Source organism: Rhizophagus irregularis, chromosome 22 (assembly GCF_026210795.1).
Source record: "Rhizophagus irregularis chromosome 22, complete sequence".
NCBI lineage: Eukaryota > Fungi > Glomeromycota > Glomeromycetes > Glomerales > Glomeraceae > Rhizophagus > Rhizophagus irregularis.
Window position 1 is genome coordinate 2704464 of NC_089450.1, and position 66146 is coordinate 2770609.

General features: G+C 26.8%; 8 protein-coding genes across 8 annotated transcripts in view; 6 read left to right on the plus strand and 2 right to left on the minus strand.

The window, feature by feature from the left end:
* Positions 1 to 18484: 18484 nt before the first annotated feature.
* On the minus strand, positions 18485 to 21746 carry OCT59_014784 (uncharacterized protein; the record flags this gene model as incomplete). The annotated part of the gene is made up of 23 exons (XM_066150241.1): positions 18485 to 18499; positions 18577 to 18605; positions 18789 to 18817; positions 18890 to 18923; positions 19005 to 19031; positions 19215 to 19243; positions 19315 to 19337; positions 19421 to 19442; positions 19525 to 19558; positions 19639 to 19665; positions 19747 to 19776; positions 19973 to 19993; positions 20079 to 20136; positions 20319 to 20349; positions 20877 to 20915; positions 20986 to 21024; positions 21093 to 21131; positions 21199 to 21237; positions 21303 to 21341; positions 21410 to 21448; positions 21515 to 21551; positions 21622 to 21660; positions 21722 to 21746. 23 exons carry the CDS (start codon positions 21744 to 21746, stop codon positions 18485 to 18487), a joined length of 744 nt encoding a protein of 247 aa, XP_066002427.1.
* Positions 21747 to 30296: 8550 nt separating this feature from the next.
* On the plus strand, positions 30297 to 31757 carry OCT59_014785 (uncharacterized protein; the record flags this gene model as incomplete). Its single annotated transcript, XM_066150242.1, has 11 exons — positions 30297 to 30299; positions 30397 to 30428; positions 30528 to 30565; positions 30769 to 30800; positions 30925 to 30932; positions 31042 to 31071; positions 31173 to 31209; positions 31314 to 31359; positions 31470 to 31507; positions 31613 to 31639; positions 31725 to 31757. The coding sequence occupies 11 exons, from the start codon at positions 30297 to 30299 to the stop codon at positions 31755 to 31757; spliced, it is 324 nt and encodes a 107-aa protein (XP_066002428.1).
* A 2490-nt stretch (positions 31758 to 34247) lies between these two features.
* OCT59_014786 (uncharacterized protein) lies at positions 34248 to 38574 on the plus strand (the record flags this gene model as incomplete). The annotated part of the gene is made up of 10 exons (XM_066150243.1): positions 34248 to 34568; positions 34733 to 35767; positions 35835 to 36077; positions 36145 to 36564; positions 36625 to 36706; positions 36803 to 37368; positions 37431 to 37557; positions 37625 to 37873; positions 37939 to 38085; positions 38228 to 38574. The coding sequence occupies 10 exons, from the start codon at positions 34248 to 34250 to the stop codon at positions 38572 to 38574; spliced, it is 3537 nt and encodes a 1178-aa protein (XP_066002429.1).
* Positions 38575 to 39069: 495 nt separating this feature from the next.
* On the plus strand, positions 39070 to 39891 carry OCT59_014787 (uncharacterized protein; the record flags this gene model as incomplete). Its single annotated transcript, XM_066150244.1, has 1 exon — positions 39070 to 39891. One exon carries the CDS (start codon positions 39070 to 39072, stop codon positions 39889 to 39891), a length of 822 nt encoding a protein of 273 aa, XP_066002430.1.
* Positions 39892 to 40002: 111 nt separating this feature from the next.
* Positions 40003 to 40736, plus strand: OCT59_014788 (uncharacterized protein; the record flags this gene model as incomplete). The annotated part of the gene is made up of 2 exons (XM_066150245.1): positions 40003 to 40444; positions 40528 to 40736. The coding sequence occupies 2 exons, from the start codon at positions 40003 to 40005 to the stop codon at positions 40734 to 40736; spliced, it is 651 nt and encodes a 216-aa protein (XP_066002431.1).
* Positions 40737 to 43150: 2414 nt separating this feature from the next.
* Positions 43151 to 43516, plus strand: OCT59_014789 (uncharacterized protein; the record flags this gene model as incomplete). The annotated part of the gene is made up of 1 exon (XM_066150247.1): positions 43151 to 43516. The coding sequence occupies one exon, from the start codon at positions 43151 to 43153 to the stop codon at positions 43514 to 43516; it is 366 nt and encodes a 121-aa protein (XP_066002432.1).
* A 7762-nt stretch (positions 43517 to 51278) lies between these two features.
* OCT59_014790 (uncharacterized protein) lies at positions 51279 to 52440 on the minus strand (the record flags this gene model as incomplete). The annotated part of the gene is made up of 3 exons (XM_066150248.1): positions 51279 to 51454; positions 51842 to 51997; positions 52077 to 52440. The coding sequence occupies 3 exons, from the start codon at positions 52438 to 52440 to the stop codon at positions 51279 to 51281; spliced, it is 696 nt and encodes a 231-aa protein (XP_066002433.1).
* Positions 52441 to 65115: 12675 nt separating this feature from the next.
* OCT59_014791 (uncharacterized protein) overlaps positions 65116 to 66146 on the plus strand; it is a gene marked incomplete at both ends in the record, with an annotated part of 2667 nt that continues 1636 nt past the window's right edge. The window contains 4 exons of the mRNA XM_066150249.1: positions 65116 to 65122; positions 65310 to 65419; positions 65498 to 65597; positions 66051 to 66146. The exon at positions 66051 to 66146 is cut by the window's right edge and continues 407 nt beyond it. Of these exons, the coding sequence (XP_066002434.1) occupies positions 65116 to 65122; positions 65310 to 65419; positions 65498 to 65597; positions 66051 to 66146 (313 nt within the window). The remainder of the gene's footprint in view (positions 65123 to 65309; positions 65420 to 65497; positions 65598 to 66050) is intronic.

Consider the following 66146-nt stretch of genomic DNA (forward strand, 5'->3'; position numbering starts at 1 on the left):
ACTATGGGATACTGCGGTAAACGGAATTTCTTCTTTTTTGAAAAAATCACGTACGACTGCCCACTTCGGTTTATCAAGGTATCTGCCAACTAGAATTACCGTATCACATAATATGTACCTTTCACCATCCTCCTTTACCTTCTTGTCTCCCATTAATAAATTAATGATCATAGTTGTCTTACCCGAGTCAGAACTTCCTGCTACAGCAAGACGGAAAGGCCATGATGGGGCAAACTCATTACTCTGTCTCGAGTCGGTCGTGTACTCGTCCAAATTGTATACATGAAGATCCATTTGAATTTTATTCTAACTTAGTTTAAATACGATGTTGACACCAATTGCAATTTATACTCCTTCAGAGTCTACTGGACCGCCTCCTAGGGATTTGCATGATATGAATAATATACCATTAGTTGCAGTAATTAAGGATCTAACAGATTTTTTAACTGTCAGTGATCGCATGGTTGTTAATCGAGATGTATAAAATGCAAACCATTGTCTTAAACATGCTCTTAATTTATTAATTCATTGCTGTAGAGAAACATACAAAGAACGCGATATATTAAAAGTGGAACGTGATCGATCTCGAAAAGAACGCGATGAATTACAAGACAAACTCGAGGTTCAAACAGGTTTGTTAGGTCTTACACAAGATGAGCTAAATATCGTACAAGATACTATTACTGGTTTAGAAGCTAATTTGGCTGAATTGGAATGTGAGTTTGGTGGTATGCGGACGACTAATCGTCATCTTCAGCAGCAATATAATCTTATGAGAGGAGAACGTAATAGAGCTATAGGCGAGCGTGATGCGGCACGAAATCGGCTTGTATATGCCAATAATTGGGTTCTTTTTGGAATTCAGACATTGGGACGTCTTAGGAATCGACTTTTCCAACAAATAGCCGCTCTGCGTATCCAAGTACAATGGTTTCGAATTAGACAATTGAACCCTCCTCCACCTCCTCTCAACCATCCACAAAATACGATATGGCTGCCGTTGATATAGCTGCCCCATATTTCATGGTCAGGAAGATGAAGATCTTAATCTTTTTATTGATAACTTTTTAGGGTATATTAATACCGTTAGTATTGATCCATTGGACGATGCCAGTGCGCCTCCTGGTCGGGTGAGAGCGATGAGGGTTCTTCGTAGCTGTATAAGAGATGAAGCGGCGAGGTGGTTTGATGCAGAACTTACTGGAAAAAATTGGGAACTCTTGAGTATTCGGTTAGTAGCTGCTGCAAATGGTGGAGCCAGTGCTACTCGCCGAGCATTCAGAGCTTTGGCTGTTCCTGAAGCTGTTAATGGATTACATGTTGGTACTTACTTACCCGAATCTGATGCTGATGCGTATTCAAGGATTGCAGCTAATGCGGCGTGAACCGTTGGAGATGCATTTTTCCCGTCACACGCTAATATTGTTAGAACGAATTTTAAAGTTGAAGAGCAGTGGAGGCGTGCGGGCGAACGTCCTACTCATCAACCCGTTAATGGGTTGGGAAATCATGGAGATCTATTTAATGCTGCTGTCCAGAATTAACCGATAGTCTTACAGGGGATTCTTCTGGATCAAGCATTTATGCATATGCGCACAAATTTTCCAACCGTCGTGGAAGAAAGACTTCAAATACGATTTAGTAACCTTTACCAGGAACAAGGCGAACCTGTTCGATCTTACTATAAGCGAGTTGAGAGGGCTGGGGATATTGTAGGATATAATCGAATTATGGTTACTGACCAGTTCTATAGAGGACTTTTGCCAGAAAATGTTATTGAAGCTTCCAGAATCGGGGAGGCACCTCTTAATACATTAATCGATAGAGTGAGTGATCTTGAGCGATGAAAGGGCAAAATGTTCTATAGATTACAAAGGCGCCAGGGTATTGAAAAGGCTAAAAAAGAGGAATTGGCTGGCTATACTCATCCCGTGACTCCACACGAAGGTGCTGTAATACAAAGATCAACAGACGTTATTACTCAAGAACGATTACAAGAATTGCTTAAGACGCAGGCCGAGGAACTTACCAAGAATTTCCAGGCGCAATTTAAACAATTACAAGCATCTAAGCCAGTTCGTAAACCACCGGTCTATAGACAACAGATTAAATCTGTTCGGCCGAAGCCGCGGCCACACGTTGTCCAACAAGAAGATGATGATTATCCTGATCCTGATTGGGATGATGGTTATGTAGATCATGATGTTGGTGATGACCCTGATGCTCCTGAGTGGACTAGGGAGGATGATCAACATGTTATTGATCTTATTATGGGATATGAGACGTCTAAAAGATTTCCAAAGCGACTTCAGAAGGCTAAAGATAGACGTGATGATCTGGAGTTAGCCTGAGCAATGAGAAACCTTGATCTTAACGATGATGCTATGGAATTGATACTAATACCGCGAGTTTTGATGACTTGAAAATTGTTCCCGATGAGAAAGGCGGTTTTTGGATTTGTGCAGTTCGAAGTACAAAAAAAAAGTAAACTCGGATAAGGGTGTAAGTATCTCGAAACTTCTTAAATCTGTTCCAAAAAAATCAGTTAAAATAACTCCTATTAAGATTCCTGCGAAGGTTACTAGTAGTAAGCCTACACTTATAAAAGCCGTCACCAAAAATGATTCATTAAGTTTATTAAGGTCTGCAGATTTTAGAAAATTACTCCGCGAGATTCTTCGGGAAGAATTAAAGTCTGCTCGTAAAAGTATGGAGATTCTAGAAGACCTAGTTGAGGAAAAATAAGAAGAGGATATCAGAGAAGACGACCTGATGGATATTGATATAGCTCGTTTGGAGAATACTAAAGATCTTTTAGCATTGGATGGGGAGGTCAATGGGATAGCAATTCAGTGTTTAGCAGACACTTGTGCTAATGCGTCTTTTATTCAGAGGGAAGCCGCTGAGGAATTAGGGTTGGATATCGACAAGAGTATTACACATAACATATCTGGCGCTCTGGGATCTGGTAGGACATTCGGCATGGTAAAAGGTGTGTCAATCAAACTAACCCCTGATTGTGTAATCACTGAGAATCTCGCGGTTTTAAGCGATTACAAGCATAGGGAGATTGGATTGAGCCGGACGTGTCTGAAACGTTACAATTATGATGTCCATGAATCACGCAAACATATCGCCCTTACTTGTAATGAGAAGAATGTTTTTATCCCGATAGTTTCTGACGTGAATCGAGGAGACAAAAAATAGGGAATATTTATTTTTTATTCCCAAAACTTGCGGATTAAATTGGGGACATCTTCCTCCAACCGGTTAGCAGGTTCCCAAGTGGCTTCAGTATCTGAATAACGCTCCTACTTGACTAGGTACTAGTCTTGACCCTTTCTGATGCGATGCCGGAGTATCCGCTCAGATACAAATCTTTCAGGTTGCCTCTTATCACGGAGTTAGGTGGGGGACGTTCATTTTCTGGGACAACCTGCAACTCTTTTCGGGTGTACGCACATCTGGATACACCTAGTCACCCGTGTGGCCCATCAAGAAGATACGTAGGAGGCTGTTCGGGTGAGAGGATCATTTTTTTGATGACACGGATATTGGGATTCCATCTTATGTCTCCTGTACGAAATTTTCCATGAAGTTTATTACCGAGTACTGAGATAGGTTCATCTAACTTTACTCGGACACGCGTTCCTTCAGAGAGAAGGTCCATCTTTTTTGACACTTTTGGTGACCCAGTCGGAATGTCTGGAGGATTTCTTTGCCAGATTTCATCTATTTTACTAACCACATCATGGAAATCTTCTGACCATTCCACGGATGTCACCCCGGTCTTCAACTCCTGTGCCACCATTCGTTTAAGAAGAGGTTCTTGAATAGCTTGGATAGCTCGTTCGGCATATGACTGCTGTTTATGTCTTTCTGGTTTTCCGAACCTCATCATTACCCTAGGCTGTTCAGGAAAAAATCGCGTACCTGGTCGTTAGTAAATTCTGATCCAGAGTCCGTCTCCAGTCGATGTGTTGATGGCTTAATACGATTTTTTCTGTAGATTTTAACAAATCCATTGAGAACCCTATTTGCAGTCTTATCCTTTAGGGGTTCTGCATCGACTCGTTTACCTGCGACTTCCACCACTACAAGAAAATAGTGGAATCTTTTGGGGTCGACTGGCATCTCTGCGAGATCTGCCTGATGTGTCGCATTTGGTTTCCATACAACTACTCATGGACACTCTGATGACTTTTCCTTTAGGGGCTTTTTGTATAGGTTGTAGTGCTCCTCACCTTTTAGAATTCGTACTGGTACTCCGGATAGACTGTAGTACTTGTAGTAATTCTCTAAATGTGACATATTACGACAAATTAAAGGAAAGATTTCGGACTTCAAATCTTAAGATGACACGATTTTATTGCTTAAAGTGTAAGAAGGAAACCAAAACTACTAGTGAAATACAAGATATGACCACAAATGGCCGCTGTCGTTTACATGGTGACTGTGTAGTTTGTGGGATGCATAAGAATACTTTTACTGGGATAGACTGGGTTATCAAAAAGAAAACCAAGGAGAAGAAAAAAGAAACCGCGGCTAAAAGACATCAGATGGCATATAATCGGCAATGCAAAAAACTCGGGCAAAAAATTTTAGAGGATGATGGCGCGTGTAAACAGTATATTGATAAATGCCTTAAGGAGGCAAAAAAGAGGAAGACGGATTAGTACTGCCTTCTAAAAGTATTCCTCATCATCTGAGTCATCGAGAGATACCTCTCCATCATTTGATTCATCATCTGAGTTATCAAGAGTATGACCTTCTTTAAGCAATTGGATGTTGTACGTTATTTGAGTCCATTTCTCCCAGTCGGACTTTTGCGTTATAAAGCCGCATCTGAGGAGGGCTCTTTTTACTGCCACCATTCCTGAAAACCTAGTGTATTTTTCTGATCGGCTTCATTGAAATTGTCAATGGCTTCCTTGTAGTAGTCTACTGCCTGTTTGTATACCTCCTCGGCTTCTTTATGCCACTTTCACAACTCGGCTTTACAACCGTTGTACCAGAGTCTGTTAATCTTGAGATGTTTTCCGAATTCTTTGATCGGAAGGTTTCTGACCATCTCTCTTACTATGTCCGGGTCATTGAGGGGTGATGCCCGCATTTGGATTCATTTACGGATTCTATAGATATCTACAAGATCAAGTCCCGCCAATAAAATCAGAACCGTTACATCCCATTTGGGCTTATTTTTTTTTGTCCGTATTTTTTTTCAATTAATTTATTCATTTCGAGTAGTTTTGTAAATGCTTCGTTTAGATCACTTTTTTGTAGTTCCCGATTTGTTAAAATTTTACAGGAACGTACGAAATAAGCAAGAATTTTTCGATCGATCTCTCCCAAGAGATTCCATGCGAGGTCTTTGGCAAGAGAAGTGGCTGCGTGTAAGTTCATCATTGTATGCTACTTATAGTTACCTAATCTTCAATTGCCAAATATATTTTTTCCAAAGAACCGCATTCCTCCGGTCCTACCTAGTTATCTTCTAGGGGCAGGACGGGGTTAGTCATCGAAATCATACTTGCGTGTTAGAGTAATATGTTTACCTGAGTATGTTAGAAGTGCAGATTACCCGCTTACTTGCTCACTGCGTTCGCTTTACATAAAAGTAATCAACCCGCTAACTGAGGACTTAAACCTACCTGCTGACCTACCTGTAGAGCTCCGAATGGGTAAAGGTCAATTCGGGTGACCCGCCGGGTTGACCCGAAATATTCAGGTCGGGTCATCAAATTCTGACCCGGCATCGGGTCGGATTACAGGTTTGACCCGACCTGATTAACCCGTTAACCCGTTGATAAAATAATTTTTTATTATGCATATAATTAATATCTAATATATTTAAATTAATTAAAATATTTATTTAAAAAACTTGGATAAGTTATAACTTTATTATTAAATAATTTCATATAATATACATTGAAATTTTGCTCTGTAACGTTCACAACAAATCTATGCTATCATATCGATCACCTCCCCTAGGTATCACTACAAACAAAAATAAAAGAAACGTTAAAAACGTTTCTTTAAAAAATATTTACACCTGTCTGTAGAGTCATTTTCACTAAGATCTAAACTATAGAAAAAAAAAATGTTTCATTAGAAACATTTCTTATACATTTATTTGTTAGAACATTTTTTTAATACACAGAAAAAACACACCTTTTCGAAGTCTCAGTTCGTCCAGTTCCAAGCCAGCATCCTCGTAATAAAAAAAGAAACCAATTTTTTCATTTTCTTTATTGAAATAATTATTTCTTTATTTTTTTTTTATTTCATTTTTTAATTAATTAATCAAAAGTATGGTTCGTCCAATTCTAAGAAGCTGGCGCCCCTATATAGAAAAAAAAGAAACGTTTCGTTAGAAACGTTTTTAGACATTTTAAAAAAAAATTAAAAGAACCTACCTTTTTGAAAGGTTTGTTCATTCAACTCCAAGCAGGTGACCGCTGTCACCCCCGTCTGCCACCCGGCGGTAAACAAAGTTCCCTGCTTCTGTTATATGTATTCCACGAAACATTAATATTCTTGCTTGGTTTAGTTTTATTACTACTTAACTTTCAAATTGCGATAGCTCTCGCCACGATATTTCATCCATTATCTTCTTTCAAAATACGATAGTTCTCTTTACAAAAGTTTATATTTTATTCATTTCATAATTCTCGTTATGACATTAAATTCACCATGAATTTGTCCAATTAAAATTAATTAAGCGAACATTACAGTAAAGTTTAGGGCGAACCTATTACCTTTAAAATAACATTACGCTTTACTAACAATTAATTAAACAAAATTACTTTTTCATCATAAGAAAATAGTAACAAAAACAATCGAAACAATTAATTTTCATATAAAAGGTATTTTATTTATTATTCATAAAATTCACAACTAACTAATTTACTTAAAGTTTTTTTTACATCGTATCTGACGACTGTCGAATTCACCTCCCATTCCGCTCCTATTTAAACCAACTTTCTTATTCTTTCTTTTCTTACTTCTTATTTCTTTCTAATATTTTATGTTATGTTTTTCTTTTTATGCGCTATCTTATATGCTATTTATATATTATCTTTTCTAATATATTATACTATTTTAATACGCTATCTTTTCTTCAAAATAATCTTTCAAATATTATGTCGTAAAGATATAATCCATCTTTTGTGGCTGTGCTATCTTTTCTTTAAAATAAAATAATCTTTTAAATATTATATCGTAAAGATCCATCTTTTGTGGCTGTGCTATCTTTTCTTTAAAATAAAATAATCTTTCAAATATTATATCGTAAAGATCCATCTTTTGTGGCTGTGCTATCTTTTCTTTAAAATAAAATAATCTTTCAAATATTATATCGTAAAGATCCATCTTTTGTGGCTGTACTATCTTTTCTACTGCGTCTCGTCAGCTATTCTTCTACTGCGGCTGCAGTTCATCAATATTTTACATGTTCCTATTTTTTTGTTCCTTTAATTCGCTATCCTTCCTTTTTATATGATTTATCATTTGTGGCTTATGATTACTCCTCCTAATTGTTCCTATTGTTGAACTTGATAAACTGGTTGCTAAGCCACATCGATCAACTTCCTACTGGATCTATTGGTTCTCCGTTAATCATTTAATAAACATTACATCATGTAGATCATTCCTTCTCCTAAGAGTTTATCCTTTCCGGTTAATTTTATCCAATCATGTGACTTTCTATCGTTTGATCTTTTATTCCATATTATTCCTCCATATTATGCGATTACTCCAGTATCTATGGCTACACCGCGCATTGCAATAGAAAAAAGAAAAGAAGTGTTTTGTTAAAACATTTTTTGAAAGCAAAAAAAAAAGACACCTGAAAGTTTAACTAAATTCGTAATAAAAGATCATTTTTAACATCATAAGTATGGTACTAACTATACTTGGTATAGATAGGATGCACGGACTTGGAGATCGATAAATTTTATCGATCATTTTTTTTATTTCGTTTTATTTTTTTTTTAGAAAAATGGTTTAATTATTTTTAATTTTTTTTTTATATTTATTTTTTATCACTTGTTTAAACCGAAACTTTCTATAATTATTTATTTTGTTTTTTTTCAATAAATTTTATTTTGTTAAGCCGGCGAAAAAGAAACGGCAAAAAAAATTTTATTTTTTTCTTTTTTTTTTAAAGAAAGGGTTTAAGTACTACAGGACTATGTAAAAACACATTATATGAAACCAAAATCTCCCAAATTAGGTGAGAGTTGGGCGTGGGAAGCAGGATTTAGGGAACGTTAGTGAAATTTTACTAACATTCCTTTTGATTTTTTTTTATCGTGTAGGTACCAACTGGATACCTTATTAGATATTGGACTTCAGAACTTGAGATCAGTTTCAATGAAAGGTAGGAATTAAGGAGTGTGATTTAGGGAATGTTAGTAAACTATATTAGCAATTCTTTTATCTTTTTTTTTCATTTGTAGGTACAGTACCTGAATAACTGGACGCAGATTTTGGCTTAAATTTCGGAATAGATGGTAGGTATTGGGAATTGGGAGTTAGGGGACGTTAATAAGACCATTGTTAACATTTCTTTCATTTTTTTAACTGTAGGCTCCTGCCTGAATACCTTGGACTGGATAAAAGGTCTAGGATTAAAGGGTGACATTACTTGGTACGTTGCAATGGGAGACTTGGTTGGGATTAACTTAAATAAACGTTTTAATGTTTTATTTTTTTTTCTTTATAGAAAATAGTGACGCGTCCAATATGTCTTCAGGATTATCAGATGAGGTTAATCGAAAATTTTTAACATTAATGTTTTATTTTATAGGTAATAAATCACTCGATCTGAATTTGTTATTTTATTATATAGATTATTTTTATTTTAAATGTTGATAATTTATTTAATATCGAATTTTTTTTCTTAAAAAAAAATGCATAAATAAATAATAAATTTGGTTAGGTCAATGTTTGTTTGTGTATCTAAAAATCAGTCTATTATTACAATATTACATTTAAAATTTTAAATGAACTAAATTGCCGTGTCTTAGTAATACGATTAGTATATAATTTTTTTTTTTTAGCGTTAATAAATTCCTTTTTTTTTAATTAATAATTTACCACGATTTAACCATGAGAAATCATGTATATATTATTTAATAAAGTATGTATATGTTCGTGTAATGTCAAGTTTGTGTAATATCCCCTGATTTCTAACTTAAAAAGCGTAGTCTCATTTTTATTTATGTAAATATGATGTAATTTATCCGATTTACTTCAAACCTAATAAAGATCATTTTTTTTTTAAAAAAAAAAATCAATTTTATGTTAAAAAAATGGTAAAACGAAAGCGTAATAAAACCAAAAATACTAGTATTTCAAAGCGTTCTCGTCATGATGAATTATTGGGGGAAGAATTTGTTGAAGAAGAATTAGTGGAGCAGGAAATGGAAGAAGAGGAAAGAATAGAAGACAAAGATAGAGACGAAGATGAAAACGAAGACCAAGACGAAGACAAAGACAAAGATGAAGACGAAGGTGAAGACAAAGATGAAGTTGATGATGAGTATGAAGAAGAGGAGGCAGAAGAAGAAAATGGTAGTTTTGAAGAAATTCACGATAAATCAGGAGACGAAACAGATGAAGATAACAAATATGATAATGAGAATGATAAGGATAAAAAGAGTAATAAAAAAAGAAGCTTTGTATGGTTTCATTTTGAAAAATTTATAGATGTTCATGGGGTAAAATGGGCAAAGTGTAACTATTGCAAGTAAGATTTGAATTATATTTTATATTGAATTTTCAATGAATAAAATTAATTTACTTATATAAATAAATTAATAGTAAAGTAAAATATAAAATGGATGGCAAAACTGGTGGATCAACGGGAAATTTAAGTAAACATCTTAAAAATCATCTGGACAAAATTGATCCATCCATTCAAAAGCAAGCGGAGTTTATGAAAAAATTTTTAACTAAAGATGATAACGAAAAGATTGTAAATATAAATTATATTTTAATCATAAAAAACTAATTCTTATCTGATCTCTAATCTTTCTTTGTTCTTTTATAGCCATTTAGTAATGAAAATTTCCGAGAGAAGTTAGCAATTTGGGTCACTGTGGATGATCAACCGTTCACTGTATCCGAATGTCCTGAATTCAAAGAATTAATAAAATTATGTAACGAAAAAGCTGTACTTCCGTCAGCAGATACTGTTCGAAATGATGTTTTAAAATTATATAAAAATTATCAAACAGACGTAAAATATAAATTACAAGTGAGTTTATCTTATATTTTTATATATAAAATATATAATTTATTAACATTTATGTTTATTCTTTTTAAAAGAATATTCCAGGTAAACTAAGTTTCACCTTGGACTGTTGGACCTCGACAAATACAATAGCTTTTTTAGGTATAACGTGCCATTTCATTGATAATGATTGGAGTCTTAGGGAAATGCTCATTGATTTTGTACATTTATCTGGTTCTCACTCGGGTGAAAACTTAGCAAAACAATTTTTGAAACGTGTTGATAATGATTTTCAAATTTTACCGAAGGTAATAATTAAGTAAATTTCTTATTTATCTAAACAAAATTTTGTACATGAATATAATCTAACTATAATTATATTGCAGATTTTGGCAGTTACTGCCGATAATGCTTCAAATAACACCACATTTCTTAAAGCGCTTGAAGACACGTGTAATAAAAAGGAAATCAATTTCGATCATAAGAAAAATAGTATACGTTGCCTTGCGCACATTATTAATTTAACAGTACAAGAAATATTAAGATATATAAAGGCTGATGATGCGCAAGAAGAAGATGAAATTTTGGAATTAATTCTTCAAGAAGAACGAGAAAATCACTTTAATGTAGAAATAATTCCCAGATTAAGAAGACTAATTGTAAAACTCAGGTCTTCCCCACAGTGGAAGGAAAAATTTGCCCGTCATTGTGAATTTTACTCAAAGAGTACTACTAATCTTATATTAGATGTTAGAACTCGATGGAATTCAACTTTTTTTATGCTAGATCGTGTATTGAATCTTCGAGATGTAAGTAATTGTAATTTTAACATATATATAAGCTGAAATAAGAAAATATTTAATTTATTTTATAAATTTTTCATTAGCCTATTGATGATATTTCTTTACTTGAAAGTGAATTAAATAAATTTTTAATTTCAAATGAAGAATGGAATATTGTTAAAGAATTACATCGTGTACTTGAAGTAAGCTTTTTTTTAAAAAAAATTTAATTTATGTAATTTATATTAATAAAAATAATAATATAATAATATATTTGCTATAGAAATTTTATAAAGCTACTGAATATATGTCTACTTCAAAATATGTAACTTTATCATCTTCAGTTCCCATATATAATAAACTTCTTGATCATATTGAAGGTTTACTTGATAATGATGATGCAAAATATTGTAAAATCTCTGTTATACGAGAAGCCATTAGAAAAGGACATGAAAAATTAAGAACATATTACACAAAAACTGATGATTCAGATGCTTATACTATTGCAACAAGTAATTTCTATTATTTATTATTATAATTTTTTTTTATAATTTTTTCTTATTTTAATTTATTATTTAGTACTTGACCCAAGACTCAAATTGAATTTTTATATAAAAGAAAAATGGGAACCAGAATTCGTTGATCAAGCAAAAAACATTTTTACAAATACGTATAACAATAATTATTTTAAAACGAATAATGATGTCATAAATGATGATCATGATCACGATAAAGATGATTTTTTTTATGAAATTTTTGGTGTTGATAATAATACTTCCGATAATCTTGAAATTGAAGAATATCTTAAAAAACCGGTTGAGCATATGAAAACTGACCCCTTAGTATGGTGGAAGGTAAATACCAAATTGCATTCTTGCGTATATATAAATTTAATTATTTAACTGATTTATTTATCATAAATATAGATGAACGAAAAAATTTACCCATGCCTTTCAAATATGGCTAGGGATTATCTCGCCATACCAGGTAAATATAATATAATTATATACTGTAATTATTATATTATAATTTCTTAAATTTCTTATTTTTTTTCTTATAGGAACAAGTGTTCCTATTGAAAGGGTATTTTCTGGAGGTTGTGACCTAATTTCAAAGAGACGATCAAGTCTGAACTGTGAAAGCATTCAAGCTTGCATGTGTTTAAAGAATTGGATTCAACATAATTAAAAAAGAATTTAGGAGATGTTTTAATTTTCACAATAGTTATTGATTTTTTTTTCCTATTAATTATTAAATTTTTATAAATAATGTAAATAATTTTAGTTAGTTTTATTTTTTACAATATGTAAATATAATTATTATATAATATAATAAACGAAATTGTTTTAAATAAGTAAATAAACTATATAAATATTTCGGGTTACCTGAAGTTATCTGATTACCTGAATCCACCTGAATACTTTCGGGTCAGTCAGGTCAGATCGGGTCAAAATAAATTACCCGACCCGACCCGACCTGAAAAAAAATATCAGGTCAGGTTAACTGGATAACCCGACCCGACCTGACCCATTCGGAGCTCTACCTACCTGTTATCAGTTCGAAAAGCCGATTGGAGGCTAAGAAATGTGGAACAGATTTTTTGGAACGGATGGAACCGATGGAACGCATTTTGGGGGGTAAAAATAAAACTTTTTCTGGGGGAATGTCCTCTCATATATTTCTGAAATATCTGTTCCATCTGTTCCATCTGTTCCCCCCTCTTATTCTATCTTTTTTTGCTTTCTTTTCTATTGTTTTCTGGTTTTTGGTTATATATTTATGGAACAGATAGTGGAACAGATAGGAACAGATATGGAGAGTCATATCCCCATGAAGAGGGATGTAGGTACTGCGAGGCCGTGAGGCCGAGGTGGGGTGAGCGTAGCGAGACACACTACCAGCCCGACGACCCTAATGAAGTTCATCAAGCTAACATTTTGTATATGTCATATGACAAGGTTGGACATGTGGTTTATCTTTTTTGTCTCAATATAGTTTATATAGCATCGAGGTATAAAGGAAGTGTCTCTATAGGTTCAACCAGTGTTAAAAATCGACAGGGAATCCTAACTTCTCATACTATTGCTCGGGCTTTTGAAAAGGTATATGATGATACAACATGTCTGCTCACTTGGCCAAAATTATTGATTACAGATAGGGGTTCAGAGTTTAAAGGTGAGTGTAAAAAGCTGATGACTAGAGGTGTGCTCCGGTGAAATCCGTTCAATCCATCATTCGATCCGATCAAAAAATGGATCATTCGGATTAAGAATGAACGGATTGCGGATAATCTGGATGGATCCGTTGGATAACATCAGATTGATCGAATGTTACATAGATGACTGGATTGACTGGATTGATCAGATAATCTGGTCAAATTCATAACTTTTTTTTTTTTTTTTAATATAAATGTTTTTTTTTTAACATAAATGTTTTTTTTTTAAAAAAAAACACTTTTTTTTCTTTAGGACGGACTTGGACTTGGACTTCGGAATGACTTGGACGGCTTGAATTTCGAAAAGTAAGTGTAAATTTCTTTTTCTTTTGTCTTAGGAACGTCACTAAACGTTCCTTTACTTCATTTCTTTAGGGGACGCCTGCCTGGAACTCAATTTCGGCTTGGGCTATAAAGGTAAGTTGGGGGAGGGTAATTTTGATTTTTTGTTTGTCTTTGGGAACGTCATTGACGTTCCTTTTGCTTTTTTTGCTTTTTTTCTTTAGGAGACGTCCTCCTGGATTTGGATTTCATAAAGGTAAGTTGGGGGAGGGTATTTTCGGGGTTTTTTTGTCTTTGGAAACGTCATTAACGTTCCTTTTGCTTTTTTTCTTTAGATGACGCCCTTTCTAGACCTGGATTTCGGTTTGGGCTATTAAAGTAAGTTGGGGAAATTAATTTTTGTTTTTTTTTTGTCTTTAGGAACGTCATTAACGTTCCTTTTGCTTCTTTTCTTTAGGTGACGCCCTCCCAGATTTGGATTTCATAAAGGTAAGTTGGTGAGGTTATTTTTGAGTTTTTATTGTCTTTGGGAATGTAATTAACGTTCCTTTTGCTTCTTTTCTTTGGGTGACGTCCTTCCTGAACTTTGATTTCAGCTTGGGCTATTAAAGTAAGTTGGAGAAATTAATTTTTGTTTTTTTTTGTCTTTAGAAACGTCATTAACATTCCAGGACCCCGAGCAATACTGAAATAGGTAACAAGAAATAACGCGTAGAATAGGCTAAAATAATCATGAAAATCTTTCCTTTTTTAGATAAATTTTGATAACGTTGGTAAGAAATATATTACTTTATTTAGTAACTGACTGACATTATCATAATTCCGGCCCTGAAAAAATGCGTAGAGCTAATAGTAAAATTTTGCCAATTTCCTATGACCTATTTATATATTGTTCAGGGTCCTAACATTCCTTTTGCTTCTTTTCTTTAGGTGATGCCATTCCTAACCTGGATTTCAACTTGGGCTATTAAAGTAAGTTGGAAGGTTATTTTTGGGTTTTTTTTTGTCTTTGGGAACGTAATTAACGTTCCTTTTGCTTCTTTTCTTTAGGTGACGCCCTTCCTGGATTTGGATTTCGGCTTGGGCTATTAAAGTAAGTTGAGAGAGGGTGTTTTGCTTATTTTTTTTTTAGGAACATTATTAACGTTCCTTTTGCTTCTTTTCTTTAGGTGATGCCCTTCCTAACCTGGATTTCAGCTTGGGCTATTAACATCGGGAAATTTTTTGGGGAGCAGATCTGCGCAGATTTTCAGAAATTATATCTGCGCAGATCTTATACCCTGGCACAAAATATTAGAGGAAATATCCAATAAAAAACTGCGCAGATTTTATAAATAACAAAGTTCTGCGCAGATTTTGTTATTAAATTCTGCACATATTTTACAAAATAAAAATCTGCAAAATTCATCAAATAATAATAAATTATACAAATTTTGATTGTTATTTTAGCATTATCTAACATCAATTTATTAATTAAACGCACTACAAGTTTATCACTTTACTATACTATTTTATTAATGTACTAATAGCTAAAGTTTTACTGTAATTTACATGTTGTTAATGGTTTGGATATTATTCCAGTTGGTTCGATTCCAACAAACAACTAGTGCTCTACACGAGCCAAGCTGGCTCATAAGCTGACTCAAGCTTTTCAAGCTGAGCCAAGCCAAGCCATGATTAAATTGACTTGGTGGCTCACGAGCCAGCTTGGAAGAGCTCGAGCCAGTTATTAGGCTCAGCTCAAAAAGCTCGAGCCTGTAACAGACTTGGCTCAAAAAGCTCGAGCTGGCTCATGAGCCAAACGAACTATTATACAAAAAATGTTGCGAAACGTTTTTATATAATAATGCATGCATAGACGAAACGTTTTCGCAACTTTTTTTCACTGTTTATTAAAAAACGTTGCGAAAACGTTTATTTAAGTTTTTACATGTAAAATTGAAAAAAAAAACGCCGGAACTAATGATTCCGGCGTTTTTACATGTAAAATTGAAAAAAAAATGCCAGAACTAATGATTCCGGCGTTTTTACATGTAAAATTGAAAAAAAAATGCCAGAACTAATGATTCCGGCGTTTTTACATGTAAAATTGAAAAAAAAAACGCTGGAACTAATGATTCCGGCGTTTTTACATGTAAAATTGAAAAAAAAATGCCAGAACTAATGATTCCGGCATTTTTACATGTAAAATTGAAAAAAAAATGCCGGAACTAATGATTCCGGCGTTTTTACATGTAAAATTGATAAAAAAACGCCGGAACTAATTATTCCGGCATTTTTACATGTAAAATTGAAAAAAAAAATGCCGGAACTAATGATTCCGGCATTTTTACATGTAAAATTGAAAAAAAACGCCGAAACTAATAGTTTCGGCGTTTTTACATGTAAAATCAAAAAGAAACCGCCGGAACTAATAATTCCGGCGTTTTTACATGTAAAATCGAAAAAAATGCCGGAACTAATGATTCCGGCATTTTTACATGTAAAATCGAAAAAAAACGCTGAAACTATCAGTTTCAGTATTTTTACATGTAAAATCAAAAAGAAAAATGCCGGAACTAATGATTCCGGCGTTTTTACATATAAAACGCCGAAACTGATAGTTTCGGCATTTTTTTTTCGATTTTACATGTAAAAGTGCCGGAATAATTGGTTTCGGCGTATTTCCTTTTGGTTTTACATGTAAAAACGCCGAAACTATCCGTTTCGGCATTTTTACATGTAAAATTAAAAGAAATACGCCGAAACTATCAGTTTCAGCATTTTTACATGTAAAACTAAAAAGAAATACGCCAGAACCAATTATTCCAGCGCTTTTACATGTAAAATTGAAAAAAAATGCCGAAACTATCAGTTTCAGCGTTTTTACATGTAAAACCAAAAGGAAATATGCCGGAACCAATTATTCCGGCGCTTTTACATGTAAAATCAAAAAAAAAATGCCGAAACTATCAGTTTCAGCGTTTTTACATGTAAAATCAAAAGAAAAATGCCGAAACTATCAGTTTCGGCGTTTTTACATGTAAAACCAAAAGGAAATACGCCGAAACCAATTATTCCGGCGCTTTTACATGTAAAATCGAAAAAAAAATGCCGAAACTATCAGTTTTGGCATTTTTACATGTAAAATCAAAAGGAAAAACGCCGAAACAAATAGTTTCGGCGTTTTATATAAATATAAAAGTAAAAACGTTTCGCAACGTTTTTTTAATAATTTAAAGTAAAAACGTTGCGAAAACGTTTTTATGATAAAGCTCGAGCCAGCTCGAGCCCAGCTTGGCTCAAGCCAGGATTTTCATGGAGCTCAGCTTGGCTCGAACTGAGCTGAGCCAAGATATTTTGTGGCTCGGCTCATTTCAGGCTTGGCTTGGCACAGATCTTCAAGCCGAGCCAAGCCAGACTGTAGCTCGGCTCGAGCCGGCTCATGTAGAGCACTACAAATAACTATTTAAATTTGCGTTTAGGAAGCGTTCAGAAACTTGTAGACCTACCAAAAGTAGAAAAGTAAAAACATTCAGTTAATTAGTAATGTTTCATTAAAAAAAATAACATTTAAACTTCGAAGAATACCTTCGAAGTTCCATCCAGGTGCAATTCAAGAAGTCGCGGACCTACAAATTTCATTTCTTTAAAAATCTTTATTTTTTTTTCAAAGTTCCATCCAGATGTCATCCAAAAAGTTGCTGACCTACAGTATAAAAAGAGAAATGAGATATTAGTTGATATTTCATTAAAGAAAACAAAAGAAATTAAAGAACTTCGAAGGATACCTTTAAAATTCAATTCAGAAAGCACCAGGAAGCCATAGACCTACAAAAAGAGAATACGTTAGTAAAGTTCATTAAAAAACAAAAAAATTACTGAAGTTTTAAAAAGAATATGATTCTTTTCAAAACTCACCTATTCAAAGGCCGCAACTGATACCTGAAGTTTTGAAAAGTTAATGTAACTTTTCAAAACTTACCACAGGTTTCATTTCCAAAGGTCCCAACTTGACACCTACAAAATAAAAAAAAGAAAATTAAAAAATTAAAGTTTCGAAAAGTAATGAAACTTTTCAAAACTCACCTATCTAAAGATTCCAACTGACGCTAATCGTAAAGCTCTGAACGGTTCGGGCTAAACCGGGGAACCGATCCAAAACCGGCTCAAAATTCAGTTCGGTTCGGTTCGGGTATTAGAACTGAAAAACCGGCGGTTCGGTTCAGTTTAATCCGATTTTTTATAAAAATGCGAAAAATCGAATAGCCGGCCATCTAGTGATCGTACAAAGTCAAGCCATATATCATTGGATTCCTCTCGATGAGACGCGTCGAATGGTGGTAAGATCATGTCTCTAGCATCGATAGACCACACGTTAACCCACGCTAAATGATTTATAAAGAATTGGAATTAGCAAGCTATCTATCGGTGCTAGAGACGTGATCTTACTACCATTCGACTCGTCTCATCGAGACGAATCCAATGAGTCCTAATTCATATTTGTACGACCATTGGACGACGAATAAATTCATGTATCGGAATTTTTAATTTTTAACGCTCAAAAATTTTAAAAAAAATGCGAAACTTGATATTATTCACCATCTAGTGGTCGTACACGAACGAATTTATATTCATTGGATTCGTCTCACTGAGACGCGTCGAATGGCGCTAAGATCATGTTTCTAGCACTGATAGATAGCTTGCTAATTCAAATTATTGATAATTCATTTAGCGTGGGTTAACGTGTGTTCTACCGATGCTAGAGACATAATCTTACCACCATTCGACGCGTCTCGTCGAGGCGAATCTAATGATATATGGCTCGACTTTATATGATCACTAGATGGCCGGCTATTCGATTTTTCGCATTTTTATAAAAATCAGATTAAACCGAACCGAACCGCCAGTTTTTCGGTTTGGTTCTTACGGATTTCGGCTCTAATCCGAATCGTCTATAATCCGGACCAAACTGACCTGTTCGGAGCTTTAGCTAATCGATACCTACAAAATAAAGATAAGAAAAAAAATTAAAAAAAATTGAAGTTTCGAAAAGTTAATGTTAACTTTTTGAAACTTACCACAGGTTTCCAAAGGTCGCAACCGATACCTACAAAATAAAGAAAAGAAAATTAAAAAAAAATTAAAGTTTCGAAAAGTAATGAAACTTTTCGAAACTCACCTATCTAAAGATTCCAACTGATGCTAATCGATACCTACAAAATAAAGATAAGAAAAAAAATTAAAAAAAATTGAAGTTTCGAAAAGTTAATGTTAACTTTTTGAAACTTACCACAGGTTTCCAAAGGTTGCAACCGATACCTACAAAATAAAGAAAAGAAAATTAAAAAAAAATTAAAGTTTCGAAAAGTAATGAAACTTTTCAAAACTCACCTATCCAAATGTCCCAACCAATGCCAATCGATACCTATAAAATATAAAGAAAAAAATTTAACAAAAAAATACTTGAAGTTTCGAAAAGAAGGAACAAAAACTTTTCAAAACTCACCTAGTATCCAAAGGTCGCAACCGATACCTACAAAATAAAGAAAAGAAAATTAAAAAAAAATTAAAGTTTTGAAAAGTAATGAAACTTTTCGAAATTCACCTATCTAAAGATTCCAACTGATGCTAATCGATACCTACAAAATAAAGATAAGAAAAAAAATTAAAAAAAATTGAAGTTTCGAAAAGTTAATGTTAACTTTTCAAAACTTACCACAGGTTTCTAAAGGTCGCAACCGATACCTACAAAATAAAGTAAAGAAAATTAAAAAAAATTAAAGTTTCGAAAAGTAATGAAACTTTTTGAAACTCACCTATCCAAAGGTCCCAACTGATGCTAATCGATACCTACAAAATAAAGAAAAGAAAATTAAAAAAAATTTGGTTTTGAAAAGTTAATGTTAACTTTTCAAAACTTACCACAGGTTTCCAAAGGTCGCAACTGATACCTATAAAATAAAGAAAAGAAAATTAAAAAAAAATTAGTTCCGAAAAGTTTTGTAATGAAACTTTTCAAAATTCACCTATCCAAATGTCCTAACTGATGCCAATCGATACCTACAAAATATAAAGAAAAAAATTTAACAAAAAAATACTTGAAGTTTTGAAAAGAAGGAACAAAACTTTTCAAAACTCACCTAGTATCCAAAGGTCGCAACCGATACCTACAAAATAAAGAAAAGAAAATTAAAAAAAAGAAGTAAAAAAAATTAAAGATTTAAAAGAATGAAACTCTTGAAACTTACTGGATCCAAAGTGAAGGATCTTACCGAAACCTAAAAAATAAAAAAAAGTATTAATTTTTTGAAAAAAACAAAGTTTTAAAAGTTTCTAAAAAATGAAACTTTTGAAACTTACCGATCCAAAGTGAAGGGTCTCACCAATCTAAAAAAATAAATAAAAAAAAATATTAAAAAAATTTTTTTTTAAAAAAAAATGAAGTTTCGAAAAAATGAAACTTTTGAAACTTACGTGAAAGGGTTTCACCAATACCTAAAAAAAAGAAACAAAAAAAAATAATTTTTTTTTAAAAAATAAAAGTTTCGAAAGTTTGAAGAATGAAACTTTCGAAACTTACCAATCCAAAGTAAAGGGCGCTGATACCCGTCGTCTTCAAAGTCCAGGAACCGAAGAACCTAAAGAATATGAACAAAATTAGAAGAATAAAACAAGACAAACTGAAAATGAAAAAATAAAATTAAAAAAACCCCACCCGTTATCTCCAAAGTCCAGGAACTGAAGAAACTAAAGAAAAAGAATGAAATTAACAGAAGGAAACAAGATAAATGAAAAAGAGAAATAAAATAAAAAAACTCACCTTTCGTCTCCAAAGTCCAAAACAGAAGAACCTAAAAAAGAAGAAAAATGAAATTAGCGAAAAGAAATAAGAATGAAACAATAATAAAACAAAAAGAAATATAATTAAAAAAAGTCCCCTACCAGTTATCTCCGAAGTCTGGAACTGAAGGACCTAAAGAAAAAGAGAACTCATTAACTCCAGAGTCCGGAATTAAAAGCTCAGATGATCTGGATAATCTCATAATCCATTAGTAACACAGATAATAATCTGGATGGTCTGTTACAGCATAACTGATATTTTTTCATCCGTAAACAACAGATATCTGACCATAGATATGAATTGAGGATGAACGACTATCAGAACCTAAAAAAATAAAAAATGAACGTTAGTGACGTTCATTAAAAAAAAATATAAATATAAAAATAAATTTGAAGGTTTTTACCTTCAAAAATAAAGTCCAGAGCCGCACTTCAGCGTCCAGGACCTAAAAATATGAAAAACGAACATTAGTGATGTTCGTTAAATAAAAAATTATTTTTTTTTTAAAATAAATTAAATATTCGGAAGTTAATATACCTCTGAATTCCAAAATCTTTGATAGGTTCTATCCAGAACCTATATAATATAAAAAAAATATATTTTTTTTAAAAAAAAATTAATTACTAAGATTCAGAGGTAAGCATACCTCCGAATTCCAATATCTTTGATAGGTTCTATCTGAAACCTATATAATATAAAAAAATTTATTTTTTTTAAAAAAAAAAATTAATTAAGATTCAGAGGTAAGCATACCTCTGAATTCCAAAATCTTTGATAGGTTCCATCCGGAACCTATATAATATAAAAAAAAATATTTTTTTTTTTAAAAAAATTAACTAAGATTCGGAGGTAAACATACCTCCGAATTCCAATATCTTTGATAGGTTCTATCTGAAACCTATATAATATAAAAAAATATATTTTTTTTAAAAAAAATTAATTAAGATTCAGAGGTAAGCATACCTCCGAATTCCAATATCTTTGATAGGTTCTATCCAGAACCTATATAATAAAAAAAATATATTTTTTTTAAAAAAAAATTAATTTCTAAGATTCAGAGGTAAGCATACCTCTGAATTCCAATATCTTTGATAGGTTCCATCACGAACCTATATATTATAAAAAAAAATATTTTTTTTTTTTAAAAAATTACTAAGATTCAAAGGTAAGCATACCTCTGAATTCCAAAATCTTTAATAGTTCTATCTGGAACTTATATAATATAAAAAACTTTATTTTTTTTTTAAAAAAATTAATTACTAAGATTCAGAGGTAAGCATACCTCTGAATTCCAAAATTATCGATAGGTTCCATCCGGAACCTATATAATATTAAAAAATTTTTTTTTAAAAAAATAAATTAAGTTTTGGAGGTAAGCATACCTCCAAAATCATCAATAGGTTCCATTTGGAACCTATAATATATAAAAAAAATTTTTTTTTCTCTAAAAAAAATTAAAGTTTCAGAGGTGATATACCTTCAAATTAAAAGTGACAATAGGAACTTTTTTTGACTTACAAACTGAACTTTAACTGACATTCATTAAAAAAAATTTTTTTTTTTCAAAGAAAAAAAAGGAATACGACTCCTTTTTAGTTCTGATTTCCCTGCATGTTGCAGATTATGTGCCGAATGTTGGACGAATTTGCCTTAAAGACTCTGAACCTTGCAAAAAATTTCTCTGATAAGCTTCGAAGCTTAAAAAATAATAGAAATATTTTTTCTTTGGAATCTTTAACAGATTATTTCCTAAAAGGTATTGTAGAAAAAATTATTTCACAAAGTTTTTTTCCTTAGTAATAAGTGTTGTAGAAAAAATTATTTTTTTTAAAGTCTTGTAAAGTTTTTTATTTTAAAGAGTATTGTTGAAAAAATCATTTAGGTATTAAATCAAGTTAGAGTTAATCAAAGTTTAAATATTAAATCAATGATGAAATTGCAGATCGAACTGATATTTTAATGAAAAAAAAGCAAAAATCTGCAAAATTGCAAACTTCCGCATAAATTTCACATAAAAAAAAGCAGAAATCTGCAAAATTGCAGATTACCACAGAAATTCATACATAAAAAATTGGAAACTTGCAAAATTGCAGATTATTGCATAACTTTGTAAAAAATAAAAAGCACAAATCTGCAAAATCGCAGACTTCCACATAAATTCACAAAAAAAATGCGGAGATCTGCTAATTTTACAGATCTCTGCAGTTCTGCATCTTAAAAAATTTCCCAATGAAAGTAAGTTGGGGAGGTTATTTTTGGTTTTTTTTTGTCTTTGGGAACGTAATTAACGTTCTTTTTGCTTCTTTTCTTTAGGTGACGCCCTTCCTGGACCTGGATTTCAGCTTGGGCTATTAAAGTAAGTTGGTGAAGGGTTTTTTATCTTTTTTTTTTGTCTTTAGGAACGTAACTAACGTTCCTTTTGCTTCTTTCTTTAGGAGGACGCCTCTTGGATCTGGATTTTGGCATGGGTTATAAAGGTAAGTTGGGGGAAAGGTATTTTTGTTTTTTTGTTTTTAGGAACGTAATTAACGTTCCTTTTGCTTCTTTTTTTTAGGGAGACACCTTCTTGGACCTCTAAATCTTAAACTTTTTATAAATATTGTGTCAACTAATTTGTTAAAAATTATTTGTAATAACGTAAAAATAAATACTATGTTTATTATTATAAAATTCTAATTGTTAATTAATATTAATAAAAAGTATTAAGTAGAAAAAATTGAATTCGGATTCACCAGATTCACCGGATTGACCGGATTATTCAGATATCTGGTCAACCATCCGGTCAAATTGGTGAGCAAGTATTGACCGGATATCCGATGATCCATCCGGTCAATCTGATGAATCATCCGGATCAATCCGAATCCGGTCAAATTTCGGATGGATGACTGGATATCCGGATTAACCAGATTCAGAGCATACCTCTACTGATGACTTCCTATAATGTAAAAATTCAAAAGGCCAAATCTAAGCGTACTGTTGGCATTGTGGAGCGATATAACCATACCTTGGTTGAGAAACTATTTCCCTCTCAAGATGCATCTGACTTATTAACTTTAGGTAAAATGAGATCTCAAGTCTGGGTAAAAAACTTACCTATTGCTGTAGAAAGTATAAATAACTCAGTAACTCAACAACTTGGTATATCTCCTGCTGTAGCTATAAAAAAATTACGAGTGTCTTCCAGATCTTCTTAGGACCTGTTGGGTATAAAGAGGAGAAACTACCACCAGATATAAGTGTAAGGTATTTACTTGAGCCAAGTAATCTGAAAGGTGGAAGACGTCGAGCAGGAGATATGAATTGGTCACCTATATCCTAAGGTTGCTTGCCGAAATCCAAGGGTTTAGGCAAGATGGCATTTTGCCGAAAAGCGAAATTCTGCTGAAACTATATTAAAGTTATATTAAAAAACTGGCGAAACTTTGGAGAAAGGCGAAATAAACTGCCAAAACTTATTATAAATGCTGAAACTGCCGAAACTCTGCCGAAACTATAATAAATCTATAGTAAAATTTTGACGAAACTAATTGTAGGATTTTGAAGAGGTTTAGACAAGCAACCTTACTATATCCATATGTCTTTAACACAGAAAAATCAACCAGTTTTGTACTGGCTTATTGATGATGATGGCAAAGAATCAGAGAGATCCTTTGTGAGGAAAGAACTTTTGGTTATACCAGATGATACAGAACTTCCACCACAATAGGTGCTTATGAATTAAGATAGTCTTCTACCTCATCATCTGCTTGGGAGTCTGTGAGAAAGTAGTCTTTTGCCAATTCGTAGTATAACCTGTATAGCTTATTAATAGCAGACAAAAGTTTTGGCTTTCTGCTATACCAGGTCTTGTAATTTTCCAAGATTTGCTGATACTTTGTCTCATTAGGTAGAATAAATTGTGCTGTTTCAAGAACAAAATTTTCTGGTTCTTCTACTTGATGCAAGTTAGTTATCCTTTGTTTGTAACATAACATGAATTTACTATCCTTTGGTTTCTTGTAAAGAATGCCTGCTTTAATTATAGCAATTAGAGCTGATTTAATTTCACGGTATGTTGGCTTAGCTGGTATAGCTTGGGTAGACATAATTTTTATATCATGTAAAGTTTTTTTTAATTTAACTTATTTATACTTAATAAATATGATCAGAGAATATACTTGTGAATATTTACATAATACAGGAAAGCCTTGTGGTCGTCCTTGTGTGAGGCCAGAAAGTTGTCGTATTCATTGGAAGACAAAATCACATTTTCCTTGTGCTGTATGTGGTAAACCTACAGGTTCATCTAGTGGTCAATGTCAATCTCATATTGGGAGCAAATCTGCCGATCTGCAGAATTAACAAAATTCGTCTAAATTAAGGAATTTGACAATAATTTAATAAAAATTAGGTAATTAAGTTTCACAAAAATGATCACACTTGTGCTACATGATCATATGACAGATATTAAGAAATTACTTCAATAAAAAGTTGCGTTAAAAAAATTTTTTTCTTTCATAAACTCCCTATTAAACACCCCATCAATTCTCCCATCAACTTTTCAACCGTTTTTACATCAAATAAGTTGAGAAATTTTGCAAGTATATTAGTAATTATTTTACATTAGACACAACTTGGAACTGTTTTTTTTATTTTTTTTTTTATAGTTTATAAAAAAAATTTCAATAAATAAATAACTCTAAATATTAATAATGATAATTTAGTGAAATTAAATTATGTATTGATTAGTTGTTTAATTATAATCTATTTGATATTTATTATTAATTATTTTTCAGTTAATTTTTTTTCGTTAAATCATTAAATATTCTGGATTTTTGTAAAGTTTTTCTATAAACTAACTTTATAATATTTTTTTCCCTTTTTTTTCTAGAAACTCCTTCTACTGGCTTCGGGTTAAAGAAGTAAATAGTTTGGGAGAGACCTTAAAAGTTTTTTTTATATATTTTTGACATTTTTTCTTACGTAAGAACAGGTTTTGATCAATTTTAATCAGTACTGCACCACATAATTGATGATTGGCAAAATCGGCAGATATGCTGCATATTATAAAATATCGTCTTATACCAGATCTCTTCTAGTTTTCTCTGGCCTTGATAATGTTGATATATTTTTTAGCATTTTTTTGCTATATAAATGACATAGGACCCCGAAGAATACATAAAAAGGTCATATTTGAGTTTACTTAAAAAGAACCTAAATTTTTATGAAAATCTTGCCTTTTTTAGATAGTGCTGGCCTAAATTTTATTGTCCGCTTTGATACTGGCTAGCATTATCATAATTCCGGCCCTGAAAAGTTGCTTATTTTAGGCCAAAATCTTACCGATCATTTATGATTTCCATATGTATTTTTTGGGGTCCTGATGACATTAACATTATTTTATTTCTTAAATTACCGTTTCTTTTTGTTCTCTTTTACTGTTTTGAACGAAAATAATATTTTTTTTTTTAAAAGGGTTACTTCCTTCCTCATAAAAATTAAAAAGACGACTTGAAAACAAATTGTGAGACCTTTTGAATTTTTTTCTGTTTGAACTACATTAGGATTGTCTTACGTCTTTTTTATTAATGACAACGTATTGGTAAATAATGTGGTGGGTCTTTTGGCATTTTAACCAATATGATTATTTTTTCCTATAGGGATAAGCTTGTCATTCCCATAATCTTTCCACAATTTTTAATAGTAGAAACATAAAAACCTTTTCCGTATTGTACAAACAATCACGACCATTCTTCTAGAATGCCTTAACCTCAAAGATATTGACAAATAGACAATTTAAAGAAAACTGGAAATAATTATTTGGGATCATTGCACGTTTTTTATTATTATTATAAGAGAGTACAAGATGCTAGAAATTTGCAAGGTAAAATATTACAATCAGAACCAGATAATTTTTGTTTCTTAACAAACAATCACATGTTGAAACTAATCCTTTAGCATTATCTACCATTTAAAAGGCTAATTCTACAGTGAAACCAAAGAAGTCATTTAGCAAATACAAATATGGAAAGATGGTAATTGAATGTAAACGTAAACGTGATAAAGATGCGATGGATAATATATTTGGTGCTAGGCATAAACAAGTATACGTTGTCTAGTTTTCAAATACATAGATCTTTAGAATAAAAACTCAATTGCATCAATAAAGAGAATAGAAAAATAAGAAAGAAAAAAGAATTGCAAGTATGTGTGTGATCTGTTAGGATCATTTTGAATATCATTACACCTTAATGCGTGAATTGCCTCTTGAAATTTGCGTATCCAAGCTTGTCAATTTCTCACCAAGATTTCCCATGTCTAAAGAAAAAGAGAAACGAACAATTAGTATAAATGATCGTTAAAACTAAATAAAAGAAAGTTGAAAAAAAAAATAATTTTTTTTTTACTTGACGGCTTCTCTATCCAGAAACTTGAAAAACCGCCTAAAAAACAATGAACAGATAGTAACGTTTGTCAAATTAAAACCAAAAATTTTTTTTCTGTATTCTATATGTAACCGCCATGCTTTAATGTAACCCCAAGAGCAACACCTGCCTTATGTTTTTTCCTGTTAGTTTGTAGAGCACTCTCACATTGAATAACATTTTGAACAAAACCTATATTAACCAAGTATTACTTGCTTTCAGTAATACAAATCAGTTCCTCAAGTGATATTTATTGTATAATCAACACGACCACAATTTTCATCACCCATGATTTGAAGTTGAGGAAGCAAACTAATTTCTTTATCAGTTTCTCTCCTGTTGCAGCGTGAAGAATTGCCAAAATATAATTATTACGCGTTGCCTCGTTACTATCAGGAATTAAAGTTCCCAAGTTGTGCAACTTACGTTTTATATCATTCATACATTGTTGCAATTCATCATCATCATCGGCGAGTGATAAGGAAGACGGTGTGAATTGAGAAACGGCGGATAAACTGCTACCATAAATATTAAACTTATTTAGGACACTCTTTAAGTCTGTTAAAGTCTTGTACGAAGAAAACGGTCTTTTCTTTTTTTCCATAAAATCTTTAGCAAACTCTACGAAAATCTTTGCTGGTCCTCCTTTCAACCCATAACTTCGATATGTTTCTTCTGTTATTTTGAAAAAGGTACTACCGGTTATTTCTTGATCGCGAAGAATATCAAAATATTCTTCTTTAATTTGGATATTGTTGTTTCTTAAAAATTTGATGAGAGATTTAGTATAATATCATCTAAGTTTTCTTCAAAAGTGGACATAGTGGAAACATGCACAAAAGCACTGCAAAAACCCCTAGTGTTGCCAAATTATAATCTGTTTGTTACACCATATTTGGCTTGTTCAAAATCCAGTTTATTTATTTTTGATTGGGCTGATAAGTGACACAAAATTTTTTTTTGTAATTATAACGTGTAATGCAATCTGAATAAATGATAAAAGAAAGTACGATAGTAATGAAGATGATGGATGACTAGTTAGTTTAATTATGGAAATGAAGCTAACAAAATCCTTCTTTCAAAAGTTCTTACCCCTTTTAAAGAGTGATATTGATCTTATACCTAACGTCATGTGGATTTGATGTTTACGTATTGTTGAAACTATTGGAAGAGCTCTTATCAATAGAATGGGCGTCCTTAAAATATAATAAAAAACATTAATAAATTAAAAAAACCTTTCCTTCTCCATTACTTACCTAAAGTCCTGATTGTAAAGCAACTCTAGCACCTACAAGTAGAAGAAACATCTCTTGTAATTAACAAACAGCAAAGAGTTATGCAGCTGTTTACTGAAGAAGAGCCAAAGAAAAAAAATTTGAGAAACCCTCCCATGGAAGCTAGCGAAAATTTAATTTCTTGGTGGGTATATATAAATTCTCTTTTCCTTTAAGAAAATTCTCTCTGGTGATTTCTTGGAATGTACTTGCATGGGTTAGTTTCAGAGATTTTTTTTATCTTTATAGAATGTGATAATCAAATATTTTTTATTTTAAGATCATCTTTTTGATTTGAAAAATAAATAATAAAGAAATACAGAATAAAGACAAGAAAGGAATGAGAAAATAAAGATGATGATGAGAGGGAAAGATGATGATAAGAAGGATTGAGAACGAAAAGAATAAAAAAAACAAAGATAAAATAAAATAGTAAAAAAAGAAGAAAAAGAAAAGAATTGATTAATAGGTTTCAAAAGCAATAATAATGGTAAATAAAAAAGAAAATCCTACCTCAGTAAGCTTCCATAATTGAAACTTTTTCAACTTATTTGGGTTTTACTTTATGAATATGATTGCTATAAACTTTTGATGCGTCCTTATTTCTGAACCACGAAAACATGTGACAAACTGATGATCATTACATAATATCACATTTAAATAATTCTGTCTTGTTAAAGTTTTGCGTCAGTTAATCTGCAGTTCTTAATTAAAATTCTGTATTATTATTAAAAAGGAACTATAATAGTTAACGCAGTAGCAAGATGCAAACTCTTTCACCTCCAACTATGCCTCCATCCACAAATACAAACGAATACAAGTGTAGTGTATGTAAAAAAATTTTTAAAAATAAAGCTGGCTTAACATGTCATAATACTGTTATTCGAAAATATAATACCCTTTGAAAGGGATTGCCAGTAGTGCCAACAAATCTTACAGAATTGTTTAAAAATGACTTAATTTACTTTATCCATCATCGACTACCAAATGGTTTCAAAATGCTGGGAAGAAAATGGTTTCAATACCATGCAGTGAAAGTCAATTTCATGCAATTTTTGAAAATCATATATACTTTTACTCCAAGAAATCTGGTGTTTATAAATGTTGGTTTCGTGGAAAAGAAGGAGAGGAGAAGTTAAATCAAATATTTGGGAATACAGACTGGGGAATAAAATACTACAATCAGAATCAGATGACCTTTGTCGTCTTCATCAGCAAGTTTTAAAAGTGTTGCTTTACATAATTTTAGTGTTAATTAACATTAAGAAGTTGTTTAATACGATATATCCTATTGTTTAATACTGTATACTGTAATGATTAACACTGAATGCTGTTATATATGTATAATTTTACAAGTTTTTTTATGTTGTTTGATGTATAATATAGTTCAATATGATATGCAATGTAGTTTAATGCCATCAATCAATGTAAACAAACACAAAATGTTGTTTCATTAAAATTTAGTATAAAAATACACTAGTTGTTATCGCTATTTATTAACACTATACATATTTTTTAACACAAAATGTAGTTTAACATATTGTTAAATGCCAATAAGCGATATATATAAATACGAAGTTTGTTATACTGCAATTTAGTATAGAAATACACCCATTTTTATTAGTGTTTTTTAACATTATACATATTTTTTAATACTAAGTGTAGTTTATTGTGTTGTTCAATATTAATAATTAATGTGTATAAATACACATGAAACCTTACTACTGAAGACTCCCTCTTTTTATAACTATAAAACAGGCGGAGGGAGCAGCAATAGCTCTCCCCCCATAGGTATTTTATAACCTCTACCTATTTATAGAGGAGGGGCTTTTCGTAAAGTATTAAAGTTAATAGATATATATATATGTATATATAAGCACATATATACATCTATTAAAAAGTTATAAAAGAAAATTTCGAAGTTCGGGGAAAGGCCCTATTTATAAATTTTTATACATCACGTGTATCACGTGATACTGAATTAATAATTACAGCAGCTTCAACTGCGCCTGCTGCAGTATAGAGAAAAAAAAATTAAGCTTTTTTTAGCAAAGCTTATTTTTTTTTTCTCACGGCCTTTATTTTCCCTTCCCTCTTTCGCTTCTCTTTCCCCTTCTCCTTTCCTTTCGCCCTTCCCCTTCCCCTTTCCCTTTCATTCTACCCTTTCCTTTTCGCTCTCCCATTACCCTTTCGTTTTCCTATTTCCCATTTCATTTTCCCATTTCATTTCCCCATTCTTTTTCACTCTCCCCTTCCCTTTTTGTTCTCCCTTTTCCCAAATGGTAAGTTTCAAAAGCGTTCGTTTTGAAACTTTTTTATAAAATTTAATTTCTTTTTTATGTGGGAATGTTTCTAACGTTCCTTTGTTTTTTTTTGTAGGACATTCATTATTGTACTTTCAGAGCGAAATTGTAAGTTTCAACGCAAAAGTTTCGAACCTTTTTTTTTAAGATTATTTTTTTTTAATTAGGAAACATTACTAACGTTTCCTATATTTTTTTTTTGTGTAGGATCTTTGGCTCGTTTTCAGTTCAGAATATTGAAAACGGTAAGTCTCAAAGCGTTCACTTTGAAACTTTAAATTTATTTTTTTTTTTTTGCATTCAATTTAATCATTAATTTACACAATAGCGTTTTTTCACGAACATTTGCAGTTTTGAAATATCCTTCCCAGCATTTAAAAGCTAAACGCACGTGCTGTGGCTGCATTGATCATTTTAGAAAACTAACGTTTCCTATAATTTTTTTTAGGACTCGGCATATTCGACTTGGAAAACGAAAGGGTAAGTTTTGAAGCGTGTACCTCGAAACTTTTTAAAATTTTTTTTTTCTTTTTAGGAAACATTACTAACGTTTCCTATACTTTCTTTTTTATAAATGTTCAACTTCGGATCTTGGAAATGGTAGTGGATATGGTAAGCTTCGAAGAGTTAACTTTCTCTTCGAAACTTAAAATCAATTTTTTTTAAAAAAAATTTTATTAGGAAACATTTTCTAACGTCTTCTTTATCCTTTTTGTTGTAGGATCGGTGTTCGGAATGGACAAACGGTGTGGTAAGTTTCGTTTCATTACGAAACTTAAATAATAAATTTAAAAAAATTTTTTTTTATTAGGAAATGTTCTATTAACTGAACGTCTCCTTTATTTTTTGTAGGTTCGAATATCCAGTATTGGATACGAGTCCTGAAATGGTAAGTTTCATATTTTTCGTTATGAAACTTCCATTGTTTTTTTATTCTTTTTTTTTAGATTAGGAAATGTTTACTAACATTTCCTTTTTCTTTATTTTATTTAGGTATACAATAGAATTCATTCCAATTTTGAAACCAGGATCCTGGATGGTAAGTTTCGAAGAGTTTCACTTCGAAACTTTAAAATCAATTTTTTTTAATTTTTATTTAAACTTTTTATTAGGAAATATTCTAACTGAACGTCTCCTTTATTTTTGTAGGTTCAAGAATATCTGTATTGGATACAGGTCCTGAAATGGTAAGTTTCATACATTTCATTACGAAACTTCCGTTATTTTTTATTTTTTTAATTAGGAAATGTTTACTAACATTTCCTTTTCTTTTTCTTTTATTTAGACTTCAGAATATTTTTGATTCTGGATGGTTATGGGTAAGTTTCGCAAATGTTGTGAAACTTATCATGTATATTTTTTTTAATAGAAACGTTTTCTAACGTTTCCTTTTCATTCTTTTAGGTTCCAGGAGTTCAAGTCACTGGGAATTTGTAATTGGTAAGTTTTATTCATCATGGAACTTTCTTTTGATTTTTTTAGGAAATTTTTATTACATTTTCCTTTCTCTTATTTTATAGGTACCGTCCGATGTTTAATTTTGTGGAAACGGCAGGTTTTGCAACAACTTTCGTTGTGAAACTTATTTTTTCAAATTTTTTGTTTTAGTGACTTAGCAAAAATGGACCAGTTTCGGTATGTGAAAGGAGTTAAAGAGAAAAAAAGGAATAGAAAACCAAAGTGGATGGAAAGATGTCCGGGTGATACAAAATTATCGGAGATACGCAAAATGTATAGCTATTCAGCGTACTCATAATTTATTTTACAGTTTTACATTAGACATTAGATAGAAATTAAAATATTTAAATAATACGAATTTATTTAGTGTTAATAAAATAATAAAACAATACATTTATTTTCGCGTTAATATACACATTGTTTATTGAGTTTATTAATAAAAAATTATATTGTACAATATAAATAAACTAACACATGATACGTGTTGGTTAACATTAATTTGCCATTTTTTTACGCGTATTTTGATAGTGTTGGTCATTATAGGGTTAGTTTTTCTACGTTTTTAAGACGTTAAACAACACTAGTGTCAATTGGCGTTAACTAACACTAGTATACACTGCCCAAAATCTTACTGATGTTAACAGATAATCACATATTACATCAAAAAACTGAAACTAATTCTTTAGCATTAGCTACCATCAAAAAGGCCAGTTCTGCAGTGAAACCAAAAAAGTCATTTAGCAAATACAAATATGGAGAGATAGTAATTGAATGGAAACGTAAACGTGATAAAGATGCAATGGGTAATATATGTAGTGCTGGGTTCATTTATTTTCATTTTTTCACAAAACAAGCATACATTATCTAGTTTTCAAATTAATAAAAAAATATATAGAATATAAAAACTAAATTACATCATAATAAATAGTAGGATAGTAAGGAGAATAGAAAAATAAGAAATAAAATTGCAAGTATATGTGTGACCTGTTAGAACTCATTTGAGCTATCTAACAGCTAAGGGTAAGAAGTATCACCACACTCAAATCACGTACTTTTATCATATCTCACAGGAAGGTACATAGCGATCATCATCTCCAATGAAAGCAGACCTGATCATAGATTGCGATAAAAGTATACATACTTAAAAAAAATGTGATTTATAAAATTCATGTAGCCAAAAAAAGTTTTCAGGCAAAACCCATTGAGATTTTTAAACACTTATTCTAGTGTTTAAATTGGTGATAACTGATGATACGTGTTAATGATTTTGCAGCAAAATATTTCATCCAATCATAATGTTTTAATCTATTTGACGCAAAATCCATTTTTTAAAAATAAAGGAACATGATTAAAAATGTTTCTAAAAACCCCGCATCCAAATATACCTTTATATTTTCACGAGACTAAAGTCTCCCAAGGCCAAAATCTACAAAAAAAAAGAAAGTAAAGAACATTAGTAAACATTCTTAAACAAAAAAAAAAGGACACCTGAAGCCTCCACTTTATACCAACGTCTATTCATAATATTTCTTTGAATAAAAGAATAAAAGACCGCTTAATGAAAAAAAATAGAATCCAAAAAATGAGCAGTAATCCCGCACCCATGATAAAAATAGTTTAATATTTTTACCATATATTTATAGCCTGATGTACCAGGATTTGAAAATGTTTTTTTTCAAGTTTGAACTTGTATTTTTTTTTGTTCAAACTTAACTTTTTTCGCGTTTTTTACTCAATTGCAAGCAGAATGAAGAAGCTTATGTATATAAAAATTTTATGTTATTAATATACTTTTTTTTAATGTTTTACTAATTATTTATAGTTTTTAATATGCAATTTTATAAAATAAAATATATAAATATTTATATTAAAGTTTTAAAAATATTATTTTTTATTTATTATTTAAAAGAAATGCCAAAGACACTTTATTTTGTGTTTCAATTTATATTATAATATTGTGTCAAAAAAAAAATATTAAATATATAGTAAAATTAATTAACTAAAGTACTGTATTTTAAAAGAAAAAATTTTAAAAACATAATATTTTAAATATTTTAATAAATATAAAATAAATTTTTATTACAGTAAATAGGTCTTTTCCAAAGACTTAGAATTTTTTATTTTTTATTTTTTACAAAGTTAATGCATAACAAATTAATTTTGAGACGATGTTAAAAATAGTAAACTATTTTTATTCTGGATGCGGGATTACTGCTCCCTAGTCCCTCTACAAAATAAATATGTTTAAAATAAAAATTTATAAAAATAGCTATTACTTTTAATAGTCATGATAGTCATGCATATTATTACTTATTTGGCAAGTGATATTTTTATTACTATATCTGGTCTGTTCAAAAATCCGGTTTGTTTATTTTTAATTGAGATGACTTGTAATACGCAATACAAACTAATTTGATACGATAATTTTTTTTGTTTATTATTTTTTAAACTGATTATCTTTTCAAAAAAATGAATGGAAAAGAAATTTCTAATTATCCTGAAAATTCAAATATAGTATGGAAAGACAATAAATGTACTTTTTATTATAAAGTAATAAGGGCAGGCATATACCCCAAAGATATATTATGTTATACCAAAAAACCTACTTCATACTCAATTCCACATGGTTATGTAATTCAAACAACTTGGAATCGAAATACTTGTACAGTTCAATGTTCAATAAATTATGTTAATGATAAACCTACATATGTAGTAAAATTTGGTAATAATTTTTCCAATCAAGTTGTTTCAAGTAAATCTCCTTCAGATGCGACTACATTATTTCATAACGTAAATATATTATTTTATTATTTATTCACTATCTAGTTTTAATTTAATTCGTGATCCGCCTGTGAAACATAAAAAATTTGATAAATTTATTAATGATCGGCGGTGATAATTGTTATATGAAAATTTGCTTCGCGTCTGAATCTCTCATTTCTTAAAATTACTAGCCTTTAAAAACCGCGTTTATAACAATGAACAAGTGTAAAAAATATGATGTTTCATTGATAAAAGTAGGAAAACTAGATGAAGAACTACATTTTGGAGCATTTGGACGTTTCTGGTGGAAGTCACGTGACAATATATTATATCCTATACGCTTAGAAATGAAAACCCTTGTCACACTTAATAAAACTCACTTTATAATTACTGTAGTTAAAGGAACTTCAGTTGCTGCCTTTCAACCTGGTTATATTTGTGAAGCAAATGGCATTACAAGTTCTGTTTACGATACTCCCTCTGGTGCGATTAACTTTTTATACCACATATTATTCAGTTCAAAAACAAGATTTTCTGGTCCGTTAATATGTGGTTTTAATGATAAGGAAATTAACAAACGAATTTTGGATGATATTCCTTTTCAACCATTTACAATAATGGTCGGTAATTTACAAATATTTATTGGAATGATTGGAGTTTCAGATCAGGAGAATTTGGGATATGTAGGTCCGGGATATTTGTCTTCTTTCATTTATAGAGTTGGTGAAGAAAAAATTCGAACATTATTTGTACAGCAAATTCATCAGCGACATTGTTCTGTGGCTTTATACCAAGATGAGCGAATTAAATTAAAATATAGCGGAAAAAATCCAGTTGAAGTCTGGAAAGAAGTTTGGAAAAAAATTGAAGTGCTACAAAATTGGGATGGAAAAACTTTATTTGGTATTAATCATGAAAAGACTCAAAATCTAGTGAATATTCTTCGAACGCCTTCTTGTACAATTAATGAATGGAACAATGAAATTATGATGACACAATTATATAAACAACATTTATATAAGTTTACCCCTGCCAGCATCCCTTGGTATGAATTTTTACTTAACTGGAAAGAGTATAAATGCAATATAATAGAACTATATAGCGCTCTTGAAAATATATATCCAGAAGAATATCAATTTAAAGAAAGAGAATTTCGTGCTTGGAAAGCACTACTACGTAGCGTTGGATGTACTAATATTACACCATTTGATAAAGATAAATCGGATGTGAGTTATGTAATTGCTTTGGAAAAAAATTTTTTTTTATTTTATTAATAACGAAATAATTTTTTAGAAGGAATTTTGGACTAAAGCTGAAAATCCAATTGATGATAAGCATGTTCTTATCTATTTGTATGAGAATAATTTTCTTGATATGTCTCTCCCAGATGACAATCCTAATCCTATTGTGAATAAATTTTGGTCTTGTTTTAACGAATCTTTAAAAGTGAACAAAAAAGGGATTGATGGAAAAAGAAGAATTCTATCAATAATTGCGGATGATTTTTCATATGAAGAAATTAGGACAAACTTACTGGTTAGTTTATTGATTTACCCAGTTATTTTTTTTTTGTTACAATTTTACTTATCAATTTCCAATATAGGTCGCTCCTACTACAATTTTTGATGCTCGCAAATATGCTAGATTAAATGGTCCAGGCGCTAAGCAAATTGAGAAACCTATAAGAACAGTAGCTAAATTATCGCAAGAAAAACTGGAACAATTTAGCATTTTTTTTGAAGACAAAGCAAACGTTATTATGTCATCTTACAAATCAGATGCCAAAACTCAATTACCTGTTCTTTATCTAAAAAACACAAAAAAAGCACTTTGGGAGAAATTTCAGGAAACATATCCAAATGGTTTAAAAAGAACGACCTTTTATTGTCAGTTGGAAGGAAATCGCTACCAATATCGTGAAGATATGGGAGGACTTTGTGCAATTTGTAATACTTATGGTTACGAAGTATTTGGATATTTGAAAAACCTAATTCAAAAAGAAGTTAGTTTGATGGAAATTCAGGTAAAGTTAGATTAATAATTGATATACAAAACAAACAACTTATTAACTAAATAATTTTAGAATAATTTCATTCAACGCGCTGAGAACTTACAACGTTACCTTAAAAAATCATATGAACAAAAGTTCACAATATCAGAAAATGGTACAACCAGATATGATCCTTGCATTAATCATTGCTTGCTATACGCTTTTGGAACGTGTGATAAATTACATACTCAAATATGTAATGAATGTTAAGAGTTATTTACTTTCTTTAATGATCTCAAAAAAATTATTGGCTTGGATTCTCTTGACGATTTGAAAATATATGAAGAAAAGCTAATCTACTACCTATCACATCAAACAAGAAAAGTTTACTTGAATTCTCAATTCAATGCAACAATATTAGAATTAGATGAAAAGGGGGCAATTTTCTTAGTAGATTATAAAATGAAAATCTTACCACAAACTGCAAGAGAAACAAAGCAAGATTTTTATGGTAAAAAAGGGTGGTCTTTGCATTCTGTTCTAGTTTATACAAAATCCAGTAACAGCCAAATCCATATTGAAGCTTTTGATCACTGGTCGTGTGATGCAAAGCAGGACGCGTGGTTTACTGCTTCATCTTTACATGGGGTAATAGAAGTTCTTGATAAGAAGCCTGAATGGATAAGCATCATTTCGGACAATGGTCCCCATTATCACAATTCTGAATTGATGATAATATTGAGTTATTGGAAAGAATGGTACGATATAAAAGTAAATAAATGGGTATTTCTAGAAGCAGGAGAGGCGAAAACCTCTATCGATTCCCATCATGCACAGGTATATAAAAGTTCTAAATTTATTCAAAATTTTCTTACTTTATTAATTGTTGAATTAAATAGATCTCACAATCAATCAAAAGGCGTGTTAAATTGGGATTTGAAATAAGGAATGGTGAAAATATTCAAGAAGCAATTGAAGATATTGCTGGAATTCGTGTAGCACATTTAGAACCTGATAGAGATAATGGTAAATAATTTTTTTGTTAGAGAATTGATTTTATGCATAATTTAACGCACTATTTGAAATAATAAAGAAAATAAAGAAAATAAAGTAAAAACAATTCCTGGAATTTCGAATTATTTTGAATGGAGGTGGCCAGAAGAAGAAGGATTAGATGGGTGTATACAAGCGAGAGCCTTACCTCACATTGGCGAATGGAAAACCTTTACTCCAAATCAAATATCCAATTGGGCGAAAGCTGGAATGCACATGCCGCAACCTCAAATTTCCTTGCACACGACATCAAAATCCTCTTGGAAGATACCAATGCCACATAGTTCAAGTAAGTGTCTTGATTACATTATACAAATAAAATCAGATAATTGATAAATCAAATTTATTTACCAGATATTGGTGTAAAGCGACTAAAGGTAAAACAACTGCAAGAGGAATTGGAAAATCGAGGAATAATGACAAATGAAAAAGAAAATCGTGCAGGAATGATTGAAATTTTAGAAAATGAAATAGCTAAAGAAATGCAAACCAAAAAAATTGGTAAGTTTAAAAAGTCAATTGTATAAAAGCGCCTAATAACAAGAATCTATTATAGATAACGAAGGGGAATCTTAGGTAATATAACCAATACGTCATATGACAGGTAAAATAAAAAATTATAAAATATTCAATATCGCTTAAGAAGAAAAGTCTGATATTTGTAAATCAAACAGCAACGTAAGTGCATTTCCTTTGCTATGTGGTTGGGCACTAAAGCATAATCAAAAATATGGTAAAAAGGGTTCAGGAAAAAGAATTGCACCTCAAGTTATAGCTTTATTAGAACGGTTCTTCTTGGATGGTAATGTTCACAAAAACAGAAGAATGAATGGGTATAATATGCGAGATAAACTAGTTGAAAAACAAGAAAACGGAGAATTAGCACGAGACATTGAAATTCCAGAAGTAACTTCTATTAATAATTGGATAGCAAGATTTGCCGCAAAGTCCAAAAAGGACTTATCTGAACAAGCTATAGCTGGTTTTTAAGTAGTTTGAGGCAAAAATTGTCGTTTTTCGTCATTCTTAATAATCAATAAAATACCTGGAATCTCACATTCCGGGAAGGCAAAGTCAAAAAATTTTTTTTAAATCGTTTCGATTAAATTCATAAAATAAAAATTCAGGATTTGTCACATTATAATAAGGAGTTTTTTTTTTGTATTACGCATTTAAGTCGTACTCATAACATGATCAATTTTTACAATTTGGAATCTTTTATTATATGATCGACATAAAATTCACCAAATTTGTCTAATTAATTTTTATGGTTTATTGGCGGATCACGAATTAATTATTAAATAATCTTTTTGCACAATTTTAAAGCAAATCAATCAAGGAGTTAATATATGAACCTCAGGAGTACTTCTGTTTGGGCTTCATTTAGAATCTATACATCAATATTGAATTAAACCACATAAAAAACGTATTTTAAAACCAGTAAATGAAGCTTCCCATTCAACTCTTACTAAATGAGCTAAATCTATGACCAAGCAAGTGCTTGATGATTTTACAAATATATCAAAAAATCATTACAATTCTGTAGATAAACCTATTTTGGAAAAAGTTCAATTTTTTGTGAATAATTATAAATTTAAGGTAAATGTAAATGAAAATTTGATAACAAAAGAATGTAAGAATGAAGCAATGGTGATGGTGGTTGATAATGGACAAATTTCTCGAGATGCCTACAGAAAATTAACTACAATTGAAGATGAATTACCACGTGAATGGACAATTGCTGAGAAACGAACACAAATTAATATACGGATGAATGATAGAATTAAGATAAACACAGTTATAATGCCACAACATATGGATATAAATTCAAATGAAAGTTCTGACATTTTTGATCCAGAGGTTATTGAAGAAGTAACAACGTCAGTTGGAAAAGGTGGTAAAAGAAGTGTAAAAGATGTATTAAAATTTATAGTACCAAACTTAATAAAGAGAGGTGTTCTTAATCTTCACAAACCAATTATTAGCATAAGAATCTCTGGAGATGGTAGAAATGTTGGAAAAAAAGTAAAACATGTTATGATCACTTTTGTGATCTTAGAAGACATTGAAAATATACATAATCCTAATTATCACTATACAGTAGTATTGTACCCTGGTTTAGAAAATTATGAATCCTTAGATATATTAACAATTTCATTTCGAGAAGAATTACAAGAATTGAAAGAAATAGGAATAAACATTAATGGAGTTAATTGGACGATTAACATGTATTTTAGCTCAGACTGGAAATTTCTTACAATTTGCTTAGGTTTTAATTCAGCAAATAGCTTATTTTTTTGCCCGTGATGTACAATAACCAAAAAAGAAATATCAGATATCAAAAAAGAATGGCTAATATCAAAGCAAATAGACAATATAAATCAATATAATGGTCATCATTCAACACCATTATTTAATATGATATCGTTAGAAAATTGGATCCCTGATAAGCTCTACATTATGTTACGTATAACTGATAGACTTTGGAGTTTATTATTGCATGAAATTGAAGAAACTGGTTACTTTAACGATGTTGTTAGAGAAATTATAGTTAAAGAAATGAATAGAATCAAAGTAAATTTTCATTTTTGGCAGGAAAAAGAATGTCAATTTTGGAGTTTCACTTCACTTATGGGCCAAGACAAGTTAAAAGTATTGCAATTTTTTGATCTTAATAAAGTTTTACCACCAATACGTGCAAATGTAATAAGAAATTTATGGAATGGATTTTTTGACCTATATACTGCCATATGGGATCCAAACACTGATCCTAAAATATTTAAAAGAGATGCAAAAATGTGGTTAAAAATTTTTCTTACACCTTCTACTGGAATACCTAATAGTGACAATTTTGTTCAAGGTTTATATAGACCAAACGATGTCACTCCTTATATGCACGTTCTTGTTTTTCACATTTACGAATTTATTGAAAAACATAAAAAGTGGGATTGAAATCTTTCTCATGTGCACTAGTTGAGAATAAAAACCATCAACAAGTAACTCAGTTTTTTTGCAAAACTTTAAGAAATGGAGGTAATGGTATAAACAGAAAATCAGCTATACTTCAAATCCTTGAATTTGAAAATAGGAAACTTTATTACATTTGTAATGATTCTCATAACATTCCTAATACAATAAAACTTCAAATTTAAAATACTTTATGTCTTTACGAAAGCTTTGCTGATGTAGGTCTTTCTTTTTTATGATTTTATTATTTTTTATTATTATTTTTTTGCTTTTGAAACTTATTAATCTTTTCTTTTTCTTTTGAAGATAAAGATATTAATTATTTTGAATATAGCGAATTTTAGCAAATTTAAAAAAATTAGAGAATTTTGGTGTTAAGAAACTAATGAAAAAAGTAAGTTGCAGTAAACATTCTCATCAAAATTTTGTGGAGATAAGAATTGTAATTAAATTAATTATAATGTATTATGTCGTTTCTCATCATCATCTTTATTTCCACATTCCTTCTCATCCTCACTATTTTCCATTCTTGTCTTTATCCCATTTCTTTATAATTTGTTTCCAAGATCAAAAAAACAGCCCTAACTAAAAGAAAATTTTGATTAGTCATATTCTATAAAGAACTTTAAAAACACCTCCGAAACTCACTCATACAAGTACGTTCTAAGAAATCGCCAAAGAGATTTTTCTAAAAGAAAAAATTTATATCCGCCCCTCTGGTATATATTGTATATCAAAGTTAAATTTTCACTAGCTTGAGTTTCTCATTTTTTATTTGATTTTTTTTTATTTACTAATAATGGCATAATTAAAATATTCTATTATTTGTAGGTGCTAGAGTCCAGGACTTTAGGTAGATGGAAAGTTTTTCTTTTAATTTACTATTTTAAGGATGCCCATTCTATTGATTAGAGTTCCACCAAAGCTTTAATGATACACAGACATCAAAATCCACATGACGTTGATAATAAGTTCGTTTAAAAGAAAAAAATTATTAACAATATATTGATATAACAAATATATTAATTATAAATACTTACTGAAATATATGTCATAATTAATAAAATTATGACTTTTTTGTACACTTCTAATTTTATTTTCCCAATAAAAATATCTTTGTTCTTTAATAAATCTATAATCAGCACGCTTTATTTAGTAAATGTATTAATTACATGTGAAATATTACGGTTAACAATAATATACATATAAAATTGCACATTTTCCTACTTTTACAATAAAAAAAATTAACTATATTCTTTACGCTCAAAATAAAGGTGCATATCTCTTAGAACCATTTTTTATATAAAAACAATCCTTTTTATCCTATTAATTACCCGAATTTCTTTTTTACAAATATTATAGATGTTAAAATTAATATTCTTGCTTAAAATTTTTGTTTCTTTATTAATTAACAGATTAAATAATAAAAAAGTGCAAACTCTTAGTTTGGTAACTTGAAAAGTAATGGGGAAGTTGATGGGGAGTAACAGAAGAAAGTATATTTATTATCGCGGTTTTTTATAAGTTTTTTTTTTTGTAATTATGCATAATATGACGTTAATGCAATATTGTGAAACTTGAGTAACAAAAATAATTTTAAAAAAAATTTTTTTTTTTTTTAATTTTTGACTAATTCCGAGGATCGGCAGATATGTTACTAAAATCGGTATGAAAATAGGCTTCGTCAAAGAATCAGAGCAATTTATGATTAGGGTTAAATTTTGGTTAGACTTTATTGTCCCAGATTTTTTTGTATAACAGGGAAAGTTTTACAATATGTCTAGTTGACTACCTGCTATATATTTTTTGGTTAGACCTTGGTCAGATTTTTGGTTAGACTTTTGGTTAGACCTGTTGTCCCAGATTTTTTTGTATAACAGGAAAAGCTTTACAATATGTCTAGTTACCTTCCTGCTATACATTTTGGTTAGATCTGGGTCAGATTTTTGGTTAGACTTTTGGTTAGACCTGTTGTCCCAGATTTTTTCGTATAGCAGGAAAAGCTTTACAATATGTCTAGTTGCCTTCCTGTTAAAAATTTTTGGTTAGAGCATGAATGGCTTAAATTATCAAATGAATCCCTTTTAGAGTATCATAAAAATAGTATGCCACAATGGATTGCTGAATCGTGCTATCAGTATTACAGCCACTTTGTGTCCTTCATACCTTTAGCACTTATAAAGGCAATCTGATATAGCATAAAATCATGATACCCTGGAAAGGATTCATGCGTGGTAAGAAAACCTAGGAATATATGATCTTAATCTTATCTACAACGCTTAAGGGGTTCTTTTTAGCTATCAAGTAATAATATATCGGAAATCAAGGTGAGGTGGTCTGGGGATAGAAAAACAGGTATAGTGTTATCATATCAGAAAATAAGGTGAGGTGGTCTGGGGATACCCTAAATTATGGTTAGACCTATGTGATAGCTGCTATCCCAGAACCCCCAAGTTTGTTCTACTGTGTCTTTATTTACGTGTCTTTTTTTTCTTTCTGCTAAAAGTAAAATGGTAGTTATTGGCAACAAGAAAAATAAAAAACACACAATCATTTACCACAAAAGAAACGAAGACAATGGAATGTAAGGGAAAAATTAATGATAGTGCATTATTATGAAAATAATAATAGAAGTATACGTGGAACTGCTAAAATATTTGATATTCAGCTTAAACAATTGCATAATTGGAAAAATAAAAAAGGAACTTTGTTAACGACTGCTCCTCATGTGGCTAAACTTCATCAAGATAAACCTGCCAGATATCCAAAATTAGAAGATGATTTATTTGCATGGATAAGTAAAAAAAGAGCCAATGGAAATGCTGTTATTCAAAAATTAATTATTAATAAAGCCATTTCCTTATCCAAAAGTCCAGAATCATTAGCAAATAATCTGGATATTGTTAGGTTCAAATTTTCTAATAAATGGCTTGATGGATTTCTAGGAAGATATGACCTTACTTAGTAAGCATCGTAGAATAACAGTAGCACAACAACTAGTGTTCTGAACGGGTTGGATCTAGAGCTCCGAACAGGTCAGCCAAATTCAGGTAACCTGACTTGACCTGACCTGAAATTCAGATCAGGTATGAGATTTTTTAAAAAAATTCAGGTCAGGTATGAAGATTGACCTGACCTGATTGACCTGTTGACCTAAAACTATTGATTCTACTATATAATAAAAGTGAGTTGCAATACCGCAACTCACTTTTTTTATATAGAATTTATATAAAAAAGTAAATCGCAATACCGCAACTCACTTTTTTTATATAGAATTTATATAAAAAAGTGAATCGCAATACTGCAACTCACTTTTTTTATATAGAATCTATATAAAAAAGTGAATCGCAATACCGCAACTCACTTTTATTATATAGAATCTATATAAAAAAGTGAATCGCAATACCGCAACTCACTTTTTTTATATAGATTCTATATAAAAAAGTGAATCGCAATACCGCAACTCACTTTTTTTATACAAAATCAATATAAAAATGTTGAATCGCAATATTTCGAGAAAAAACGTTGCGAAAACGTTTTTTCATAATATTATATTAAAAAAATGTTTCGTAACGTTTTTTTTTTTGATATTTCAATAATAATGTTGCAAAAACATTTTTTTCATAATGTTATATTAAAAAAAACATTTTGCAATATTTTTTTTCAATATTTTAATAAAAAACGTTGCAAAAACGTTTTTTTCATAATATTATATTAAAAAAAAAAGTTTTGTACCATTTTTTTTCAATACTTTAATAAAAATTTTTCAGGTTTCAGGTCAGGTCAGGTCAAACAGACAACCTGATATAACCTGACCTGACCTGACCCATTCGGAGCTCTAGTTGGATCAATTCAGGTGACCCGTCGTCAGGTTGACCCGAAAATTTTGGGTCAGGTCATCAAATTTATGACCCAACCTTGGGTCAGATCACAGTTTGACCCGACCCATTGACCATTTGACCTGACATAATATTTCTGGTCAGATGGGTCAAATATGTAAAAAAAACGCTGAAAACATTTTTTTTTGTATTACTATTAAGAAAAAACGTTTCAGCGTTTTTTCATATAAAATTATTAGAAAAAAAATGCCAAAACGTTTTTTTTTGCATTATTATTAAGAAAAAACGTTTCAGCATTTTTTCATATAAAATTATTAAAAAAAAAATGCTGAAACGTTTTTTTTTTGCATTATTATTAAGAAAAACGTTTCAGCGTTTTTCATATAAAATTATTAGAAAAAAAATGCCAAAACGTTTTTTTTGTATTAATTATTACAGAAAAAACGTTTTGGCGTTTTTTCATATAAAATTATTAAAATAACATGAAACATTTTTTTTTTTGCATTATTATTGAGAAAAAATGTTTTGGCGTTTTTTCATATAAAATTATTAGAAAAAAATGCCGAAATGTTTTTTTTTATATTAATTATTACAGAAAAAACGTTTTGGCATTTTTTCATATAAAATTATTTAAAAAAAATGCTGAAATGTTTTTTTTTTGCATTATTATTAAGAAAAAACATTTTGGTGTTTTTCATATAAAATTATTAAAAAAAATGCTGAAACGTTTTTTTTTTGCATTATTATTAAGAAAAAATGCTGAAAATGTTTTTTTTTGTATTAGTTGTTAAGAAAAAATGTTTTGGTGTTTTTTCATATAATAATATCAAAAAAAAATGCTGAAAACATTTTTTTATTGCAATACTATTAAGAAAAAACGTTTCGGTGTTTTTTCATATAATAAATATTAAAAAAATGCCAAAACATTACTTTTTAACAGAAAAATGTCAAGTTTGGCATTTTTTGTTTTTTTTAACTATAAAACGTCAGATTTGACGTTTTTCATTAAAAAAAAAACTTTTCTTTAACTAAAAACATCGGGTTTGACGTTTTCAATTAAAAAACCCATGTTTTTTTTTATTTTTTGTCATTTTTGATACACAGGTCAAACGGGTCAATGGGTTTGGTCAGGTAAGATGGGTTACCCGATTTGATCTGACCTGATTTTTTTTGTCAGGTCGGGTAAGACAGATTACCCGATCTGATCCGACCCGTTCAGAATGCTAACAGCAACTTCTATCAGATTTAATTGAATAGCAAAATATTTTTTTGAGTTATATTATGTACCTAAGAATTCACAATAAATATGAATTAAAATATATGGGCAATATGGATGAAACGCCCATGTGGTTTGACTTGCCAAGTAATACAACTATAAACTAAAAAGGAGCAAAAATGGTAAATATTTGTACAACTGGTTATGAATGATCATTATTTACAGTTATACTTGCATGTATGGCTGACAGTACGAAACTTCTTGCAGTTTGCATTTTCAAACTGAAAAATATTTTGAAAGAAAAATTTCCACACGGTATTTACATAAGAGCTAACGAAAAAGGGTGGGTTAATAAATAGGAAATGTTGTGGTGGGTTGAGAATGTTTGGACTTCAAGGAACCGTTTTGGAAATCCACGTTCTATGTTAGTATTAGATTCTTTTCGTAGGTATATAGTAAATTCTGTCAAAAATCGATTAGTGAAAAAAAATACAAATATTGCCATGATTCCTGGCAGTTGTACATCCAAATTGCAACCATTAGACGTTGCAATTAATAAGAGTTTTAAATCTAAGGTAATATTATTTAACCTTTTTCTTCAATTTTATATTAGTTACTAATATTAGTGAAATTATAGGTTAAAGATCGGTATAATAATTGGATGATATCAAATATTCATGCCTTTACTCCAGCGGGAAAGATTAAAAGACCTTCTTATTCAACAGTCGCAACATGGATTAAAGAGTTGTAGGATGAAGTTGATGAAAATCTTATTCAAAGATCTTTTAAAAGTTGTGAAATTTCAACAAATATTAATGGCTCAGAAGATGATTGTATTTTTGATCATGATAGTTTATTGAATAGAGATAACGAAGTGTTAGAAAATTTGGATAACTCAACTGATGAAAATTATGAAGAAGAATATTCTGAAGAAACTAATTATGAGAATAAATGGGACGTTAAAGTTGTTATTGAAGTTGGTCATCAGAAAGAAGATAATGATGAAAGTGAAAGTGAGAAAGAGGAAGATGATGGTAATTATGATTATCAAGATTCTGATGATCAAGAAGAAATGCGCCATAGACTAAATGAATTAAAAAAATATATAAGGTAAAAATTTTTTTTTTTATATTATTTTATTCTATTTATTGCTAATTATTAAACTTGCATTATAATTAGAAATAAAGGACTGATTAAGGAGTATATTACTATAAATATATTTGTATAATGAATAATAAACAAAGTTAATAAATATTAAATAATACTCCATTTAATAAATAAAGTTGTATCCAGAATATTATATTATAAATAAGTATTTATACCCTGGGTATTTTACAAATTCTAAGATTTTGAATTGAAAATTTCTATGTAAAGTATCTGGGTACTTTAAAATTCTGATAAATTTTTTTAAAGGGGTACTGTACATAGGGGAGGTACTGTGGCCCGCAATATACGGTAATAAATTTGCAATATGTAAATCAATTATATAATACTTAAATAAAATAAATCGATTAAAATATTAATCATGCTTTAACAATAAAATTGGTTAAATAGATAAAATCTTAAAATAGCAACTTTGCTAATTTTTCTTTGTAACAACTCTCTTTCACACTTTCTGCTTATTGTACTAATAAACTCTATAATACCTCCAAAATGTGCAAATAGTTCCATTGAATTTTTACACACATCAAAATGTTTGGCAAGAGATATTATAGATGAACAAGAACTACAAATTATACCAAAAACTGCAAATAAAACCAGTTGGGTGTGGGATTACTTTGTAGAGAAAACAGATGAGCATGTGTATCAATATATATTATAAATAAATAATACGAAAGTATAAAACTGCATAAAATTTATATAATCTTACTAATAAAATACTAATTATTTATGTCATTTAATTGATTAATTGTTGGATTAATTGTTCAATTTTATTAGATTGAGTGTGCTTAATTAAACTTTAATCAATAGTCTACTTCAGAATTGATTGATCGTGATTTTTGATTGGTTACACTAAAAATTATGACCAATAAATTTTAACTGTAGAACGATCAACTAACTGATTAATATGAACCACCAAAAATATAGGTCGGTTTGATCAAAACAATACAAAGTGCTAACACGTATCTTCTGACGTGTTTTCTTTGCTCATTTAAATTTCTTTAACCATGGAACTTCCAAATTATTCTTTAAAAAACACTTAAGCAAACTTAACTAATAAAACAACTGTTTTATAGTACCTAGACCTAAAAAAAATTTTTACATTTCACAGAGAAATGTTAATACAATTTCTGGAGAGTTTACTTATCAAAATCCTTTACTAAGTCTACTTTTAGAACAAAATTTTACTACTCCTAACTATTTTCTATATAATGAAAGTGCCGTTAGAGATTTTCCTGGAGTTTCTGGAGTTAATTATTTTGATCTTGAAAGAGAAGCTACAAAGTTAAGAGTGTTAGAAAAAGAATAAAATCCTAATGCTGATAAAGCTTCTAATTAAGGTTACTTGTCTAAACCTTTTCAAAATCCTACAATTAGTTTCGTCAAAATTTTACTATAGATTTATTATAGTTTTGGCAGAGTTTTAGCAGTTTTGGCATTTATAATAAGTTTTGGCAGTTTCACTTTTCTCCAAAGTTTCACCAGTTTTTTAATATAACTTTAATATAGTTTCGGCAGAATTTTACTTTTCAGTGAAACGCCATCTTGCCTAAACCTAGGGCTCTAATCGGTTCAGTTCAGTACGGTTTTTGCCAAAACTGAAACCGAACTGAATTGATCGGTAACGGTATTGCTAATTACCGAAACCGATCAGTTTCAGTAATCATAAATACTGTTACCAACCGGTAATTACTGAAAACTGAACCGATTTACTGATTCATTATCAGATCAGTTTTAAAAACATTTCGCAACGTTTTTATTAAATTATCATAAAAATGTTACGAAACGTTTTTTTAAATAAATTAATTGCCAATCTGCATGGGTGCGGCTGTTCAATGTATCACACACTTGATTGGCTGATCTATATATAATTACGGAAAATTTTTTTTAAAAAAAAAAATTCTTTTTTTTCATTCTTGGAAATGGAGACGGGTAAGTGTCTCCAAAATTAATTTTTTTTTGTTTTTTTTATGTAAGAACGCTTATTAACGTTCTTTTACTTCCTTTTTTTATAGATTTCAGCCGAAACTTGGAAATGGAGACCGGTGAGTATTTTTAAAAGGAGGAAGCGAGTTTTTTTTAGGGGTTTCTCATGTAAGAACGTTTATTAATGTTCTTTTACTTTTTTCCATTTTGTAGATTTCAGTCTGGGAGCTTGAAAATGAGGATCAGTAAGTTTTTTTAAAGGGAAAGCAGAGGAGGTTTTTTTTGTTTTTCTTTATGTAAGAACGTTTATTAATGTTCTTTTACTTTTTTTTGTAGATTTCGGCCTAGAGACTGGTGGTGAGTATTTTCAAAGGGGGAAGCGGACTTTTTAATCTTTCTTTATGTAAAAACATTTATTAACGTTCTTTTATTTCTATTTTTTTGTAGATTTCAGCCCGAAACTCAAATGGGGACTGGTGAATATTTTTAAAAAAGGGAAGTTGAGATTTTTTTTATTTTATTTATGCAAGAACGTTTATTAATGTTTTTTTACTACTTTTTTTTATAGATTTTAGCCCGGAATTTGGAAATAGAGATCGGTGGTGAGTATTTTCAAAGGGGAGAAGCGATTTTTTAATTTTTCTTTATGTAAGAACGTTTATTAACATTCTTTTATTTCTATTTTTTTTGTAGATTTCGGCCCAGAACTCAAATGGGGACCGGTGAGTATTTTTAAAAAGGAGAAATGGGTTTTTTTATTTTATTTATGCAAGAACATTTATTAACGTTCTTTTACTACTTTTTTTGTAGATTTTAGCCCAGAATTTGGAAATAGAGACCGGTGGTAAGTATTTTCAAAAGGGAGAAGCGATTTTTTAATTTTCTTTATGTAAGAATGCTTATTAACGTTCTTTTATTTCTATTTTTTTTGTAGATTTCAACCTGGAACTCAAATAGGGACTGGTGAGTATTTTTAAAAAGAGGAAATGTAGGTTTTTTTATTTTATTTATGCAAGAATGTTTATTAATGTTCTTTTACTACTTTTTTTGTAGATTTTAGCCCAGAATCCAGAAATAGAGACCGGTGGTGAGTATTTTCAAAGGGGAGAAGTGATTTTTTAATTTTTCTTTATGTAAGAACGTTTATTAACATTCTTTTACTTTTTTTTGTAGGTCTAATTAAATTTTAATAAAATTTAATTTAATACTAATAAAAAATGGCTTTAATATATTAAAACCGTCATAAACAAATTACACTATTTATCAAAATAAATTACGTTTATAAAAATAAATTGCCTGTCAAAATATATTCACAACGTGAAAAGTTTGGCAAATCGGTTTGGTAAATTTACTGAAATGATCAGTAAAATCTACCGAAACTGACCAGTAAAATCTTCCAAAATGATCAGTAAAATCTACCGAAATGATCAGTAAAATTTACTGAAACTGATACTGAAAGTATCAGTTTGGTAATTCAGTTTGGTAAATCGCAAAACCGATACCGAAACCAAAATTACCGAAACTGATCAGTAAATTTACTGAAAGGTTCAGTTTGGTAAATCAGAATACCGAAACTGTTCTGATACCAAAACTGATCGGTTCGGTTTGGTAATTACTGAAACTGATCGGAGCCCTACCTAAACCCCTAGGTTTTGGCAAGCAACCTTACTTTTAATGCAGAAATAAATAATAAGAAAATATTGCTGAGGTTGAACAAGAACTTTACGTAAGTAAAAATGCCTCTAATATGTTTGATTTTATTAAACTACACAACAAATTTACTTTAATTTTAGAGCAATCTTAAAAAAAAATCTGTTAAATGCAAAGTCAGTAATGATACTGATTCTAATGTTAATTGGCAAGATCATGAAATTGATTTTTTAATCCAGGTAATTTTGATGAATATAGAAAAGGTAATAAAACTAAAATGTTTAATGAGATATCTTCAAATGTCTTAAAAAATAAAGAACCCAATGCCATTAAAAGTAAGTTAGCCAGATTGATTAAAACTTATAGTAAAGTTAAAAGCATAATGAAAAATCTAGTGAGGCAAGAAAAGATTGGGTGTGGTATGATAAAATGGATGCTATATTTGGTGTGTGCAAAAATATAGCTCCTTCTTTTATTGCAAATAGATCTATTGATATTGAAGAGGATAAAGAACTTTTAGATAATAAATCTAAATTTTCTAAGAAACAAAAAAAAATAATGTAAATACTATTGCTATAATAAGAGAGAGAGTATGGGATAAAAAAATTGAACTAGAACAAGAAAAAATGAACAAAAGTTATGATGTTGAAATGAAAAAGTTAGAAGTAGAAAGGCAAAAATGGAAATTTGAATGAGAAAAAATGAAATTGGAGCATGAATTGAAAATTAAAAAGTTAGAATCTAGACAGTTTAACAGTTCAAATTAAATGAAATTAAATGAAATAAAGCTAATAAATTTAATAAATTTCATATACAATAATATTATATATTTATTTTTGCATGTATAAATGTTATATACATCATTTATGCGTAAATTTATGTGTAACATTATGCATAATTACATTTATTCAAATATTACATGTACATTTAGGAAATTAAGGATCAATAATTTGATTCATTATATATTCTCTTTTTCTTTTTCTTTCTCTTTTAATAAGTGCTATTTCATTTTGATTTTCTTCATTTTCATTATCCCTATCTTCCTCATCATTCTCATTATTCTCATTATCATCATCCTCAAATAATTCATCTATATTATCATCATTTAATTCTAGAAAATTATGTAAAATAATTGCACATTCAGTTAATTGCACAACATTAGAAATTTTTCTTGAATTCAATTCCTTTAAAGCTTTAAATCTGTTATTTAATTTACCAAAAGCATTTTAAACTACTACCCTATGTGAAGAATGAATTAAGTTAAATTGAATTTGTGAAGAAATTTGTGGATTTGTAAATGGTTTAATCAAAAAAAGTAGATAAGGGAAAAGCGGAATCTCCAAGTAAAAATTCATTTCCTTTTATAATTTTAAAAACATTTTGATAAAAATATGAATTTCTATAAACTTTAGCATCATGAACTGAACCAGGCCACCCAATTTCATAATCTATAAATATATCTCTATGATCTACAATTCCTTGTAATTATATGGAATACCTTTTTTTTCAGTTCCAGTATGTTTCAGGCTGTTTAAGGAAGCATTTGCTAATCCTATATGACTTCCATCTATTGCGCCTATAACATTTTCCATTCCACCAATATTTTTAAATCCTTCATCATATTGTTTATCCTCACCTATTGGCCACTTAACTACTAATGTTTTTTTAGTGAAAGAATTGCAATCATTACTCTTTTACAATATAGATAAACAGTTCCTTCAGCTATTCCAAACCTTGAACATATTTCAAAAATGTTCTCTTTAGAACCAAATAACCAATCCTTCTTAAAAAAATTGCAAGTTGAAACTCAACAGGAGCCTGTAAATGACAACTGTTATTATGAAAAATTTGATGAGTACTTAACCTTAACACAAGCTTTTGAAAATTAAGGGAATCCATTCTCATTATTATTTTAAATCTATAATCATCATATTTTGGTAGAATATTATAATACCAATGTTTTGACTTCGCTACATGAAAATTTCTTTGCTCTAAATATCTTGTTCTGAGTAATGAAGTTAGTCCAAGCATTACCATCTCATTTTCTTCTTTTTCACTTGAATTTTCTTCACTTTCAAATAAGCCCTTATCTTCCATATCTTGACAAGATGTAATAACATAAAAAGATAATAATTCTTCTATATTTTTATGTTCTGACACTTTGTTCAGAAAAGTATTAAAAGTAGATAAATCTTACACTCCAGCTAGTAATATATATGGCTTTTCTATGATTGACATTTTTGAAATTGAAAGTTTATTATATTTGATAGCAGAAATGCAATTGTGAGTTCAGTTCTCTAAATCTAAATATATTGTTCAAAATAATTTCCTGTAAAAAGAGTATTTAACTTGTTGCCAGATATTATGATCAAAGTGCCTGACAAATTTTTATATCAGAAATTAAAAATTATTATTATTTTCTTATTCATTGAATAATACTTAAAATGAGTTACAAAGGATGTATTGAGTAAAGGATGTATGCAAAGGGATAGATAAATTGATAAATTTAAATATTTAAAGCAAATCAAAGTCCTAATTGACGATTTCATCATAATGCCACATCATGTTCCCTATAAATATTAATTTGATCACTAAATTTAACTTTTTGATAAAGTATATCGAAGCTAATGATCAACAATAAAGTTGTATTTTTAATTTAGTAATACCATCAACATTTCGGACGCTCTGACGGTTCCTGCTAACTATAGCGGGCCATATCCTGTTGCACAATTAAATATATCTGAAACTAAGACCTGATCTGCATTCTGCATAGATAATATTACACAACAACTATATATACTCGAATAAAGGCGTTTAATTGGTATTTATACTATTTTTTTTAGAAAATATTCCAATAAAATTATTTAGTAATGGGTCAAAGTAACGATAAAGGTAAAAGCATATAGCATGAATATAGTTGTCTATACAAATTGAAATTGCTCTAAATTTTTTTTCAAACCAAATTTGCAACATAATAAAACTAGTTTCAAGAATTAAGAAAGATAAAGGTAAAAAAAATTATTTAACAGCTTGTAAATTATAAACATATAATTTAAATTTATTAAATTAATTCTAAAAATTATTTTACTATACTAGCTCGTAAGTAATAGATTATCTTATAATCGGAATGATAATTAAATTATTATTTATATAACCAAATAATTTATTTTATTATTATAGCTGGTAAGTTAATAGCTATTTTCTTTTATTGCATTTTACATGATATTTAAATAACTAAATTCTCAATTAATATAATTGTTTAGATAATTACGGTACTAATATTATAGAAAGTAAGTATTTAATTTTATATTAATCTAAAAGTATTATATATAATTTAAACTAATAATATTTATTTAAATTAGATTGTAAGTTACAGTATATACTTAATTTTATATACAATTATAATATTTTATCTAATTAATTATAATTACTTTACTTTATAATTATTATTAATTAATAATGCTACAGGGTGTAAGTTATTTATTTAATATATTATATTTAAATAATACTTACACATAATTTAAACTAAATTAATTCTTTATTTAAAAAATTGTTTTGTAATTCTTATAGTTGGTAAGTTATAAGTCATTTATTTAATTCTATTATATTTATATAATATTTACAAACTAAATTCTTTACTTAAAAAATTATTTATTTAATAATATAGGGAGTATATTATTCATTTAATTCTATTATATTTATATAATATTACATATAATTTAAACTAACTAAATTCTTTATTTAAAAAATCATTCAAATATTTTAGAACGTAAGTAATTCTATTATATTTATATAATATTTACATATAATTTAAACTAACTAAATTCTTTATTTAAAAAATTATTTTGTAATTTCTTTCAGTTGGTAAATTATAAGTCATTTATTTAATTCTATTATATCTATATAATATTTACATATAATTTAAACTAACTAAATTCTTTATTTAAAAAATTATTCAAATATTTTAGAAAGTAAGTAATTCTATTATATTTATAATATTTACATGTAATTTAAACTAACTAAATTCTTTATTTAAAAAATTATTCAAATATTTTAGAATGTAAGTAATTCTATTATATTTAAATAATATTTACATATAATTTAAACTAACTAAATTCTTTATTTAAAAAATTATTTATTTAATAATATAGGGAGTATGTTATTTATTTAATTCTATTACATTTATATAATATTTACATATAATTTAAACTAACTAAATTCTTTATTTAAAAAATTATTCAAATATCTTATATATTAGAACGTAAGTAATTCTATTATATTTATATAATATTTACATATAATTTAAACTAGTAACTAAATTCTATTATTCAAATATTTTAGAATGTAAGTAATTCTATTATAATTATATAATATTTACATATATAATTTAAACTAACTAAATTCTTTATTTAAAAATTATTTATTTAATAATATAGGGGGTATGTTATAAGTTATATTTAATTCTATTATATAATATTTACATATAATTTAAACTAACTAAATTATTTATTTAAAAAATTATTCAAATACTTTAGAATGTAAGTAAGTCAATTATATTTATATATTATTTACATATAATTTAACTAACTAAATTCTTTATTTAAAAAATTATTTATTTAATAATATAGCGAGTATGTTATAAGTTATATTTAATTCTATTATATAATATTTTACATATAATTTAAACTAACTAAATTCTTTATTTAAAAAATCATTTTGTAATTTCTTTAAGTTGGTAAGTTATAAGTTATTTATTTAATTCTATTATATTAATATAATATTTACATATAATTTATAACTAAATTCTTTATTTAAAAAATCATTCAAATATTTTAGAACGTAAGTAATTCTATTATATTTATATAATATTTACACTAACTAAATTCTTTACTTAAAAAATTATTTATTTAATAATATAGGGAGTATGTTATTCATTTAATTCTATTATATTAATATAATATTACATATAATTTAAACTAATTAAATTCTTAATTTAAAAAATTATTCAAATATCTTATATATTAGAACGTAAGTAATCCTATTATATTTATATAATATTTACATATATTTAAACTAACTAAATTCTTTATTTAAAAAATTATTTATTTAATAATATAGGAAGTATGTTATAAGTTATATTTAATTCTATTATATAATATTTACAAATAATTTAACTAACTAAATCCTTTATTTAAAAAATAATTTTGTAATTTCTTTTAGTTGGTAAGTTTTAAGTCATTTATTTAATTCCATTATATCTATATAATATTTACAATAACTGAATTCTTTGCTTAAAAAATTATTCAAATATTTTAGAACGTAAGTAATTCTATTATATTTATATAATATTTACATATAATTTAAACTAACTAAATTCTTTATTTAAAAAATAATTTTGTAATTTCTTTCAGTTGGTAAGTTATAAGTTATTTATTTAATTCTATTATATTTATATAATATTTACACTAACTAAATTCTTTACTTAAAAAATTATTTATTTAATAATATAGGAAGTATGTTATAAGTTATATTTAATTCTATTATATAATATTTACAAATAATTTAACTAACTAAATCCTTTATTTAAAAAATAATTTTGTAATTTCTTTTAGTTGGTAAGTTTTAAGTCATTTATTTAATTCCATTATATCTATATAATATTTACAATAACTGAATTCTTTGCTTAAAAAATTATTCAAATATTTTAGAACGTAAGTAATTCTATTATATTTATATAATATTTACATATAATTTAAACTAACTAAATTCTTTATTTAAAAAATAATTTTGTAATTTCTTTCAGTTGGTAAGTTATAAGTTATTTATTTAATTCTATTATATTTATATAATATTTACACTAACTAAATTCTTTACTTAAAAAATCATTCAAATATTTTAGAACGTAAGTAATTCTATTATATTTATATAATATTACATATAATTTAAACTAACTAAATTCTTTATTTAAAAAATAATTTTGTAATTTCTTTCAGTTGGTAAGTTATAAGTAATTCTATTATATTTATATATAATTTAAACTAACTAAATTCTTTATTTAAAAAATTATTCAAATATTTTAGAACGTAAGTAATTCTATTATATTTATATAATATTTACATATAATTTTAACTAACTAAATTCTTTGTTTAAAAAATTATTTTGTAATTTCTTTTAGTTGGTAAGTTATAAGTCATTTATTTAATTCTATTATATTTATATAATATTTACAATAACTAAATCTTTATTTAAAAATTATTCAAATATTTTAGAACGTAAGTAATTCTATTAATATTTACATATTATTTACATACAATTTAAATTAACTAAATTCATTATTTAAAAAATCATTCAAATATTTCAGAACGTAAGTAATTCTATTATATTTATATAATATTTACATATAATTTAAACTAACTAAATTCTTTATTTAAAAAATAATTTTGTACTTTCTTTTAGTTGGTAAGTTTTAAGTCATTTATTTAATTCCATTATATCTATATAATATTTACACTAACTAAATTCTTTACTTAAAAAATCATTCAAATATTTTAGAACGTAAGTAATTCTATTATATTTATATAATATTTACATATAATATAAACTAACTAAATTCTTTATTTAAAAAATCATTCAAATATTTTAGAACGTAAGTAATTCTATTATATTTATATAATATTTACATATAATTTAAACTAACTAAATTCTTTATTTAAAAATCATTCAAATATTTTAGAACGTAAGTAATTCTATTATATTTAAATAATATTTACATATAATTTAAACTAACTAAATTCTTTATTTAAAAAATCATTCAAATATTTTAGAACGTAAGTAATTCTATTATATTTATATAATATTTACATACAATTTAAACTAACTAACTTCTTTATTTAAAAAATTATTTTGTAATTTCTTTCAGTTGGTAAATTATAAGTCATTTATTTAATTCTATTATATTTATATAATATTTACATATAATTTAAACTAACTAAACTAAATTCTTTATTTAAAAAATAATTTTGTACTTTCTTTTAGTTGGTAAGTTTTAAGTCATTTATTTGATTCCATTATATCTATATAATATTTACACTAATTAAATTCTTTACTTAAAAAATCATTCAAATATTTTAGAACGTAAGTAATTTTATTATATTTAAATAATATTTACATATAATTTAAACTAACTAAATTCTTTATTTAAAAAATAATTTTGTAATTTCTTTCAGTTGGTAAGTTATAAGTAATTCTATTATATTTATATAATATTTACATATAATTTAAACTAACTAAATTCTTTATTTAAAAAATAATTTTGTAATTTCTTTCAGTTGGTAAGTTATAAGTAATTCTATTATATTTATATAATATTTACATATAATTTAAACTAACTAAATTCTTTATTTAAAAAATAATTTTGTAATTTCTTTCAGTTGGTAAGTTATAAGTAATTCTATTATATTTATATAATATTTACATACAATTTAAACTAACTAAATTCTTTATTTAAAAAATTATTTTGTAATTTCTTTCAGTTGGTAAATTATAAGTCATTTATTTAATTCTATTATATTTATATAATATTTACATATAATTTAAACTAACTAAACTAAATTCTTTATTTAAAAAATAATTTTGTACTTTCTTTTAGTTGGTAAGTTTTAAGTCATTTATTTAATTCCATTATATCTATATAATATTTACACTAATTAAATTCTTTACTTAAAAAATCATTCAAATATTTTAGAACGTAAGTAATTCTATTATATTTATATAATATTTACATATAATATAAACTAACTAAATTCTTTATTTAAAAAATCATTCAAATATTTTAGAACGTAAGTAATTCTATTATATTTATATAATATTTACATATAATTTAAACTAACTAAATTCTTTATTTAAAAAATCATTCAAATATTTTAGAACGTAAGTAATTCTATTATATTTAAATAATATTTACATATAATTTAAACTAACTAAATTCTTTATTTAAAAAATAATTTTGTAATTTCTTTCAGTTGGTAAGTTATAAGTAATTCTATTATATTTATATAATATTTACATACAATTTAAACTAACTAAATTCTTTATTTAAACAATTATTTATTTATTAATATAGGGAGTATGTTATTCATTTAATTCTATTATATTTATATAATATTTACATGTAATTTAAAACTAACTAAATTATTTAAAAAATTATTTTATAATTTCTTTTAGTTGGTAAGTTATAAGTCATTTATTTAATTCTATTATATTTATATAATATTTACATGTGATTTAAACTGACTAAATTCTTTAATTAAATAATTATTCAAATATTTTAGAACGTAAGTAATTCTATTACTGATATTTATATAATATTTACATATAATTTAAACTAACTAAATTCTTTATTTAAAAAATCATCCAAATATTTTAGAACGTAAGTAATTCTATTATATTTATATAATATTTTGCATATAATTTAAACTAACTAAATTCTTTATTTAAAAAATCATCCAAATATTTTAGAACGTAAGTAATTCTATTATATTTATATAATATTTTACATATAATTTAAACTAACTAAATTCTTTATTTAAAAAATCATTTTGTAATTTCTTTAAGTTGGTAAGTTATAAGTTATTTATTTAATTCTATTATATTAATATAATATTTACATATAATTTAAACTAACTAAATTCTTTATTTAAAAAATCATTCAAATATTTTAGAACGTAAGTAATTCTATTATATTTATATAATATTTACATGTAATTTAAAACTAACTAAATTATTTAAAAAATTATTTTATAATTTCTTTTAGTTGGTAAGTTATAAGTCATTTATTTAATTCTATTATATTTATATAATATTTACATGTGATTTAAACTAACTAAATTCTTTATTTAAATAATTATTCAAATATTTTAGAACGTAAGTAATTCTATTACTGATATTTATATAATATTTACATATAATTTAAACTAACTAAATTCTTTATTTAAAAAATCATCCAAATATTTTAGAACGTAAGTAATTCTATTATATTTATATAATATTTTACATATAATTTAAACTAACTAAATTCTTTATTTAAAAAATCATTTTGTAATTTCTTTAAGTTGGTAAGTTATAAGTTATTTATTTAATTCTATTATATTTATATAATATTTACACTAACTAAATTCTTTACTTAAAAAATCATTCAAATATTTTAGAACGTAAGTAATTCTATTATATTTATATAATATTACATATAATTTAAACTAACTAAATTCTTTATTTAAAAAATCATTTTGTAATTTCTTTAAGTTGGTAAGTTATAAGTTATTTATTTAATTCTATTATATTTATATAATATTTACATATAATTTAAACTAACTAAATTCTTTATTTAAAAAATCATTCAAATATTTTAGAACGTAAGTAATTCTATTATATTTATATAATATTTACACTAACTAAATTCTTTACTTAAAAAATTATTTATTTAATAATATAGGGAGTATGTTATTCATTTAATTCTATTATATTTATATAATATTACATATAATTTAAACTAACTAAATTCTTAATTTAAAAAATTATTCAAATATTTTAGAACGTAAGTAATTCTATTATATTTATATAATATTTACATATATTTAAACTAACTAAATTCTTTATTTAAAAAATTATTTATTTAATAATATAGGAAGTATGTTATAAGTTATATTTAATTCTATTATATAATATTTACAAATAATTTAACTAACTAAATCCTTTATTTAAAAAATAATTTTGTAATTTCTTTTAGTTGGTAAGTTTTAAGTCATTTATTTAATTCCATTATATCTATATAATATTTACAATAACTGAATTCTTTGCTTAAAAAATTATTCAAATATTTTAGAACGTAAGTAATTCTATTATATTTATATAATATTTACATATAATTTAAACTAACTAAATTCTTTATTTAAAAAATAATTTTGTAATTTCTTTCAGTTGGTAAGTTATAAGTTATTTATTTAATTCTATTATATTTATATAATATTTACACTAACTAAATTCTTTACTTAAAAAATCATTCAAATATTTTAGAACGTAAGTAATTCTATTATATTTATATAATATTACATATAATTTAAACTAACTAAATTCTTTATTTAAAAAATCATTTTGTAATTTCTTTAAGTTGGTAAGTTATAAGTTATTTATTTAATTCTATTATATTTATATAATATTTACATATAATTTAAACTAACTAAATTCTTTATTTAAAAAATCATTCAAATATTTTAGAACGTAAGTAATTCTATTATATTTATATAATATTTACACTAACTAAATTCTTTACTTAAAAAATTATTTATTTAATAATATAGGGAGTATGTTATTCATTTAATTCTATTATATTTATATAATATTACATATAATTTAAACTAACTAAATTCTTAATTTAAAAAATTATTCAAATATTTTAGAACGTAAGTAATTCTATTATATTTATATAATATTTACATATATTTAAACTAACTAAATTCTTTATTTAAAAAATTATTTATTTAATAATATAGGAAGTATGTTATAAGTTATATTTAATTCTATTATATAATATTTACAAATAATTTAACTAACTAAATCCTTTATTTAAAAAATAATTTTGTAATTTCTTTTAGTTGGTAAGTTTTAAGTCATTTATTTAATTCCATTATATCTATATAATATTTACAATAACTGAATTCTTTGCTTAAAAAATTATTCAAATATTTTAGAACGTAAGTAATTCTATTATATTTATATAATATTTACATATAATTTAAACTAACTAAATTCTTTATTTAAAAAATAATTTTGTAATTTCTTTCAGTTGGTAAGTTATAAGTTATTTATTTAATTCTATTATATTTATATAATATTTACACTAACTAAATTCTTTACTTAAAAAATCATTCAAATATTTTAGAACGTAAGTAATTCTATTATATTTATATAATATTACATATAATTTAAACTAACTAAATTCTTTATTTAAAAAATAATTTTGTAATTTCTTTCAGTTGGTAAGTTATAAGTAATTCTATTATATTTATATATAATTTAAACTAACTAAATTCTTTATTTAAAAAATTATTCAAATATTTTAGAACGTAAGTAATTCTATTATATTTATATAATATTTACATATAATTTTAACTAACTAAATTCTTTATTTAAAAAATTATTTTGTAATTTCTTTTAGTTGGTAAGTTATAAGTCATTTATTTAATTCTATTATATTTATATAATATTTACAATAACTAAATCTTTATTTAAAAATTATTCAAATATTTTAGAACGTAAGTAATTCTATTAATATTTACATATTATTTACATACAATTTAAATTAACTAAATTCATTATTTAAAAAATTATTCAAATATTTCAGAACGTAAGTAATTCTATTATATTTATATAATATTTACATATAATTTAACTAACTAAATTCTTTATTTAAAAAATAATTTTGTACTTTCTTTTAGTTGGTAAGTTTTAAGTCATTTATTTAATTCCATTATATCTATATAATATTTACACTAATTAAATTCTTTACTTAAAAAATCATTCAAATATTTTAGAACGTAAGTAATTCTATTATATTTATATAATATTTACATATAATATAAACTAACTAAATTCTTTATTTAAAAAATCATTCAAATATTTTAGAACGTAAGTAATTCTATTATATTTATATAATATTTACATACAATTTAAACTAACTAAATTCTTTATTTAAAAAATCATTCAAATATTTTAGAACGTAAGTAATTCTATTATATTTAAATAATATTTACATATAATTTAAACTAACTAAACTAAATTCTTTATTTAAAAAATAATTTTGTACTTTCTTTTAGTTGGTAAGTTTTAAGTCATTTATTTAATTCCATTATATCTATATAATATTTACACTAATTAAATTCTTTACTTAAAAAATCATTCAAATATTTTAGAACGTAAGTAATTCTATTATATTTATATAATATTTACATATAATATAAACTAACTAAATTCTTTATTTAAAAAATCATTCAAATATTTTAGAACGTAAGTAATTCTATTATATTTATATAATATTTACATATAATATAAACTAACTAAATTCTTTATTTAAAAAATCATTCAAATATTTTAGAACGTAAGTAATTCTATTATATTTATATAATATTTACATACAATTTAAACTAACTAAATTCTTTATTTAAAAAATCATTCAAATATTTTAGAACGTAAGTAATTCTATTATATTTAAATAATATTTACATATAATTTAAACTAACTAAACTAAATTCTTTATTTAAAAAATAATTTTGTACTTTCTTTTAGTTGGTAAGTTTTAAGTCATTTATTTAATTCCATTATATCTATATAATATTTACACTAATTAAATTCTTTACTTAAAAAATCATTCAAATATTTTAGAACGTAAGTAATTCTATTATATTTATATAATATTTACATATAATATAAACTAACTAAATTCTTTATTTAAAAAATCATTCAAATATTTTAGAACGTAAGTAATTCTATTATATTTAAATAATATTTACATATAATTTAAACTAACTAAATTCTTTATTTAAAAAATCATTCAAATATTTTAGAACGTAAGTAATTCTATTATATTTATATAATATTTACATATAATTTAAACTAACTAAATTCTTTATTTAAAAAATAATTTTGTAATTTCTTTCAGTTGGTAAGTTATAAGTTATTTATTTAATTCTATTATATTTATATAATATTTACATATAATTTAAACTAAATTCTTTATTTAAAAAATAATTTTGTACTTTCTTTTAGTTGGTAAGTTTTAAGTCATTTATTTAATTCCATTATATCTATATAATATTTACACTAACTAAATTCTTTACTTAAAAAATCATTCAAATATTTTAGAACGTAAGTAATTCTATTATATTTATATAATATTTACATATAATATAAACTAACTAAATTCTTTATTTAAAAAATCATTCAAATATTTTAGAACGTAAGTAATTCTATTATATTTATATAATATTTACATACAATTTAAACTAACTAAATTCTTTATTTAAAAAATCATTCAAATATTTTAGAACGTAAGTAATTCTATTATATTTAAATAATATTTACATACAATTTAAACTAACTAAATTCTTTATTTAAACAATTATTTATTTAATAATATAGGGAGTATGTTATTCATTTAATTCTATTATATTTATATAATATTTACATGTAATTTAAAACTAACTAAATTATTTAAAAAATTATTTTATAATTTCTTTTAGTTGGTAAGTTATAAGTCATTTATTTAATTCTATTATATTTATATAATATTTACATGTGATTTAAACTAACTAAATTCTTTATTTAAATAATTATTCAAATATTTTAGAACGTAAATAATTCTATTACTGATATTTATATAATATTTACATATAATTTAAACTAACTAAATTCTTTATTTAAAAAATCATCCAAATATTTTAGAACGTAAGCAATTCTATTATATTTATATAATATTTTACATATAATTTAAACTAACTAAATTCTTTATTTAAAAAATCATTTTGTAATTTCTTTAAGTTATAAGTTATTTATTTAATTCTATTATATTAATATTTAATTCTATTATATTAATATAATATTTACATATAATTTAAACTAACTAAATTCTTTATTTAAAAAATCATTCAAATATTTTAGAACGTAAGTAATTCTATTATATTTATATAATATTTACACTAACTAAATTCTTTACTTAAAAAATTATTTATTTAATAATATAGGGAGTATGTTATTCATTTAATTCTATTATATTTATATAATATTACATATAATTTAAACTAACTAAATTCTTAATTTAAAAAATTATTCAAATATTTTAGAACGTAAGTAATCCTATTATATTTATATAATATTTACATATATTTAAACTAACTAAATTCTTTATTTAAAAAATTATTTATTTAATAATATAGGAAGTATGTTATAAGTTATATTTAATTCTATTATATAATATTTACAAATAATTTAACTAACTAAATCCTTTATTTAAAAAATAATTTTGTAATTTCTTTTAGTTGGTAAGTTTTAAGTCATTTATTTAATTCCATTATATCTATATAATATTTACAATAACTGAATTCTTTGCTTAAAAAATTATTCAAATATTTTAGAACGTAAGTAATTCTATTATATTTATATAATATTTACATATAATTTAAACTAACTAAATTCTTTATTTAAAAAATAATTTTGTAATTTCTTTCAGTTGGTAAGTTATAAGTTATTTATTTAATTCTATTATATTTATATAATATTTACATATAATTTAAACTAAATTCTTTATTTAAAAAATTATTTTGTAATTTCTTTTAGTTGGTAAGTTATAAGTCATTTATTTAATTCTATTATATCTATATAATATTTACACCAACTAAATCTTTATTTAAAAAATTATTCAAATATTTTAGAACGTAAGAAATTCTATTATATTTATATAATATTTACATATAATTTAAACTAACTAAATTATTAAAAAATCATTTAAAATATTTTAGCCTGTAAGTACTTTAATTATGATAATTCTATATTTTTTATATTTAATTTATTATAATTATATAAAATTTACTCATTAAATTTTTTTAAAAATTTTGCTAATTTTTTTAGTTGGTAAGTTATAAGTTATTATATGCTATTTATTTTAAATTTAAATTAATTAATTATTTTTTACATTAAAATCTTATAATTTCATTTAGAGTAAGTATGATAAGTATTATTTAATATTTAAATTTTTAATTGTAAATTTTATTTTAAATTTTAAATTTTAATTTAATTTCATTTTTATATTTAAAGATTTGGTACTAGTGAAAGTAAAATTGTGGATCAATTTATTTCTAAAAATAAATTAAAATGGGTTCCTTATAATAAATTTAAAAATATTGAATATATTGATAAAGGAGGATTTGGTACTATATATAAAGCTAAATATAAAAGTATTGAAGTAATTTTTAAATATTTTGATTATCTTAATAATTCAGATGAAAGTTTGAATGAACTTTTAAATGAAGTATGATTAAATATTATTATTTTTTTTTTAATATTATAATTTATTTATATTAATTAATTAATTATAATTTTTTTATAGTGGAAAATTATTAATTCATGTGGAATTATTAAAATATATGGATTTACGAAAGATCCAGTTACTTTGAATTATGTATTAATAATGGAATATATCAATAAGGGTAGTTTAAAAAGATGTTTAACAAAAATAACAAAAAATTGGAAACAAAAATTATTTTATTTATATCAAATTATTAAGGGTCTTAATGATATTCATGAAAAAGATCTTATTCATTATAGCTTACATAATGGTAATATTTTATGTAACAAATATGAATGTAAAGAGGATATATATGGAATTTTTATTAGTGATTATTTAGGATTATATCAACTTGCCAAATCTTTTTTAAAAGAAAATGATATCTATGGAGTTTTACCATTTATAGCACCTGAAATTTTAAGAGGTCAACCTTATACTCAAGCTAGTGATATATATTGTTTTTCAATAATTATGTGGGAATTTACATCTAAAATTCTACCATTTAATGATAAAGCACATGATCTTCAACTTGCTTTAAGTATTTGTAAAGGTGAACGTCCTGAAATTATTGAAAATATTCCACAATGTTATATAGATTTAATGAAAAAATGCTGGGATGAAGATCCATTAAAAAGGCCATCTTCTAAAGAAGTTTTAAATATCATTGAAAATTGGATTTTTCGTCCTGAGA